At 46.4% G+C, this 60,645-nt stretch overlaps 2 protein-coding genes across 5 annotated transcripts; one reads left to right on the top strand and one right to left on the bottom strand.

Moving 5' to 3' along the window:
• Positions 1-7,736: 7,736 nt before the first annotated feature.
• FSAF1 (40S small subunit processome assembly factor 1) lies at positions 7,737-27,906 on the bottom strand. Its single transcript, XM_004310247.4, has 7 exons — positions 27,739-27,906; positions 25,274-25,617; positions 10,989-11,045; positions 9,904-9,999; positions 9,700-9,786; positions 9,080-9,132; positions 7,737-8,038 (listed from the first exon to the last, which is right to left on the bottom strand). The coding sequence occupies exons 1-7, from the start codon at positions 27,824-27,826 to the stop codon at positions 7,900-7,902; spliced, it is 864 nt and encodes a 287-aa protein (XP_004310295.3). The 5' UTR covers positions 27,827-27,906; the 3' UTR covers positions 7,737-7,899.
• A 36-nt stretch (positions 27,907-27,942) lies between these two features.
• Positions 27,943-59,241, top strand: GNPAT (glyceronephosphate O-acyltransferase). Of its 4 annotated transcripts, XR_002177628.3 has the most exons (17): positions 27,943-28,191; positions 35,837-36,019; positions 41,404-41,580; positions 43,504-43,633; positions 47,056-47,183; positions 47,883-47,958; positions 48,211-48,362; positions 48,510-48,640; positions 50,099-50,322; positions 53,555-53,797; positions 55,223-55,302; positions 56,206-56,346; positions 56,623-56,722; positions 56,807-56,900; positions 57,408-57,469; positions 58,562-58,680; positions 58,934-59,241. XR_002177628.3 is itself a non-coding variant. In XM_019941587.3 (16 exons), exons 1-16 carry the CDS (start codon positions 28,114-28,116, stop codon positions 58,975-58,977), a joined length of 2,043 nt encoding a protein of 680 aa, XP_019797146.1. In that variant the 5' UTR covers positions 27,944-28,113; the 3' UTR covers positions 58,978-59,241. The 4 variants fall into 4 exon arrangements, 2 of the variants coding, with proteins under 2 accessions (XP_073649771.1, XP_019797146.1); XM_019941587.3 differs by lacking the exon at positions 58,562-58,680 and having other exon boundaries at positions 27,944-28,191; XR_002177629.3 differs by lacking the exons at positions 27,943-28,191; positions 35,837-36,019 and adding an exon at positions 40,407-41,242.
• The last annotated feature ends 1,404 nt before the right edge of the window (positions 59,242-60,645 follow it).

Below are 60,645 nucleotides of genomic sequence, written 5' to 3'. Positions count from 1 at the left end.
CCTGCGTCTTCGGGGAGGAGCTCCTGGGCATCAGCCTGGACTTGGTACCAGCCTTCGGAAAGCCAGCACCTCGGTCAGAGGGAGAATGGGAAAGGGAGAAGGGAAGCCTCTTTAGGGAGAACATGACCTGCGGCTCAGAGAGAAGCCACCGGGACTCTCTCCCCACGGCCGCGGCGGCCAGAGGGGCTGTGAGTGGGGAGCCGGTGAGCACGTGCCTTTCCCAACTCCTCCAGGGGCCCAGAAGCAATACGGCGGATACTGGGGACCGCGTCAGGCTGTCCTACAGCCACCTCTCCTGTCCTCAGCACAAAACACCTTCTAGGAACCAGAACGGACCTCGGGGAGAAGGCAGGTCCGTGCGGCACACCCGTGTTCTTGAGGAACCAGCAGACTGAACAAGGGACTCGTCAACAACTCATGGCCTTGGGTCACCCTCTCGAGAAGCCTGGGATTCAGAGTAGAAGCGACAGGTCACGGGCTTCTCATCTGCCATCGAATTCCCTGTTCCTTTACAATGCGGTGACATGTTTGTACATAAAAAACGATATCAAGATGATGCTTTGGTCGGGCTGGCTGACGGATAACTTGGTATTCGCCTATCAAGCAGTTTCGGTGAGAAAGGAATTCAAAGTAATTTACAGTGTCAAGTTCCCTTATATTGTAAATAACGCCCCCCCCCCCCCCAAGCAACGTAGTTCTGCAGTTTGTTCTTTGCTAGTGAGCCAGTGTGGTCCAAGTGTACGCCTTTCCTTTTAGAATTAATCTCTTTAAAAATTGTCCAGTAGCATTTCACTGCATAGCATCCTAGCTCCTAATTCAAAGCAAGGTAAGACATTACACACAGCCCGGCTTCCCCCTCTGTCCTGTTTGGGAAAATAACGATTCCAATTAAAGTGGGCATCAGTCATCCTGACCCACAAAGGGACTCACCTAAAAACTATAAAACTGTAGATAGTTATAGGCTGAGTCTTCAGCCCTATACGTACGTATCTGTAGTTTCGACAGCAACCTCAGGCGCCCTGTGGCCCACCGACACTGGGGAGGGTCATGCGTACAGCGCAAGCCTGGGCAGAACAGGGGTTCAGAGAGCCATGGGGACAGGCCCATCCTCCTTGCTCTTAGCGCCCAGGACTGCCCCGTCTCTGGTGCCCCTGCCCTCTGCCTACCAGAGCACTCTCAGGAAAGGACCAGGATGCAGGATCTATGTGTACTTCTTCCAGGGATATTTGCTTTTAAGCCTTAATTCTAGTTGCAACTGAAAGGCTTGGTCCCCTGAGAAGGCGGGTTGTACAGGAAGCTGCCGCTGGCCCTAGGGCGCCTGCTGGCCCCAGGGCGCCTGCTGGCTGTGAGGTCCGGAGGGTGGATACAGCCCCAGGGCACTCAGCCTGTGAATGCTGAAAAACACTATCACGAGACCCTGGGCGATGCCAGGAGTTCTCAGCCTCAGCACTACTGACATTCGGCACGGTGGGCGAGAGCGGGAGGGATATTCCTCTGTTGTGGGATCCTGCCCTGTGCACTACAGGACGTTGAGAAGCGTCCCTGACTCACTAGATGCCAGTAGCGCCCCAAATTAGTTGTGACAGGTAAAAGTGTCTGCAGACTCCCTGGCTGAGAACCACCGGGTTATGCTGGCAGTCTGTCACGTGTCCATACGTACAGTGATGCGTGAGGCGTCCACGCTGTGGTCCCCGGAAAGCCTGTACCGCGAGGCTGCGGGCTTCATCTTGACACCCACGAGCAGGCTTTCCCAGGTCTGCAGTGTCCTGCCAGATGGGGCAGGTCGGTAAAAGGAGGGGAGCCTCTCACAGAAGCCAATCCGTCAGGTCTCACTCTGTACTCCCCAAATGTCCCCAACCCACCCCCATTCCTAGAAAGCAAAACTCCTTACCCGTGTTTTTGCCTGCCCACTTTTTGTCTTCCACTTTTGACTGGAAGCAACAGGAACTTCTTCGGAGGGGTGTGGCCTTCAGCTGGTCAAAGAAATCTAATCAGGTATCATCAAAAAGCTATTCAAGGCCTCTGCGGATCCTGGGAAATCTCGGCTTTTCTTTTGCAAGTGAGCCAGGAGCTATTCATTGGTCACGTTCCTTGATCCACGGCTCTAACTTTAAATGGACTGTAAGACAGTGAAGAGTAGGTTTGGGGCAGGAGACCAGGCTCAGCCCCCAGAAACGCCTCTCCTTGAACCTGGTACCGGTGCGGCCAAATCTCTTCAGTGTTTCCGTGCCTCAGTCTCCCCGCCTGAACGTGGGAGCGGCCACACTAACCTACCTCGTCTGGTGTGCTGTGAGGAACACAGGATAACGCTCCTTAGAGAAGAAAGTGGCGCATTTCATCTGTGGAGGTCCAGGCTAACAGCTCACATTCAGAGGACGTGCGGCGACTTTCCCAAGCTTTCTCTGACCAGTGTCTTCCATCCAAGCCTCTTGCGACCAGGAGCACGTGCTGACTACACAGCTGCCTGGCCGCGAGGGGGCAAAACCGGCTTCACGTGAGCAAAGAGGGCAACACAGCAGCTGTTCCCACCGTCAGAGCAGAAGAGCCGTCAGCAGGCTACGCGTCAGTGTTCCCAAAGGCGTCTGCAGGCAGAAACCCCCTTGAAACATGGAAGGAGAGTGACCGCCTTCCTGCCTCCTTGGTTATCTTAGTTCTGGTATCTAAGGGGTCTCCCAGCCGATGATGTGTCTCCTCTGTTTCCAAAGATCTCAGCAGAGGGAGCGGCTTTGAAAACCAGCGTCTAAGTGTGGAAGGCGGGTTAGGCAGAGGGGCTGCTGTCATCACAGGCTGGGACTCACTTGCACTACCTGGCAAGGGGGGGCTCCTGGCTTTCGCGATGAACCATGCCGACTTGAGTCAGGAGGTGGGAGCTGAGAGTCCAGGCAAATCTCTACGCCGCGGGAGGCATCGCCTTCTCTCAAAGGGCACGGCTCCCACAGGGCGGGGGCTGCCTGCCCGGGTCCCGGGAGACCCAGGGGACTCTCGGGCCAGCAAGGTGGGCGCTGGTCCCCAGGCCAGGCCCTCAGGAAGCCTCTGAGGAGAGTCCAAGACAGGCTTCAGGTGTGGAAAAGTGACTGCTTGTGGCTGTGGACGCAGGAGCGTGGCGGATGCTTCCTGGGGGAGGCTGCAGCCTGGGGAGGGCCTTTCCGACTCCTCACCCGGTGGCTCGACGGCCCAGACCCCGGGGTTGCTCAGCACCAACTGGAAGTGCAGAGTGAGCAAGGCAGAAAACGTGAAATGCATGATGTAGAATTGCTGCTTTCACACTAAGCTGTTGTATCAAGCATGAGAGATGTGTGTCTAACGTTGGCAAAGGAATTTTAAGAGTAACAGAAAGCGTTGTGTCCTTGTTTCGGCTGTCGACAGAACCTGCGTCTTCCTGTCTGTGTTTGCCCCGCTCTCTCCCTCCCCCCCCTCCCCCACCGGGCCCGCTTTCTGTTGGGAGCTGTCGGCATTTGGCGGCAGCTCTTGGTCCCGTCGGTGTTCACGTTCCACTGGAAGCACGGAGGGGGGACGTGGGGGGAGGTAGGCAACTTTTTTCTAATTTTTGTATTGGTATCCCAAGCGTTTGTATTTTTGAATTGCAGACACTGTGTCTCTGGTCCTTGGGGGTTGGCTGAACTTCGTGTATTGCCTTTTGGAAAACCTGAGTTTTACCGCAGTTGTAAGCAGATTTGAAATAAATTCTTTTGACACTGCCAACAGCTGAAAGACAAGGTATGGTCTGTGATTACTGCTCAGCGGCAAGGTCTGCCTCTCTCCAAAGCGGCCTAAGTGCCAGCTGGATGGGGCAGAGACTGTGGGGCGGGGTGGAGGGACCCCAAGGTCAATGTGCTTCTGCGGCGTGCGCCCGGGAAATCGTGAAGGGATCACATTTGACTCTCTTCTATAAGGTACCATCTCAAGCAGTCCATGGAAGTCATTTTTGCAAGAGGTAATAAGGCTGGAAATTGATAACAGTTAACATATGGTTAAAGATAAATTCACATATGAAAAATCGATCATGGGTTCCAGTGGAAGGTAAGACTTGGGGGAAACGTCCTAAGTGACCTGGGAGCATGAAGGAGACTGACCGGCCCCTTCACCCAGACCGAGCTTGGTGTCTGACTGCAAACTCTGTGCCGCCTTCACTTCCCTCGAATTATGCTCCCCAGGAGCAGCCATCTCCAGTGCCCCCCCCAGCCCAGGACCTGGCCTCAGCCCTCAGCCACCTGCCAGACCACCGAGTGCTTCAGCAGGGTCGGGGGCAGTCGCAGACTCTGAGAGCGGAGGGCAGGACGCCCCTGAGAGAGAGCTCAGTGCCCCCCCAGCCCAGGACCTGGCCTCAGCCCTCAGTCACCTGTCAGACCACCAAGTGGTTCAGCAGGGTCGGGGGCAGTTGCAGACTCTGAGAGCGGAGGGCAGGACGCCCCTTAGAGAGAGCTCTTGGCATCAACACAAAGAGAAGGAAGCAGAATCAGGCCAAGGGAGACTCAGCGAGGGCCTCACACAACTGGAGTCGTTCAGAGCTGGGATGACAAGCCCCTCACATCAGGACTTCCCTGGTGGCCCAGTGGCTAGGACTCTGCGCTCCCAATGCAGGGGAGCCCGGTTCAATCCCTGGTCGGGGAACTAGATCCCACATGCATGCCGTAACTAGGAGTCTGCATGCCACAACTAAGACCCCGTGCAGCCAAATAAATAAAAAATAAATATTTAAAAATAAGAAAAAATAATACCCTCAGGTCGATCATCACTGCCTGTGGCCAGCACGGGAAGGGGGCGGGCGGTCCCCGAAGAGCGCTGACCGCACTCTCAGCAGCAGAGGGACCAAGTCCTTATTCCTGATGGGGGATCTGCGAGGGACATCGCAGGGCCCACCGGTCCACCCCCCTGTGCCACACATCTGTGCCTCCCTGAGGTTTGGGGAGAAGCTCTTCCAGAGTCCCAGAGAGGGGAGCTGGACCGAGGAAGGCTCGCTGGGCCTGGCGCTGCCCAGACACTCACCATTAGCGCCCTTTCCTCCTTACCCTAGACTCCCTCCGCCGTCACCCAGCACCTGATTCAGACCCTCATCTCCTGCGGGCCCCTGGACCCTTCGCAGTCCAGGGTTCCGGCACTTGTGTGTTTGCCACCCACACTGGGGACAGGGAGTACGAGAGACACATGGGTGACCACCTGGGCGCAGACAGACCCCTCCCTGGCCCCTGGGTGCCGGCAGCCCCACCGGCTCTTGCTGGTCAGGCTCAATCACCCCTGTGGGGTGGTGTCTTCTCGTGCAGGCAACAGCCTCGGTTCAGTGGGACACAGCTGTGCTCTCTGCTTCCCTCTTTGCAAAGTAGGGGCGCTAGGTCCACAAGGCCAAGAGTTTTGGGGACGGGAACCTTGAGTTCCCTAAGCGGGTCACCGGGAGCAAGGGCAGGCGGGAGTGTCGTGTGGCACCAGGACCGATCCACGCGATGTGCCCACGACCGGGGAGACGCTCTGCGACGGGGGGAGGGCGGTGAGTATGGAAGAGACCGTGCGCGAGGAAGCTCTTACCCAGCGCACCCAGGCCAGGGCTCCTCCCTCTGTGGCTGCTGCCAGACGACCCTTGTCTTCCACGGAGAACCGTTTTCCACTGTCACTTCTCTCTGCTGCTAACCTTGCTGGAAGGAGCCTCACCAACAGGGAGATAAAAGCACAGTCTTATGCGTGATCATCAGTCCTTACCGTGCAGGTTGCTCGTAGCCTCTAGACCTCTGAGTGGTTCCAGAGCGCCCCGTGGTCACAAAACTGCTCTGTAAATATTTAAGAGGTGAAACAAAAACAAGGAAAGCAATTTGTACTAGGAATTTGCGTGCTTTTCCAGAATTGACTAGCCTGGGGCTCTGGTCCTGAGTCCGGCCAAGTGCTCAGTTATCTGAGCCACTGAAGCTCATGGGCGGTGAGGTGAGGTATCCCGGCTCCCTGCAGATAAAGAGAGGGCGTTACACTGGGCCGGTGCCCACTCCACTAGGTTATTTCCAGCTCCTGAGATTTTTCCTAGGGCTTCTGCCATATTTAGGATCTTCTACACCTTCTTAAAAAGTCCCTCTTGGGCTTCCCTGGTGGCGCAGTGGTTAAGAATCCGCCTGCCGATGCAGGGGACACGGGTTCGAGCCCCGGTCCGGGAAGATCCCACATGCCGCGGAGCAACTAGGCCCGTGAGCCATGACCGCTGAGCCTGCACGTCTGGAGCCTGTGCTCCGCAACAAGAGAGGCCGCGATAGTGAGAGGCCCACGTACCACGATGAAGAGTGGCCCCCTGCTTGCCGCAACTAGAGAAAGCCCTCGCACAGAAACAAAGACCCAACACAGCCAAAAGTAAATATAAATTTTTTTTTAAAAAAGTCCCTCTTAAAAACTGCCAGAATATACACCCTAATGAACACTGCCTTTCAAAGTGAACCTGAAAAATAAAACAGTGACAGTGTTTCACTTAATAAAACATTTCCAATCTTGCTTCAATTCAAAGCATGTTTTGAACAATGGCAATGCCTTCAGAGTCAATGTATGAGTCGCTTGAGAAAGTCAGCCAGCAGTGAAAAGTACCCCTCTGTTTTCACCAAAACTTTATTATTTGTTAGGCTTGGATCTCAATTTTTGGCACTGAAAACAAAAAAAATTGAAGACCCTTTTTTTTTTAAAGTTCCACAAGATTTGAGAAGTTCCAGACACTTTCAACAAGGGCAATATTATTTTAAAATATATGTATGATTACCCCAGGTGATGACTTAGAAGGAGATAACATTTGCTTAACTCATCTGTTGTGTTATTTAATAGTCATGGTCATTTTTACCACAAAAGTTGTATTTTATTTATACGAGTTCTTACAAAATAGAGTTTATACACTTTGGCTGAAAATCGAAAATGCTTTTCCCAAAAAACAACTGACATATGATCACATTCTTAGTTCTTTGATGATATAGTAACATTAAATCATTTTTAGAAAATTAAAAAGCAATTTTAAGCTAATTATTAGCATCTACAAATCCGTAAAATTATGAAATATCTACAAGCAAATGCACAAAACACCAGTGAAAGTGAAACTCGAGTGAACCTTGATGGAGAATATTAAAACATTCTTCTCAATAGTTTTGAAACAGGAGGGAATGGGGCAGGGCACAACCTTTAAAAGAATGACATAGCCCGAGGACACGATATAAACTGATTAGAACCAAATGGGTCCAAGATGGCGGACGAGTCGACTTCCACTAGACCTTGAGCCTCAGTATACGCTCACTGTAACACATCAGCAAGCTAAATGACACACCCACAGGCGCCATGACAGTTCCAAGAGCGACCACAAGGGTCAAAAAGAGGGCGGCGGCCCAGTTCCTGGAAATCCCCGCCCCTTCCCCCAAACAGCTGGAATACTCCTACCACTCATTAGCCTGTGAAATGACCCACCCCTATAAAAACGGACAACCCCAGACCCTGGTGCCACTCTCGCCTTCTGAGATGGCCAATGCTCTGTGGGTGGAGTGTGTGTCTCTCTAAATAAATCCACTTCTTACCTATCTATCACTTTGTCTCTCGCTGAATTCTTTCTGCGATGAGACACCAAGACCCTGAGCTTCATGAAGTCCTGAGACCAGGTGTGTGACCTCAGCTGGAAGCCTGTGGGTTCAAGTCCCAGTCTGAGTTACACGGTTTCAGTTTTACTTCAGATTCACATTACAGTTGTGGCCCAACATGGTTATCACCAAAAAAAAAAAAAAAAAAAAATCAGACACTTCAGCAGATAGAAATTTTATTATTTCAATTTGATTCTGTTCCCTAAAATAAAAGAGCAGTCTATGAAATATGAAATAAATAAGAATAATCTGGAAGTCGTGTAGGGGTCCAGTTTCAGTACACTGGCACTTTCCCATTTCTCTCTTTATTTTATAAAGTACTTCATTTAGCCACTCTGGAAGAATTTATTTTTTTGATATCAACTTGGCTCAGAATCAGTGTCCCATTTTTGAATTTTCCAACCTGTCCAATCCGTCCACTTGACAAAATACTGGGAGCCGATTTCTTCTTTTTGGATTTCCTACATTTAAAGTGAGAGGAAGGTACTATAGTTAAGCTTATACAAAAGGATTTCAGCACCACCAACCAGGCCACCGAGGTCTGGCCCTGCAACCTCCTGGCCCCTCCCATGCAAGGCCCCCACCCCACTGCAGCACCACTAGCTTCCTGCATCCCTGAACATGCCAACTGCCTCCTGCCCTAGGGCCTTTGCACTGGTTTCTTCCACGTTGAATATTCAGCTACCAGATCTTTCCGGATCTTCCCCAGTCAGTTCTCGACTCAGATGCGGCCTCCTTAGAATGACACACCAGCCCACCCTCAGTGACGTTCTCTCACGATGCACTATTTCAACCTCCTCACAAAACCTGCCAGGACCTGACATGCCCTTACTTATCTGTTTAGATGTTTTGCTGTGTTTCTCTCCCTAAAATATAAGCTCCTCCAGGGCGGGGACTCTCAGTGTGATCATGGCTGTGCGCCCAACACCTAGACACCTATGTGCCGGCGCACAGTGGGCCCTTGACAGACCACACAGCCAGAAGAGATGACCACCTTCCAGCATGTGCAAGCTCGCTAGGGGTCCAAGAAAAAGCTCAAGACAAAAGTGGATTTCGAAACAGTAATTTGAGGAGAGAGAAAAAGGTACTTGAGCAAAAGCTAAGCAGCAAGCAGAAAGGCCCAAAATCAATGCCCCATTACCCAAACCACGGCGCTCTGCCTCATGTGGCCATGCAAGTGCAGGCAGCACAGGCTCTCTTAGGAGGGGACAGAGGTCTTGCTGGAAACGTCAGCCTCAGCTTTTCCACTAGTCACGGCACATGTCTGGTCTTTGAAAATGGGAGACTGGAGAAGGTTCCTAGTTCAATCCTGAGGGAGTTGTCTGATCTTGGACAATTTACTGAATCCTGTCTCCCCCCTCAAGGGCTGACTTAGGATCAGGAGAGACAGTGCACCACTGTATCAGGCTAGAAACACCACATCAATTCAAGGTATCATGTTCAGAACTAACCAATGGATTTATCCAAATCATTCCACCCGAGTACCTGATGGTATCACTCACCTGTCTTCCTGTCCTTTCCTCTTCTTTTTCTTGAAAATATCTGTGTCCTGGGCCTGATTTCACAATTAAAGAAAACATATGTATCAGTAATGGAGATTCAAAAAAAAGGCAAGAGGTTTGTGACCAAAAGCCACAGAGATATCATTTATTTTTAATATTTTTTTCAAGTAGGCATGTTAATTATACAAAGTTTCATCCTAAAACCCTTTCAAGACTGTGAAAGGCCATTCAGAGAAAACAGACAGGAGAAATGTCAAATCTTCCATTTTAGGCGAAAGGGAGGGAGCGTAACATCTATTCCCCTTGTGGTTTTTCAGAAGCCCGTGTGTTCTATACAATGTAAAAGGCAAAAAAAAAAAAAAAAAAAAGACTGCATATAGGGAAAAGGTCAAAGTAGCTCCCAGTACCTGAACAGGAGTTTGCTATTTCAAAGCAAACCTTTCAGGTAAATAAGTCAGATTATGTGGCTGGTATCACAAAATGTAGCTGACTTGAAGAGAGGGTAAGAACAGTCATCTAACTCTAGATTTGTTGCTGTCTAGACTGCTTTCCAAGCAGCGGGGTCCAGCAAATTGCAACCACCTTTCTGTTCTAGTTTAAGAAAAGGCTATCACACCTACCGTTCTCTTTACTTTTTCCTTTGCAGACTTTTCTTCTTTGATTTGCTCCTGCAAAACCTTGTAATTCACATAACTATTTTTGGGAGGCTGAAATGAGAAAGGACACCAAGCATCATTTCTGACTTGGCCTTTGCCCCCGCCCTGCCCGGGGCGCCCCCCTTTGCTGCACCCCGTCTGCGGGTGGGAGGCAGAAGCAGCCCTCACCTTAGCGCCCAGCATAATGGCGCGTCCCTGCTCCAGGACTCTCTCCTTTCCTTTTCCATAACCTGTGATCCCAAACCGGTGTACTTCCAAACGAGCCTGCAGACACAAAGCACAGTCAGGCCCAAGTGCCTTCCAGAAACTCCACAGAGGAAACACAGGCCTAGGAGTGCTGCCTGCCAGACACGATGGGCCACATGCCCAGCACTTTATGGAGGACCTGCAGGGGCTACACCTCGCAAGAGTGCTGTCACGGTGTGGTTTAAGCAGCCTTGTGGAGTCTCTCACAAAGGTCCATAGCCTCCCCACGCCGTTCTCCCACACTGAATGCAGGCAGTCGAAGCAAAGACTTATCTCCACACAAATTAGTGACAAAACGAGGGTGACCCGCAGAGCTCTGCTGTACTTTAGGATGTGCCCTAAAACAATACTACCCATAAAGGCAACAACTAAAAGTACCTTCCCAAATACATCTACTCACACGTGGAAACCCTTTATCACAGCAGCTTCAAACACAGGTCCATGTTCTTTCTTTAAAAACATATTGTAGAAGAGAAAACGTCACCAATACCCATTCTCGGCAGCTGGATTACTTCCTGTCTTTTTTCTCACACATTATTTTTAAATTTTTATTACTATTATTTATTTATTTATGTATTATTTTGGCTGCGCCAGGTCTTAGTTGCGGCACGTGGGACCTTCATTGCGGCACGTGGGACCTTCATTGCAGCACATGGACTCTTAGTTGTGAAATGCATGTGGGATCTAGTTCCCCGACCAGGGATCGAACCCGGGCCCCCTGCATTGGGAGGGTGGAGTCTTAACCACTGGACCACCAGGGAAGTCTCTCCCACACATTTTTAAAGCCTAGTCACAACCACAGAACACACACATCCTTGCTTTTCCTACTTACCATTGTATCATTGACACTGTAGTCACAAAGCCGACATGTTTTAAACGACTGCACAATGTTGAATCAAGCAAATGTAGTGTGATGTGCTTCGCCATTTCCCCAACCATTGGACAACATGTAAACATATGCATTTTTGTTACAAAGCTGAAAAAATTAAGAATTTCAAAGCACGTACCTTTTCTAAGTTAAATTCTTGCACATCCACATCTTTCTCGAGGATACTAGTTTTGGTCTGAAAAGGAAAAGAAAACATTCTTATTAAGGTCATCTGTTCCTTACAGCATCCATCACACCAAGAGCATACTCATGTTTTTAAAAGCCTTGGAACTGGCCCAGATGCCTAAATAGCAAACAATAGTACCTGCTTGTTGCACAGAAGCCTGATTAACAGCTAATGGAAGACAAATGGAGAAAATAAATGTAAGGTTTCAAAGTTTAAGAAAAGACTGACGAGAAACTAAAAAAGAAAAGAGAGTAAGAGAGAGACCAATGTCTGTATCTCACACACCAAATGTGGGAAACTCTGTATGGTGGGGGGTTTAGAAAAGGATAACTCAGCAGAATTTTAGAGGGTAAAAAGGTCATATTTAAATAATTCTCAGGAATTCCCTCGCGGTCCAGTGGTTAGGACTTAGCGCTTTCTCTGCCATGGCCCGGGGTTCAATCCCTGGTCGGGGAACTAAAATCCCACAAGCTGGGAGGGGAAGGGAGGGAGGGAGGGAGGGAGGGAGGGAGGGAGGGAGGGAGAAAGAATTCCCTCTTTTCTTCCCTCCTATCCAGCCATTGGAATAATGGCTAACTCTCTTAAACTCTCTTGAGTTGAAATTTTCTTTCAGGAACATCAGATTTCTAGAAATGATGGAGACTGGGTTTATAATTCCCCACAGAAAATAATGATACTGGAAATGCCATCAAAATATGTGACTCTTTGCATCAATATATCCCCTGGCTGTGGTTACCAATCCATAGAATTGACCAGAAGTTTGAGACTCAAGGAAACTATTGTCAAATCTGGCCAAGGACAGCGGTCTCTACTCAACCTCAGGCCATCCCAGCCATGCAGCATCTAGAAAAGCAGTCCTGGCCTCTGGCTCGGAGGAGCAGGGTCTGTGCGGAGAGCAATAGACAGGGGAATGGCTTGTTAAAACCCTTCTGCTTGTAACCTGCCTTCACTGGTTAAGCTCGCTTTAGTTATTTTGTTCTTTCCTTTCCCCTCTCTTTAACTGCATACCTACCCAGCTTCTCGTAGCCTAGTTGTTTTGCAGGAATTTGGAGTCAGCTCCTGCCAGGGCGAGCTGGCTAAGGATGGCCAGGTCATCAGCCCTAAAATGGGCCTGCGCAGGTGTCCGAGGAAGGGCCTTTTGAGGTCAGAGGCCAGAAAGCTCCGATCACGCTGAGCACCTCCATTCTGAACACAGACGCCTGTGACCCAGATACGCCTGCACAGAACACCGATTACCTCACCTTTTCCCCTTCCTCCGATCACCCTTCCCCACTCCTAAGACCACCATGCTTATCCCATAAAGACCCCAGCCCCCTCGCTGTTGGGAGGCGGATCTCAGACTTGTTCTCCCATCTCCTCACTTGGCTGCCTCCTGAATAAACTGTAAACCTCAGCATCTACGCGTCTGGCTTGCTGCACGTCGGGCAAATGGACCTGGTTCGGCAACAGATCCTTCTTTACAGAAAAAAATTCTTGGATAATTATCATGATGCTGAGTCTATTAGCATGATCCCCACCACTACCTTAACTTTAATTTCTACTTTTAGCTTTGAAACCACTTTAGTACAGTACTCACAATGCAGCACCTGCATTTAGAAATAATCAGTGGTCTCCCCTGTCTTCTTTCCCCTACCCTTACTGTGGTAGGGGGCACTAGTGCCTACAGATAATACTGGGTCCTCCTCCACTTCTAGGCTCACAGGAGAACTGGGCTTTGCTGCCTACCTGAAGTTAGGCATGGCTACCTGACTTGTTTTGGCCAAAGTGTGAGCAGACGGAAGCATGCCCCTTCCACATGAAACCTCTAAGAGCCTTCATCGGGACTTCCCTGGTGGTGCAGTGGTTAAGAATCCGCCTGCCAGTGCAGGGGACACGGGTTCGAGCCCTGGTCTGGGAAGATCCCACATGCTGTGGAGCAACTAAGCCCGTGAGCCACAACTACTGAGCCCGTGAGCCACAACTACTGAAGCCCACATGCCCTAGAGCCCGTGCTCCACAACAAGAGAAACCACTGCACTGAGAAGCCCATGCACCGCAACAAAGAGTAGCCCCCGCTCGCCACAACTACAGAAAGCCCGCGCGCATCAACAAAGACCCAGCACAGCCAAAAAATAAAAAATAAATTAAAAAACAAAAGGCTTCATCAACTCCCCTTCTCCACCAAATGGTGGAGCCCCTATCACCCTGGGCCCCTAGAACAGGACGGCATGGATCATAGCCGTCTGCCCTGACAATCCTGATGAACACGTAACATGAGAACAAGATGAACTTTTGCCTTTAAACCACTGAGATGTAGGGACTACTTGTTACGGAACCACTGTCTCACCTATCTTGACTGATAAAGCCTCACTGTCCCATACACGAGAGAGAGAAACGTTTGGAGATTGTGAGAACTTGTCTGTCAGGTAGTGAAGAAGAAAGCAAGCTATAAGAAGCAGACTCAGACTGAGTACCAGACTCAGTGAACTTTCTCATGGGCTGACTTGCTGACCAAAAGTATTTTCTCCTGCACTGGTAAGATTTTTCTTCTATTAGTTACCCTGTCCAAACTTTGTCCAATTAGAGAAGAGTTGGGTAAATAAACACTCTCTTTTTAATTATGCCAGCAGTTCTGGGAATATTGAGAAATTTTTTCATATCTTCTTGAGCGTAAATTATTTCAATTAGATTACTTTCTTCTTAATACCTATCTGACACTCGATATACTAAACACTAGGGGACATGGTACAGCTAAAGGGTGATGGACTTCAGGGCAGCCCTGGGGTACGGCAGAGATTATGAGGGCAGTAAGAACCCGGGGCAGGGACTTCCCTGACAGTCCAGTGGTTAACACTCCATGCTTCCAACGCAGAGGGCGCAGGCTGGATCCCTGGTCGGGGAACTAAGATCCCATGTGCCATGGGGCGTGGCCAAAAATAAATAAATAAATAATATAAAATAAACATTAAAAAAAAAAACAAGAACCTGGGGCAATAACTTGACAGAATGTCTTTATGTCTAGTGACGCTTCTGGTGCAGTACACTTGTGTTCCTCAAGAAACAAACAGCGTAACTAACCTACATTCCCTCTTGCTTGTGTAGTAGCTGGGCACACAGCTTTTAAGCCAGAAAGTCTGGGGTCTGAACCTGAGCTCTAGCACTTATTTCACATCCACAATCCTTCATCTGGAACCCTGAGACAATTCAGATGGTGATGCTGTGAATATACTGAATACTGTCCAAGACAGCAACCCGTAATTAAGCGCATTCACGTTTCTGCAGCAATGCCCATGAATATTCACGCCCCATGGAACCAACAGAAATAACTCTTAAGCCTCACTTCAGTTCAGGTCGGGTTTTACTGCCAAATAAATTTGCACCAAACTTAAAAAAACAACCTAGCTTGTGCTTTCCAAAGCTCTGGGGTTTTGGAACTGCAGATATGGGATGGTGGGGTACCTGCTTAAATGCAGGCAAAGAGCTCAACCTCTCTAGGCGTCAACCTCTTCTGCGAAATGAAGACAGGTCACGCTGTGAAGACCTAATGAGATACCGAACGAGTTAATGAATGTAAATAATCACGGTTAGTACACAGTAAGCACTCAGGAAATACTGGTAAATCTTTACTCAGCAATTCCTTACATGTTCAGAAGCAGTGTATGCGTACCTCAGTCCAGGCCACAGGATCCAGGCGTCCCTTCTGACCTACAGTACACTGTTCTATTATTTCTACTATATCTTTCTTGTCTCTTTTCTGTGGAGGCCATAAGGTTCATGAGATGGACCAGTGTTAGGGGTGGAAAAATCACATTGATCAGACACACCTCTGAAGGCCAGACAATACTTGGATCATTTTAAGCTACACTTGACCCTTTCATTTCTTAAGAGCACAGGAATTTTCTTCCTTATAGGCAGCCTTGCACTCATTAAAGAGTGAGTTCATCCACTCAATCCTCAAATCACAAGTCCAGGCCACCCCATTTTGAACCTGGACCCCTGCAGTAATCCTCACTCGGTCCCCTCATGCCTCTGGCTACTGCTCACCTATGATCCATTTACCACGCAGGGGCCAGAGCCATCTTTTTAAAATATAAATCGGATCACTTCATGCCCTTGCTTAAATCCTTTGGTGGCTTTCCATGTGCTTTAAACTAACTCCAAAGGCCCCATGTCTCCGAGGCCTGGTGCGGGCTGGCCTCAGCCTGTCTCTCCAACAGCCCACACCTTCCCCCCTCCGTCCCCCTCCCCCTTGTCTTCTGGCTCCTGGAACCCCGCAGGCCTCTCTACAGCTCAGGGCATTTGCAAGGCAGCTTCCCTCCCCTGCATTACTCTGCTCCCTCCTTCCCCAGCACCCTGCAACAGAGCATCAGCCTCAAGTCACCTCCTCGGACACCTCTGACCACTGGCTCTAAAGGAAGTTCTGCCTGTTACTCTCAGGACCCTGTATCTTTCCTTCAGAGGGTTTATAGCTCTTTTTAAGTATATTATTGATATTAATTTATCCAGGGTTTGCCCAACCCACCAGTAAACCATACACTCCATGAGAGAAGAGGGCTGTACCTTGTTTACTGTGGGATCTCCTAGGCCTGGCAAGGAGTAAGCACCCAATTATTTGTGGAATAAATGAATGAATAAGATTTCTGGGCAGACTACATCTATAGAGCTTTACAAATGGGACATGATCAGGAAGTTCACTTGTAGGTCAGCTATCTGGAATGGGTAAAATATTAAACAAATGGTGACCAAGTTCCCAGATAACTCCATTAAAAGGGGTTCTGGTCAACAACTCCGATGCAGGGGGAAGGGTTTCCCACACATGGGAGCAACGGTCCCACACAGTCAGGTGTCCTACAGTTCAGTGCTACTCTGACACTATCTACCAGAGACGGCACAGGTTCCGCAGGTGAAGGGTCTCAGTCCTACAATACCGTCCCCACTTCAGAGGCCAAATGCAAGCCCAGGTTGTTACCTGTAGTACTTCTAACAGACCGCCTACAGACTGGAAGTTCTCATGACCCCCTCCTTGGGTTCAACTAATTTGCTAGAGTGGATCATAGAACTCAAGAAACCCGTTTACCTCCTAGATCACCAGCTTATTCTAAAAGGACATAACTCAGGGACAACCAGATGGAGGAGATGCAGAGGGCAAGGCTCGTGGAAAGGGCGAGGAACTTCCACACCCTCTCCAGGTTCCACTCTCCCAACCTGGAAGCTCTCTAAACCGAACCCCGTCCTTCTGGAGTCTCAGAGGTTTCATCACATAGGCATAATTGAGTAAATCGTTGGCCACTGGCAACTAGCCCCTTTGCCCTCCCCAGAAGTCAGGGCATAGGTTCTCTAATCACAAGGTTGGTTCTCCTGGCAACCAGTCCCCATTCAAGGACGCTTTCCAAGTCATTTCACTAACACAACAAAAGACACCTTTACTGTTCTCATCGCTTAAGAAATTCCAAGGGTTTTAGGAGCTCTGTGCCAGAAACAGGGACAAATATTTAATATTTCTTATTATAAATCGTCATATCACACCTACGAAAACCTGTTTCAACACACTATGTAGTTTAATCATTGTTTATTGCACAAGCCTAAATTCTGGGAAAAGAAGGTCATTTACTTGCCAGCACCTCTTGTGTTCTCGAGAATACTTCAGACAACAGAGGGCAACAGGAACTCACATGGAGACTCGACTAGTGGGGGGAGCCACATAAATGGAGAAATAAAAGGAAAACAGAAATAAAAAGAAAACTTCAAAGATGGAGGCTGTCATTATTTGATCACGTATTTTTGCGGACCCCATGTCTGCACTGTCCTACGGTGACTTGTAAGTCTTCAGAGAGCAGGGGCCACATGTACCTGTTCCCATGTTGCACAAACTCTTAGCAGAGCACTATGTGTCTTAATTACTCCAATGGTCTATCCTTTGCCTGACATGCCCTATACCCAGGATATGCCATAACAACTAGCTCTATATTAATTTGCAGTTATTTATATGTTGCAATGTCAACATTCTAAAGTCTTTTTATGGGCGTATGTGTTTTTACTGTGTTCACATATACTGTCTCCTTAGCCAAACACATTCACATTTTCAGAAGATAAACTTTAAAAAGGAGAAAAGGGTCAAGATGGCGTACTAGGAGGACGCGGGGTTTGTGTCTCCGCACAACTAGGGCACCTACCAGGCAACGGTGGGGGACCAAGGACACCTAAGGGGACAGGAGGAACTCCCAGCAACCGGGCAGAACGTGGGGCATGCGGGGAAGTGAAGGGGGAGGAGAAGTGGAGGCGGGACTGGACTCGAGGGGCAGCTGGGGGAGGGGAAGGGATCCCACGCCCGGAGGGGAAAGGGGAGGGACGGTTGGGTGGGCAGAGGATCAAAAGGGAGCGTGGCCAGGCTTCCTCTGCCCACTTGGGCCCCGGGGAGCCAGCTGAGATCCCGGGCCTGATCCTCTGCCCACCGAGGCCCCCTCCAGCCTCACGGGTCCTGAGGGAGTTGGGGGGGAAGGGGGAGCAGAAGTAAAGGCCGGACCTCCAGGACCGGCACCCCTGAGGGGCAGCTGGAGGAGGGAAGGAGTTCTCATACCTTCTCCCCTCCCCGCCTCCACGGAGCCCACCCACGGTTAGGGGTTCAGCACTGACAGGGGAGACCCTCAGGGGAGCGGAGGAACGGAAGGGAGCGCGGCCAGCGCTCTCCCTGCCCACTCGGGCGCCAAGGAGCCTGTTGGGCTCCAGGGCCTAATCCCCCGCCCTCCCTCGGCAGCACAGAGCCCAAGCCCCGCCCCTGCCCCCCACCCGGGGCCCCGCCTCTACACCCACTCCAAGACGCCCTCCAGCTATGCTGAGCCTAAGCGCCACCCACACACCGTTACCGAGGGCCCGACCTCCAAACCCCAGAACTGCACACTCCGGAGGCCCCCTAGGGCCACGCTGCCTCTCCCCCAGCAGAGTTCAGGTGCGAAGCCTGAGGCTCCGGCCCGCCCTAAACCCCTCCCCCACCTAAGGTCCACCTCCCACCACCCCTCCCCCCCTAAGCTCTGCCCCCCCCATAGCCAAGGCCCTTCCCGGCCTTTCTGTTTTTCCTCTTTGTTTTTTCTTTTTTCTCTTGTGGTTCTGTTTTACCTTGTTGTAGCTGTTTCAATTCTATTTTTATTTTTCCTAATGTATTTTTTAGCTTTCTAATTTTATTTTCTTTTTTATGCTTTGTTATTGTACCACTCCTTTTTTTTTCTTTTTTTTTGCCGTGCCACACTGCTTGCAGGATCTTGGTTCCCAGGCTAGGGGTCAGGCCTGAGTTCCTGTGGTGGGAGGGCCGAGTCCAAACCGCTGGACTAACAGAGAACCTCAGACCCCAGGGAATATTAATTGGAGTGAAGCCTCCCGGAGACAGGAGGTCCTCATCTCGGCACCGAGACCCAGCTCTACCCAACTACCTGCAAACTCCAGGGCTGGACGCCTCAGGCGAAACAACCAGTAAGACAGGAACACAGCCCCACCCACAAATAAAAATGAGACAACAAAAACTATGTTACAGGTGAAGGCGCAAGGTAAGAACCTCGAAGACCAAATAAATGAAGAGGAAATAGGCTACCTATCTGAAAAAGAATACAGAGTAATGATAGTAAAGATGATCCAAAATCTCGGAAACAGAATGGAGAAAATACAAGAAACTTTTAACAAGGACCCAGAAGAACTAAAGAGCAAACAAACAGTGATGAACAGCAAAATAACTGAAATTTAAAATACTCTAGAAGGAATCAATAGCAGAATAACGGAGGCAGAAGAACAGATAAGTGACCTGGAAGATGAAATGGTGGAAATAACTGCCAGGGAGCAGAAGAAAGAAAAAAGAATGAAAAGAACTGAGGACAGTCTCAGAGACCTGTGGACAACATTAAATGCACCAGCAATCGAATTACAGGGGTCCCAGAAGAAGAAGAGGAAGAGAAAGGGTCTGAGAAAATATCTGAAGAGATTATAGCCAAAAACTTCCCTAACATGGGTAACAAAATAGTCACCCAAGTCCAGGAAACACAGAGGGTTGCATACAGGATAAACCCTAGGAGAAACACACATATTAAGCACACAAAGAAAAATTAAATTCAAAGAAAAAATATTACAGCAGCAACGAAAAGCAACAAATAACATACAAGGGAATCCCCATAAGGTTATCAGCTGATTTCACAGCAGAAACTCTGCAGGCCAGAAGGGAGTGGCAGGATATATTTACAGTGATGAAAGGGAAAAACCTACAACCAAGACTACTCTACCTAGCAAGGATCTCATTCAGATTTCACAGAGAACTCAAAAGCTTTACAAACGAGCAAAAGCTATGAGAATTCAACACCAAACCGGCTTAACAACAAATGCTAAAGGGACTTCTCTAAGCAGGAAACACAAGAGAAGAAAAAGACCCACAAAAACAAACCCAAATCAATTAAGAAAATGGTAATAGGAACATACATATCGATAATCACCTTCAATATAAATGGATTAAATGCTCCAACCAAAAGACACAGACTGGCTGAACGGATACAAAAACAAGACCCACATATATGCTGTCTACAAGAAACCCACTTCAGACTTAGGGACACATACAGACTGAAAGTGAGGGAATGGAAAAAGAAATTCCATGCAAATGGAAATCACAAGAAAGCTGGAGTAGCAATACTCATATCAGATAAAATAGACTTTAAAATAAAGACTGTTACAAGAGATAAGGAAGGACACTACATAATGATCAAGGGATCAATGCAAGAAGAAAACAAGTATATATATTTATGCACTGAACATAGGAGCACCTCAATACATAAGGCAAATGCTAACAGCCATAATAGGGGAAATCAACCGTAACAAAGTAATAGTGGGGAGACTTTAACACCCCACTTACACCAATAGACAGATCATCCAGACAGAAAATAAATAAGGAAACACAAGCTTTAAATGACACAAGAGACCAGACAGACTTAATTGATACTTATAATAGGATATTCCACCCAAAAGCGGAAGAATACACTTTCTTCTCAAGTGCACACCGAACGTTCTCCAGAATAGATCACACCTTGGGTCATAAATCAAGCCTTGGAAAATTTAAGAAAACTGAAATCGTATCAACCATCTTTTCCGACGAACTCTACGAGATCAGAAATCAGTTACAGGAAAAAGAACTGTAAAAAACACAAACACATGGAAGCTAAACATTGCGCTGCTAAATAACCAAGAGATAACAGAAGAAATCGAAGGAGAAATTAAAAAATACCTAGAAACAAATGACAATGAACACGACGATCCAAAATCTATGGGAGGCAGCAAAAGCAGTTCTAAGAGGGAAGCTTATAGCAATTCAAGCTCACCTCAGGAAACAAGAAAAATCTCAAATAAACAATCTAACCTTACATCTAAAGCAACTAGAAAAAGAAGAACAAAGAAAACCCAAAGTTAGTAGAAGGAAAGAAATCATAAAGATCAGAGCAGAAATAAATGAAATAGAAACGAAGAAAACAATAGCAAAGATCTATGAAACTAAAAGTTGGTTCTTTGAGAAGATAAACAAAATTGATAAACCTTTAGCCAGACTCATCAAGAAAAAAAAGGGAGAGGACTCACATCAATAAAATTAGAAATGAGAAAGGAGAGATTACAACTGACACCGCAGAACTACAAAGGATCATAAGAGACTACTACAAGCAACTCTATGCCAATAAAATGGACAACCTGGAAGAAATGGACAAATTCTTGGAAGGTACAACTTTCCAAGACTGAACCAGGAAGAATCAGAAAATATAAACAGACCAATGAACAGGTAATGAAATTGAAACTGTAATTAAAAATCTTCCAACAAACAAAAGTCAGGACCAGATGGTTTCACAGGTGAATTCTATCAAACATTTAGAGAAGAGTTAACACCTATGCTTCTCAATCTCTTCCAAAAAACTGCAGAGGGAGGAACATTCCCAAACTCGTTCTACAAGGCCACCATCACCCTGATACCAAAACCAGGCAAAGATGTCACAAAAAAGAAAATTACAGACCAATATCACTGATGAACATAGATTCAAGAATCCTCAACAAAGTACTAGCAAACAGAATCCAACAACACATTAAAAGGATCATACACCATGATCAAGTGGGATTTATCCCAGGGCTGGAAGGATTCTTCAATATACGCAAATCAATCAACGTGATACAGCATATAACAAACTGAAGAATAAAAACCATATGATCATCTCCATAGATGCAAAACAAGCTTTTGAAAAAATTCAACACCCATTTATGATAAAAAACTCTCCAGAAAATGGGGACAGAGGGAACCTATCTCAACATAATAAAGGCCATATATGACAAACCCACAGCAAACATCATTCTCAATGGTGAAAAACTGAAAGCATTTCCTCTAAGATCAGGAACAAGACAAGGATGTCCACTCTCGCCCCTATTATTCAAGATGGTATTGGAAATCCTAGCCATGGCAATCAGAGAAGAAAAAGAAATAAAAAGAATACAAATTGGAAAAGAAGAAGTAAAACTGTCACTGTTTGCAGATGACATGATACTATACATAGAGAATCCTAAAGATGCCACCAAAAAACTACTAGAACAATCAATGAATCTCGTAAGGTAGCAGAATACAAAATTAACGTACAGAAATCTCTTGCATTCCTATACACTAACAACGAAATATGAGAAAGAGAAATTAAGGAAACAATCCCATTTATCATCACAACAAAAAGAATGAAATATCTAAGAATAAACTTACCTAAGGAGGCAAAAGACCTGTACTCAGAAAACTATAAAACAATGATGAAAGAAATCAAAGATGACACAAATAGATGGAGAGATATACCATGCCCCTGGATTGGAAGAATTGAGACTGTGAAAATGACTATACTACCCAAAGCAGTCTACAGGTTCAATGCAATCCCTGTCAAATTACCAATGGCATTTTTCACAGAATCAGAACAAAAATTATACAATTTGTGTGGCAACACAAAAGACCCCGCACAGCCAAAGCAATGTTGAGAAAGAAAAACAGAGCTGGAGAAATCAAGCTCCCCAATTTCAGACTATACTACAAAGCTACAGTAATCAAGACAATATGGTACTGGCACAAAAACAGAAATATAGATCAATGGTACAGGACAGAAGGCCCAGAGATAAACCCACGCACCTATGGTCACCTAATCTATGACAAAGGGATATACAATGGAGACAAGACAGCCTCTTCAATAAATGGTGCTGGGAAAACTGGACAACTACATGTAAAAGAATGAAATTAGAACACTCCCTAACACCATACACAAAAATAAACTCAAAATGGATTAAAGACCTAAATGTAAGACTGGACATTATGAAACTCTTAGAGGAAAACATAGGAAAAACACTCTTTGACATAAATCACAGCAAGATCTTTTATGACCCACCTCCTAGAGTACTGAAAATAAAAACAAAAATAAGCAAATTGGACCTAATTAAATTTAAAAGCTTTTGCACAGCAAAGGAAACCATAAACGAGATGAAAAGACAACCCACGGAATGGGAGAAAATATTTGCAAATCAAGCAACAGACAAAGGATTAATCTCCAAAATATACAAACAGCTCATGCAGCTCAATATCAAAGAACCCAATCAAAAAATGGGTGGAAGATCTAAATAGACATTTCAGCAAAGAAGACATACAGATGGTCAAGAGGCACATGAAAAGATGCTCAACATCCCTAATTATCAGAGAAATGCAAATCAAAACTACAATGAGGTATCACCTCACACTGGTCAGAATGACCATCATCAAAAAATATACAAGCAACAAATGCTGGAGAGGGTGTGGAGAAAAGGGAACCCTCTTGCACTGTTGGGAATGTAAATTGATACAGCCACTGTGGAGAACAGTATGGAGGTTCCTTAAGAAACTAAAAATAGAACTAGCATATGACCTAGCGATCCCACTACTGAGAAACCGTAACTCAAAAAGACACATGTAGGGACTTCCCTGGTGGCGCGGTGGTTGGGAGTCCGCCTGCCGATGTGGGGGACAAGGGTTCGTGCCCCGGTCCGGGAAGATCCCACATGCCACGGAGCGGCTGGGCCCGTGAGCCATGGCCGATGAGCCTGCACGTCCGGAGCCTGTGCTCCGCAACAGGAGAGGCCACAACAGTGAGAGGCCCACGTACCGCCAAAAAAAAAAAAAAAAGACACATGTACCCCCATGTTCACTACAGCACTATTTACAACAGCCAGGACATGGAAACAACCTAAGTGTCCATCAAGAGATGAATGGATAAAGAAGATGTGGTACATGTATACAATGGAATATTACTCAGCCATAAAAGAAATGAAATTGGGTCATTTGTAGAGATGTGGATGGACCTAGTGTCTGTCATACAGAGTGAAGTTAAGTCAGAAAGAGAAAAACAAATACCGTATATTAATGCATATATGTGGAATCTAGAAAAATGGTACAGATGAGCCTAGTTGCAGGGCAGGAATAGAAAGGGAGACGTAGAGAACGGACATGTGGACATATGGGGGGAAAGAGATGGTAGGACGAATCGAGAGATTAGGTTTGACAATAAATACACTACCATGTGTAAAATAGCTAGCTAGTGGGAACCTGCTGTAAGGCACTGGGAGCTCAGACCGGTGCTCTCTGATGGCCTAGTGTGGTGGGATGGCTGGGGGGAGGAGGTCCAAGAGGCAGGGGATGTGTGTATGCGTATGGCTGATTCACTTGGCTGTGCAGCAGAAACTAACACAACATTGTAAAGCAATCATACTCCAATTAAAAAAAAAAAAAAAAAGAAAGAAAGAAAAGGGGAGAACCACCAAGGAAGCTAAAAATTTCATCAAGTTGAGGAAGTCCAAAATGTAAAACGAGTTGAGGTTCCTGAGAAAAGCCAACTACAATGAAAAGGGATTCTTTGGAGCAGAAAGAAGAATAACAGCCTGCTACACATGTTCCATTATTAAGAGATAGGGAGATGCAGACTCATTCAATGCCAACTTTTTTGTCCTTTCTATAAGAAAGAAAACTCTCTATTCCAGAAAGATGAACACGAGTTGAGTCTAAGCAGAAAGTGAAGACCGAGACCTTTGAGGAAACAAGGGAGGGTGCCTAGATGCTTTATGTCGGTTAAATTCTCCAAACACATAATTGTATTGCACAACAGTGCTTTCCAACCTTCTTCACATCATGGCACACAGAGAAAATACTAGTATGTCTGGCTCACTGCGGTACTCTGTGGTAATACCAATCTTTCTGGAAGCTCCCTGGCTGGCCGGCTTGGGGGCTCTGGCTGCAAGGGCCAAAGGAATCCATTTCTTGGTCTGCCTGTAACAGTTCCCATTGCCCCAGTATTTGGATACTGTAAGAATTGGAAAGCTGACCTAGAATCCTAAAATAAAGGTAGATATGGTTACAGAATGTATTAATAATCTTTGAGGAAGAGATGCTGGTGAGCTTGACATAAAGTACTAACTAAATTCTAGAAAAGATGTGGTAAACACCAGTCACTAGCACGTGTTCACATGTTCATCAAGAATACGCAAGCCTAACTGTCTTTGTAGTGGGTTGAATCGTGGTCTCCAAAAAGAAATGTCCATGCACTAATCCCCGGGAATCTGCAAATGTGACCTTATTTGGAAAAAGCATCTTTGGAGTGTAATTAAGTTAAGGATCTCACGATAAGATCCATCCTAGATTTAGGGTGGCCCTAAATCCAATGACGGGTGTCCTTCTAAGAGAAAGGCAGGAGAGTTGAGACTCAGACACCAGGAAGAAGTCCATGTGAAGACAGAGGAAGAGCCCAGAGCTCTGCAGCCGCCAGAAGCTGGAAGAAGCAAGGAAGGACCGTCCCCCAGCAGAGGGAGCGTGGCCCAGCCAACAACATGATTTGGACTTCTGGCCTCCAGAACTGTGCAAGAATACATTTCTGTACAGCAGCCCCAGGAAACTAAGACAATCCTCTTTCTTTTTATGACAGACAAAAGTGTACAGGACATGGGGAAAGCAACAGATATGTGACGTCTGGATTTTTGCAATGAATTGGACAAAAACTTGTGAAGAAAGTTTGGATAAGCAGCCATGCCTCTCTCAGAGACTGAATTCTGAGTCAGACTTACAAGTTCAGCCTGAGATTGCTGCTCAGCAGTCACACTGCTTTCCATCAGAATGCAAGTTCCTTGAGAGAAAGCAGTTTTTGCCTTTTGTTCCCAGGGCCTAGAACAGTGGCAGGACAGCATCAGGGTTTTCACCACGAAGGCCAGCTCATTACCTTTGTGTTCTCGTCTTGATCGGGCTTCTGTTTTCTTTTTCTACTTCTGCTGTGAAATTCCACCACTTCTACTGGTTCCCTGTCGTTCCTCAGGGGAGAGGGGGCTACTGCAGAACTAGAGACTACAGGTCCTGAAGGGAGACCACCAGGGGTCACGGCGGGAACACCCTGCAGCTCTTCCTGGAGTTCCTGGAAGAAGCTGGAAGCGCTCTTCCTCTGGCCTCTGACAAGAGATCCAGGTTGGAGATCCGGCTCTGCAACCAAGGCCCCTGGGGAACCCATATCTCTTTTCTTCTCTCTTTTCTTTCTGATCCTTTTCTGCTCTGCTTCATCTTCCGTCTCTCCTGTTCGTTCAAACACAAAAGGAAAAATAAACATTTTGTGTTTCAGCTATCACTAATACCAAATCACGCGAATGCACGTGTACAGGTGCCACAGCTATAAACATGCAGAAATACACACAAAGACAAAAACTATTTTTCTTCCAAGGGGGTCGTATTTGCACAATTTATAGAATCCAAAGTGCACAGTCAGCTTTTCCCAGGGAACTATATTTACGTCTTTGACTCTTACTAGCACAATTACTTTAGTCCTCACCTTGGTCCTGACTGTACGTGTCATCATCACAATACCCCAGAAACTGGTAGTCCCTGTTGGCTCACACTTTGTAATAAAAATGTTAGTACATCTGCCAACTGCAGCCAGTGTTTCTTTTTTTTTTTTTTGCGGTACGCGGGCCTCTCACTGTTGTGGCCTCTCCCGTTGCGGAGCACAGGCTCCGGACGCACAGGCTCAGCGGCCATGGCTCACAGGCCCAGCCGCTCCGCGGCATGTGGGATCGTCCCAAACCGGGGCACAAACCCGTGTCCCCTGCGTCGGCAGGCGGACTCTCAACCGCTGCGCCAACAGGGAAGCCCCAGTGTTTCTTTTTAACACTTTCTAGGGTTACAGGTGGGGACCGCGGTCTTCCTATTTCCTTTCACGGTTATGAATTAAGATGAACCTAAGACAACTGGCTTAATTCGAATGCCTTTACTTTCAACTAAATCTCCACACCTCCCCTTTGTTTCAGCTGCTCAAACTCTGACGAGTCACCTGAAGGTTCTGACAAGAACTCTAGGCCTAACGACTCACCGACAGTATGACTATTACAGAGCTCTCCAAACATTAGCTATTTATGTTTGTCTATTTTCTCAGTCTTTTATTCAGTAAATATGTATTAAGAGTCGACTAACCTTTGGCATTAGGCATATACAAATGAGTAGATACAGCCCATGCCTTCAGAGCTCCAAGCATAATTTCCAGGCTGTGTTAACACGACCTATATTTAGGATTTTGCAGAATAATCCTTTCCTCTAGGACTTCTCAAGGTCAGAGGCTAAGTCTTCTCTGTCTTCCGACATTCCCAAGGGCACAGAGATGCCCTGTCCACAGTTCAAGTCGATAACAAGTGCAGGGGTTGGAGCCAGAGAGTGTAGGGCTTGGAACCCAAGCTCTGAAAATTACTAACTGGGTGAACTTCAAGTTTTTTAACCTTTAGTGCTTGTTTCTACAATAATGGGATCTGTCTTGTAATAATGGTATTAATGACAACATCTATTTCATAGGATTGTTGTGAAAATTAAACGAGTATATACCTGTAAAGCATGGAGTGTATGGTAAGTTCTCAATACGATTTTAGCTATTATTTTTACTGTGTAATGAGGTTAGAATTTTGAGCAATGGCTCCAAAATAAAACAGCAACATCACGCTACAAAGTTAAGAAATACGTTTGGCCTTTAAAGGCACTAATGCCTAACGATTATCTTTGGTGCAGGAACAAAGGATGTCACCTTCCCTGGGGCAAATTCTTCAGAGTGTGTGTAACGGTCTCCCTACCCAAGTGCCAGGAGTTGCCAATCTTTAACGATAAGCTCTTTTATCTTCCTCTTCCCCAGTCAAGATAAAAGAAGGAGAACATAAGTCAGCCAACTTAGGGATGACAGGTCATGAAGAGCTTCCTGTGAAACCGCCCCCCGAAGTCCTTGGCAGGGGACACACTGAAGGATGAGATCCCCACATGACAAGGTGGCACCAATGCCCGAGGGTCAGGCGAGTCTGGGGGGTGCGTGGGGAAAGGGGGCTTCCTGGAGGAAAGCGATTCAGGGGAAAGGGGTGCTATTTCGAGAGCCCGAGGTCCTGCGAACACCTCCCCGGTAAGTCTGAAAGCCTTGGTGCTTCCGACACGCAAGCCGGTCCCCATCGAAGGACGAGCTAGGAGGTTTAATTCATAAAAAACGCTCAACAGACTCCGGTCGCGGGTGAGGGTGATCTCCGACAGAAGCGAGTGGGGGACCCACTGTCAGAACCGGGTCGGACGAGCTGAGAGGTGCTCGACGTTCAAGACCCTTTAGTCGCGGAGGTCGGCCCAGTTCCGGGCTGCTCAAGTCCGCTCTCCACGTGGGCTCCGAAGGCCCGTACTCACCAAAGTCGTAGAGGTTCTGGAGCAGAACGTCCAGAAGGGCCTGAGAACCGGGAGGAGCGGTGGCGTCTAGCGCTGGCTCCTGCGCCATCGTGGGGCCCGGCGGGTCGTAGCGGGACAGCGCAGAGCGCGCGGGACTCCGGGGGCCCGGCGCCCGCTTCCGGGTTCCGATATGCCGCGCACGCGCGCGCTGCAGGTCCCCGCGCGGCTTCCGTCCTGGTTAAGATGGCGACGCCCGGGGTCCTGCGGAGGGGCCGCGGAGGGTGCTGCCGCCCTAGGCGAGGTCGGGCCGCCCCGCGCGGAAGAACCGCCCCCAGCAGCACCCCAACCACCGCTTAGCTAAGAATCCCAGGCCACGCCCGGGACAGCGGCCGCAGCATGGATTCTTCCAGTTCGTCTAGCTCTTGCTTCTCCGTCGGCTCCACCAGTCCCGGCGCTGTCGTGCTCCTCTACTCGGTATGCGCCCGGGGGAGCGAGGCCGGGGCGGGGCCGCGGGAGAGGACCCCCTTCTCCTGGTCCCGGGTTCCTCCGGGCCGCGACCCAGGGCCCAGAAGAGTGGGTCCGAGCCTCCTCCCCACCCCCGCAGGAGGGGTTAGGTGCTTGATTTGGTTTCTAGGGCAACGGGTATCGCTGCGTGTGGGAATGTCCGTGTGCTTTTAGAAGTTTCTCCTGGTGATGGTTCCGCTGGTTCCCTCCCGCTCGTTCCTTCCCTTCCCCTCCACCAGGCGTTGGGCCTTCAGAACGCCCCTGACACGGGAACGAGGCGGGGAGAATTGGAGTCTCTCCATCTCTTGCGAGGCGTGTCGGGCTACTTTTCGGTCGAACCCGAGGAACCTGCGGGTCTGACTCAGCTTGAGGTAGCCCGTGGCTCCCCACCCCGCTCTTTTGCAGCTGTGATATTCCCGGGAAAAAGAGTATTTGGCTTGTCTGTGGGCATTGAGTTTCTAAGACTTTACGTTTATCATCTAAGAAGATTTGGAGTTCTGGAAATTTGTATTGTGTTTCTGTTCTCTGCCCATCATTGTACTTTTTCCACAAGTCATTTTGGAAGAGAGCTAATGCCCCCCGGCCTCTCTCCAGTTCACCCCCCAACCGCCTCTTCTGATTTTAACCGGTCTTTTTTGCCGACGGAATGTTGGTCCCTCAGAATTGTCATGAAGAAATTACGAGGTGGAAGCTTTGTAGCCCTCAGTATTTCACAACCCTGGGGCAATTGACTTTTTTTTTTTTTTAAACCAAATTAAGTTTTATCTACCTTAGGAGGAAATAAAAGAATGCATTTTAAAGTCATGTTACCAGTGTTTTGGCTTAAATATAATGTTAATTTATGTAGGAGGGTCATAACAGGGAAAACACAAGAGCAAGATAAACAAAAAACTCAGTTTCAGAAAAGAATGTATATACCTATGGCTACCTTCAAATTGGGAGACCAGTGGAGCATGGGGAAACTTCTGTTCCCTTGCTGTCAAGAGCTCTGGGCTTATGATGGCTGCTAATTGCCCACTTTCCCAAGGTTTATCACTTGGACCTCTCTCTTCGTTGACCTCACCGCACAGTGCAGTGGTGAAATAGTTCAACCTCAAAACGTAGGGAAAGAGGGTTGCTGTGTAGCTCTGACTTCCCATGGGTAGTTTTTTTCAGCCCTCAACTGGTTTGTGAATTACAGCAATTTTCCACGTGTGTATTAAAGGAAAGAGTTGGTTTTTTATTGCCCCATTCACCAATGATAAGACTTTGGTCACCTTTTTCACGTGAAAAACTAAAGCAGTTAATTGCATGTAAGCCGTTACTGCTTCTGAAGCTGGACAGCCACCCTCACTCCTCTTATGACAGCAGTCTTTTAACTTTCATGTTAACCTGAACTTTTTCTTACTGTTTCAGACTGTCCTTATTTCATTCCTCGGCCACACTCTTATTGTGCAATACTCTAGTCTTGAAGATATTTAAGGTACTGCTGCTTGCAGCAGACATTGCAGCTGTAGGTACTTACAGTGTCCTAGTCAGTATTCTCAGTGTGCAAGATATGGAGGTTAAAGATCCAGCCCTTGCCTTTAAGGACCTCAAAGGATGTCATGAGAATAAAGGAGTAATCGCAGCTAAGTGAGATAAGCCCAGTGATTGAAGCATGCACAGTATATTGTGGGAGGGCTGGGAAGGAGGGCCTGAGCTGTCTGGGGAGTTGGAGAAGGCTTCTCAGAGAATGTGACACCTGAGTTGAGATTTTGAGGTATGAATGGGAGGTGAGGGAGAGGAAGACTGTCGTAGGCATCAGTGTAAGAAGACCACTCCTTGGCATGTGTGGGGGAACCAAGATAGGTAAGGGTAGAATAAAGGGGACATGAGAAACGAAACTAAGGAAGTAGGCAGAGGATATTTCCTAAAGGAATTTTATATGTTTAAACGCCTTTCAGGATAAAATTTTCATTCTATGGGACACCATTTAAGGATGATTGGATTTGTATTTTTGAAAGTCTAAGAAGACTACTAGGTTTCTGGCATGATTATGTGGGTAACCTCTATTATTGATACTTAAGCAGAGGCTGTAGAAAGGGAATTCGTTGGAGAAAGGAATCTGATACCGGAGGAATCTGAAGCGTGGAGGTCAGTTAGGACGCTGTTGCAGTAATCCAGGGAGGTGACGAAAGCCTGCAGTGAGGCAGTGGCCGTGAGTCTGGGGAGGAGGGAGACGGGTGAGTTAGTGTGTTATTCAGGACAGTTGAATGTGGTAGCTAAGGAAGAGGCCACAGTCTGAACTTGACTCCCGTCTCTGCGATCTGGCAACTGGGCGGATGCCTTTCACTGATAAAGAGGAAGAGGATGGGCTTCCCTGGTGGCGCAGTGGTTGAGAGTCCGCCTGCCAATGCAGGGGACACGGGTTCGTGCCCCGGTCTGGGAAGATCCCACGTGCCGCAGAGTGGCTGGGCCCGTGAGCCATGGCCACTGAGCCTGCAGATCCGGAGCCTGTGCTCCGCGACGGGAGAGGCCACAACAGTGAGAGGCCTGCGTACCGCAAAAAAAAAAAAAAAAAAGAATACTCAGAACTCAGCACTTCCTAATTATTTTACTAAATTTTCCTGTTATCCATGCTCTTGAAGTTATTTCCATCTGTCACGCTGTAAGGTGGAAATCCTAGAGAACGGTGGCTCCTTGCATCTCCTCCCAGCTCCACATTCAGTGAGGTCATATTGGTAGCTTGAAATCTGCCACGGTGGGAGCGTGTATACCCCAGAAACTGGCAGATGCTATAAATCAGGGCTCTCCCATAGTTGCACGTTACGAGCATGCTACTGGTGGTGTCCCTAAGTGAACTTACCTTGTGTATTTGTTGTCCATCTTTCCTTCAGCTCCCTCAGGGTTCCTTGTCCACCTTGTTCATGCCGTGTTCTTAGCCTGTAGAACAGTGCCCTGTATGTTTGGGGCTGTCAGTAACTGTTGAATGAATGGATCCACCAGAGCAGTTGAAAGGGAGGTACAAGGAGAGGCCTGTTTAACTAGCAATAAGGAGAGGCCCACTCTGCAAAGTAAGATAGGGGGACAATCGTTCACGTCATTCTTCTCACTTGGCCTCCTCATTGTATCGTGCTCCTGGGTGAGTATTTATTTTATGATGGTAAGTACTTCTCCAGCACGGCGTAGGGAATGCCAGTTAATGAGCAGTAACGCTCAACCCTGGCTGCATGTAGGAATCGCTTAGAGTACTTTCAAAAATACTTTTGATAACCCAGGTACCACTCCCAGACCAAATTAATCAAGAATCTTTAGGGGGGCCTGGGCATCAATATTTTAAGTTCCCCGAGTTATTTTAATGTGAAGCCTGGGTTAAAAACCACTGGATTAGACATTGAGTTAGACCAGATTGGGAGAAGTTGGAGCTTTAGACTGTGAATATTGGAGAGCTGTCATCAACAGGGCTCAAGAAGTGGCTTCATTTAGTAAGTTATTTTTTCACTCCACAAACAATGATTGAAGGACTGGGAATACGAAAATGTGTAAGACACATGACAGGGAGCTCACAATCTTGTAGGGGAGACACCAAAGACAAGTTTATTGACGTATTCTAGATGAAAATGTGATGAGGATTCCCTAAAGGCTTAGCGGAGAAGGTGACCGTTTTGGTCCTGCGTTAAAGGGAGAATCTGGACATGGTACACAGAGGAGGTGTACAGAAGCTGTGGTTGATGGCCGAGGGTTTTCCAGGTGAACGGTGGCGAACGGCCATTTGTAAGTGCCCCGTCTCAACAACTGGTACCACCATGCACAGGGTTACGGACAAAAGAGGGTGTGTCTGTCTTGGTTAGACAAGGCATATCCCCAACACATACCACAATAGCACGCATATAACAGATGCTCCGGTGTTTGATAGGAATGCCATTCTTAGAGGTGACTTGAACAAAGCTGCGGGAGCCATGAGATGTCATAGCTTGTTGAGGCAACTAGGTCTTTGTACGGCTGGCTCGTGTGTTAAGAAGTGTGAGCTTGATCCTGCAGTTACAGAACCGTGGAGGGATTGCAGATGATCGCAGCTGGCAAGGTTTTCAAAGGACACATACGTGCTGCTCTGCCTTGCAGGTTCTTGTTCTGAGGACGCCCCCCCTCCCCTCTCCCCCTTTCCTCTCTCCTCCCCTTCCGTACTCCCCCCCCGCCTCCACACCACAGACACCTCCCCAGCTGATTCTGATCCTTTTCTGTTCCCACACCCAGGACGGCTAAATGGGAAGTCTCTGAGATCTTTCTTGTCCCTAAAATTATATCATTTACAATGGTAATTTGTGGCATTCTACCAAGTCTGAGCCTGTGTAACTTATGCTATTACTTCATTAATGAGAACTGTGAAATTTGAGGTTCTTCAGCCTTAGAAGCAGGAGTGTGCGATATGTTACAGCGACTGCAGTTTTACACCACAATTCCAAGCTCGAATATTTTCCCCTCATATATTCTCTATACTTGTATACGTGGGCATAAAAATGTTCACATTTGCGTATTTTACATGTTTTACATGCTACCCTTTTATACTTAAGCTCCTTATAAATGCTCTTTGCTTCTGTCTGTATTCTCGTTGTGCCCTAACGGTGGTCTCAGTTTTTCTGGGTTTTTTTATTACCTTAACATTTAGTCGGTCAGTTATTGATCAATTGTGCTATATTCCAAACACAGCTAGATGATGGAAATGCAAAGAGGACACAAACCGTCCTGCCCTCAAGGTAATTGCATTTTAGTAGGGAGACAGACATGCAAACGATTACATGTTATGGGACACATACCACAATAGACGTATGTAGAAGGTAACGAAGTCCTGATGAGGAAGGGAGAGTAATTCCATCAGGGGAACTCAAGGAGAGCTGTCACAGCAGAGTGATGCCAAGGCAAGGGTGACAGGAACAGAAGGGCGTTCCAGGCAGAGATGGACACGTGCAAAGGCCCAAAGGCATATCAACGAGGGACTGTGTTAGGGAAATCAAATCACTCACTGTTGAGTGGACCATGAGTGTGGTGGGAAGGAAAAGCCAGGTCATAGAGGTTCTCATATGACGCCAGAAGTGGCTTAGGTCTTGTTCTGAAGGAGGTGAGGGGTGTCATGTAAATATTTTAAGCCAGAATTGTGTTTTAAAAAGGGCACATGGTGGCATGGAAGACTGATTCAAAGGGACAAAACATAGGCAAGGAGACCAGTGAGGAGGCTGTCGTGATAAAGAGCACAGGCTGGACATGTGAACGAGGAGTAGACATGATGGATACTTAAAGGCCGTGTTAGCAGGATGGAACGGATTGCATGTAAGGGGTGAGGGAGGAAAGGTCTAGAATGATGTAAACACAGGGATGTAGATGGTGTGGGGTTATTGATTGAGATTTCAGGAAAGTAATCAGCTTGTAGGACTGTGCAGAGGAGAGATGAGTTCAGTTTTGGAAAAGCTGGATGCGAGAGGAGGACAGGGCAAGGGATTCAGAAGCATAAATATTTGAAACCAGTTGAGTAGGTGAGAGTACTCAGCACTGTGTGGAGTGAAGAAAGGAGGGATGGAGATGTTAACATATACTAAAGGAAGTGGGAGGAAAGAAGACATATTTGTAATTGGGGGAGGAAAATTTCCCCCAGGTTGAGAATCTCTGGATTAGAGAAATGAGGTGGGGTTTTTGCTGTGACAGAGTCATGAATTAAAAACCACAGTAGGAGCATTTCAGAATAGCTGTAGGTAATGAAAGGAGGGAGTGCTTGAGAACGGTGTCCCACGGTGCGGAGGTCTAGGAGGAACGAAGACTTGAAAGAGGCCAGGGTCTAACGATTAGATTTGAAAGAAATATTAATGTCTGTTACGCTTTTTATAGTAGCAATGAATGAAAAAAAGAGTCCAAACATCCAACATTAAAAGTAATATCGTGCGAGAAACTTAAATGACATGGAGGAGTGTTTATAACATTAAGTAAAAAGAAAATCAGGAGACAAATCAAAATGTATGTGTGGTGAGGGAGGGACTTTTCACAGTCACAGAAAAAAGCATTCACTGAAATGGTCTCTGGCTCATTGGGAGACAGTTGATTTTAATTTTCTTCTTTGTGCTTTTCTGTATCTCCTCAATTTTTATAATGAACATGTATCACTTTGGTAATTAAAACATTACATTAAGAAATTAGGGAATACAAAGGTGACGGTGCAGCCACTAAAATATTTTAAAACAATATTTAATATAGGGAAGTATTCAGAATACAGTTGATAAGGCAAGATAAACTATATTTGGTAGGGTCCATGTTTTAAATTTAAAAATATGTATTTTTATATCTATGAATGGAAAAAATAAGGGAACTAGTAAGTGTTACGAGTAGTTATTCCCAGGGTGTAACACTGTGGGCAGTTTATCTTTGCTTGTATGTTTCCACGTTTCCAAATCTTCCATAATCAGCATGCTGAGTAGTATAGGGTAGTGGTTAGGAACAGGGTCTGTGAAGCGATAAGGCTTCAGCTTGAATCCTGTCTCTGTCCTCTGAGAGCTGTGGGACCTTGGCTGAGTTATTTCACTTCTCTGTGCCCTGGTCTCCCCACTGTGAAACGTGGTAGTGATGATAACTCCCTCACAGGTTTGTTGTGAGGATTGACCCTTCGTATAGGTAAAGTTCTTAGGACAGTGCCTGACTTTTAGGAAGCAATGACGCATGTTAGCTGTACTTATTATTACTACTATTACTTTTATCATCAGAAAAACAAACTTTTAAGAATTAAGAATTCAGAAGTCGTTGGTAGCCTAATAACGAGCAGTTTCAGGGGCTGGTTGGATAGAAGCTGAATTTCAGTCGGTTGAAAGGAGAAAAGAAAGTAACACAGCAAAATACAGACTGCACCGTAGTAGCTTATATGGGAGCACTTTGGTCTTGAGTTTGCACCCATGTAGTTTTATTTGATTTGACATAATCTTGACTCTGATGTACGCTTTAATTTTTAAAACTAAGAGAGGCAGACAGAACAAGTTTATTGGTGTGATTGACGAAATCTGTAAAGTTGATCAGATTCTCTAGAGCCTAACGTCCCACCTTTGCTATGTTTGTTAACTTTCATAAAGGGGCACTGGCTTTATAAAGGTAGCAATCAGAAATATGATAATAAAATATTATAATTCAACATCAATTCATTGATCCTAATAATAGCTACATTTCTTTTTCTTTTGGGTAATTTTATTCTTTTTTTTTAATTTTTATTTTTGGCTGCGTTGGGTCTTCGTTGCTGCGCACGGGCTTTCTCTAGTTGTGGCGAGTGGCAGGCTCCTCTTCGTTGCGGTGCGCGGGCTTCTCATTGCGGTGGCTTCTCTTGTTGCGGAGCATGGGCTCTAGAGCGCAGCCTCAGTAGTTGTGGCGCGCGGGCTTAGCTGCTCCGCAGCATGTGGGATCTTCCCGGACCAGGGATCGAACCCGTGTCCCCTGCATTGGCAGGCAGATTCTCAACCACCGGGGAAATCCAATAGCTACATTTCTTTTTCTTACTATGTGAAAACCTAACATCGGAACACTCTGCTCTTGTTCTATGTCATAGGATAAAAATTTTGGCTAAGATGAAACCTTACCAATGTAGTTTTACAGCATGTGCATTACTTTCTTTCATTTGCCTCATCCACAGAAGGAACTCAAAAAGTGGGATCCGTTTGAAGATGCTTTGGAGGAGAGGAGGCATGTCAGTGACCTGAAATTTGCCATGAAATGCTACACACCTCTTGTCTACAAGGGAATTACTCCTTGCAAGCCAAGTGACATTAAATGTAGTGTTCTCAATTCTGAAGAGATTCATTATGTCATTAAACAGGTAAGTGATTTCCTCTTCAGCCATAGCCAGATTTGTTCATTGTCAGCAAGTTCTCTTCTTGATTCTATGAATTTATTTTGCTATTTTTAATGTATCTTTTTAGATTTTGCTATATTCAGCACATTCATCAAATGTTTATTGTACCCATAATGCATCTTAGCCCCTTTGCTAGACATTCTGCCTAATAGCTAGTTGAGCAGCGTTCTTGACCTCATAAGTGTATAGTCTAATAGGGAATGATGACAGTTGTGCAGGCAATTACAGTGAAATATGATACAAGACATGCTAATGGGAGGCCAGTGTACAGGGGCATTAATTAAATTTTTCATGTAGATTTAAAATGAAGGGCTTCCCTGGTGGTGCAGTGGTTGAAAGTCTGTCTGCCAATGCAGGGGACACGGGTTTGAGTCCTGGTCTGGGAAGATCCCACATGCCGCAGAACAGCTGGGCCCGTGCACTACAGCTAGTGGGCCCGTGCACTACAGCTTGTGAGCCCGCGAGCCACAACTACTGAGCCCGCGTGCCACAACTACTGAAGCCCGCGCACCTAGAGCCCGTGCTCCACAACAAGAGAAGCCACCGCGATGAGACGCCCGTGCACCGCAGCAAAGAGTAGCCCCCACTCGCCACAACTAGAGAAAGCCCGCACACAGCAATGAAGACCCAACAAAGCCAAAAATAAAAAAATAAATAAATTTTTTAAAAAATAGAACGTTTAAAAAAAAAATTATTCTGGGAGCTTTTAAAAATCCCTGTGCCTACGTCTCACCCTCATACCAATTAAATCATAATGTCAGGAGTGAGAAACCAGGCATCCGAAGTTTTTTAAAAGCCCAGTCAATTCCAAAGTGTGGTGAGGTATGGGAACCACCAGCTTATTTTAAGGCAAAGAGCACATGTGTGTTCGTGGTATTGAGAGGTGTTCAGTGGAACCAAGACTGAAGAGAGCAGAGGAGGGTGATGACAGGAACTGGGCTGGAGAGGAGAGCAGGCCACGTCGCGAAGGGCTTTGTGAACCGTCTGAAGGAATTGGATTTATCCTACACACAGTGCAAAGCCATGGAAGGCGTTCAGGTTGCAGTGTGGCGTGATCAGTTTATGTTTTAGAAACACCGTTGTGCTGAAGGAGACGGGAAGGCTGTGTGTGGTGCTCCTGCAGCAGTCCCTTTGTAGGATCGTAGCTGCCTGGACTGGTAAGTGGTTATAGAAACAGAGAAATGGTCAGGTTTAAGAAATGACCAGTTGGGTGAATGAAGTGAAGGAAAGGAAGAATCAAGGCTGATAGAGCCATTCACTGAGATAGGGACTTAGAAGAGGGCTTAGGAGAGAAGCTGTGCTCTATTTTGCACACGTCATTTGAGGACATCCAGATAGAGGTCCTTGGCAGGCATGATCGGAGCTCCCCGACGGCGGGCTCTTCTATCATATCGTGCTCCTGTGCCTTGAGGTTCACAGAGAGATCCTGCTTCTTTGACTTTTCACTGGAGGTTAGTCTGGTTTGTGGCCTTGGGAAGATTCTTCATTTTGCAGCGGCACTGGGGTTGGGGGCTGCGTCACACGGCTTGCGGGATATTAGTTCTCTGACCAGGGATGGCACCCAGGCCCAGACATGACAGCGTGGTGTCCTAGCCCCTGGACAGGGATGAAACCCGGGCCCAGACACTAACAGCGCGGTGTCCTAGCCACTGGACCAGGGATGGAACCCGGGCCCAGACACTGACAGCGCGGTGTCCTAGCCACTGGACCAGGGATGGAACCCGGGCCCCGGACAGTGACAGCACGGTATCCTAGCTACTGGACCAGGGATGGAACCCGGGCCCAGACACTGACAGCGCGGTGTCCTAGCCGCTGGACAGGGATGGAACCCGGGCCCAGACACTGACAGCGCGGTGTCCTAGCCACTGGACCAGGGATGGAACCCGGGCCCAGACACTGACAGCGCGGTGTCCTAGCCACTGGACAGGGATGGAACCCGGACCCAGACATTGACAGCACGGAGGGAGCCCTAGCCACTGGACCAGGGATGGAACCCGGGCCCAGACACTGACAGCGCGGTGTCCTAGCCGCTGGACAGGGATGGAACCCGGGCCCAGACACTGACAGCGCGGTGTCCTAGCCACTGGACCAGGGATGGAACCCGGTCCCAGACACTGACAGCGCGGTGTCCTAGCCACTGGACAGGGATGGAACCCGGACCCAGACATTGACAGCACGGAGGGAGCCCTAGCCACTGGACCAGGGATGGAACCCGGGCCCAGACACTGACAGCGCAGTGTCCTAGCCACTGGACAGGGATGGAACCCGGGCCCAGACACTGACAGCGCAGTGTCCTAGCCACTGAACCAGGGATGGAACCCGGGCCCAGACACTGACAGCGCGGTGTCCTAGCCACTGGACCAGGGACGGAACCTGGGCCCAGACACTGACAGTGCGGAGCCCTAGCCACTGGACCGCCGGGGAGCTCCCAGGAAAATTATTTGTTATCTTTATTATTTGCTGTCTCTTTTATTCTGATTCGGACATATGACCTATGCTCTTAATCGTATTGTTGTGATCTGTCTTGGGGAATCTATTAATCTTGTCTGACTGAACTTATTTCATAAGTGAAGTCAAATTCTCTCTCTCTCTTTTTTAAATTGCTGTATTTCTGGTGCCTAGCACATAGTACACATTCAATAAATATTTCTTGAATTAATGAATGGAAAAAAAATACTTTGGTCCTATCCCCAGAGATTCTGGTGTAATTGGTCTAGGTTAGGACCCAGGCATTTCTCTTTTCTTCTTCTTCTTCTTTTTTTTTAAGTTTCCCCATGTAATTCTAATGCACAGCCAGGTTAAGTGTGACTGATTTAAGCCAGTGTTTTTCAGACTTGAACGTACTGCTGAGAAAAATCATATAATCGAGGTAGATTGGAATTATTATAAATTCTTGATTACGCAGCACACTTGGGCCCTCTTTGTTACCCAGTCATTGATTGTTTCCCTAGGAAACTCTCTCCCTTTCTCCAAAGTGGCAGTTTCAGTTGCCCCATTCTCCTTGAACCTCCAACCCTACCTTCTCCACTTACTCTGGACAGATGACTTTTCTTCCTACTTCACAAAGAAAATTTAAGCCATTATATAAGTGAGAGCTGTTTCAGCTCTCTGAGATCAGGCCCCTAATTTACCTGCATCTAACACCCGTGATTTTCTTCTTCCCTCCTACTAGAATGGAACAGGGATCCCTTCTGTTCGAGTTTAATCCCTACCCTACTCCTTTGCTCCGAATTCCACCTCCCCCCTCCTCCTTGGGAACTTTGCTTGTCGTCTGTCCCCTCAGTTGTCTCAACTTCTTCCTGTTATCAGCTCTTTACCATCAGCATTTAACATGCTCACTTCTCTTCCAACTTAATTAGACTTCCTTTGACCACATTCCTTCTCTACTTACTACGCATCTCTTCCTTTCCCACTTCTGCTCTGCTCTTTGAAGAAGTTGGCTGTGTTTTCTATGCTTGTTGCCCTACTTTCTCACCCTTCATGTACCGCTCAGCTCACCGGAATCTGATTTCCAACCCTCTGTAGGAGCTCTTCGCAAGATGGTGAATGACCTCCTTCTTCCTCATGGCAAAAATCAACCTCATTCAAATCCTGGATAGCTTTTGGTACACGCTCTCTCCTTTCCAGGACACCACACTCTCCCACTTACCCACCACATCTTTTTGATTATTTCCCAGTTGTCTTTATGGGCTTCTCTTCCTTTGCCTGTCTCTTTAAATGCTGCAGTTCCTCAAGATTTTGTTCTAGCCCCTTCTTATCTACCCACTCACTGGGAGTTTTATTTATTGCCAGAATTTTAAGTACCCTCCTTATGCTAATATCTCCGTATTATAATATTACTATATAAAAATAATATATTATCATAAGTAATATAGATAATTAGTATCTATTGCTTCAGCCCAGATCTCTTTTGAGTTTCACACATATATTTTTACAGTTTATTGGGTATCCACTTGGAAATTCCAGAAGCACTCCGAAAGCATTCAAGATGTCTACCTCAAAGTCTTGGATCCACCGCACCCCTGTACTGTGTGTATTCCCCCCTCCCACCCAGATTGTCCTGTCTCTAAGAATGCCCCCCCCACATATGCTAGTTGCTCAAACGAAAAATCTGGATGCCGTCTTCAGCTTCTTACTTTCCTCTCACACGCTCCCAGGCACTAAGAGCTGCTGATGTGCTCTGCTGAAAATGATGTACCCTCCTAAAAATAGCGCTGGTCTACCTCCGTCCATCCCTGCTGCCACTTCTCCAGCTGAGGCTGCCTTTATCTTGCAGAGTGCAGTAGCAGCCATTGAAGGGGCTTTAGCCAAGGAAGGATGTGATGACTTCTGCGTATAAGAGACTGCTCAGGCTTGTGACATGGACAAGAGACTGAAGAGGGACATCACTGGGGACAAGGAGTTGTAAGACCGCTGCTTCTCTCAGGTTTCCAGGGAGAGGGGTCTGTAGGGATAGCACATCAGTCGGGCAAATGAGAAGCCCAGGTGCACAGAATAAGAGGCCAGGCCATTCTCTTCTCTGCTTTCCTCCAGTGCCTTCTGAACAAGCCGGCCTTTTCACCTGTGTTCTTCACCTATCCAAGTCCTTCCTGTCCCCAGGGGTCTTGGCTTTCCCACTCCCCAGCCTTCTCAACCGGCTCAAACTGGCATGAGCATTTTCTGTCTCGAGGAAGGTCCTCTCCTGGCAATGTATTCTTTCTTTTTAATGCTCCAGTTCTCTCTTTCCCTTCTGATCCTGATTCCTCAGATGTGTAGGCTGTGCGACTTCCCTGGTGGTGCAGTGGTGAAGAATCTGCCTGCCAATGCAGGGGACACAGGTTTGATCCCTGCTCAGAGAAGATCCCACATGCCGCAGAGCAACTAAGCCTGTGCGCCACAACTACTGAGCCTGCACTGTGGACCCCGCGAGCCACAACTACTGAGCCTGCGTGCCTAGAGCCCATGCTCCGCAACAAGAGAAGCCACCGCAATGAGAAGCCCGTGCGTCGCAAGAAAGAGCAGCCCCCGCTCGCCGCAACTAGAGAAAGCCCGCGCGCAGCAACGAAGACACAACGCAACCAAAAATCAATCAGTCAAATACATAAATTTAAAAAAAAAACAGTTGCAACAATGTACTGAAAGTAACTACTAAGTGTATGCTCTCAGACACTAGATCTTGAGCAACAACTTATTTTAGAGAATTTGGATGTAAGCTTAAACTATATCAATTTAAATTAAGAAAAGAACATACCATTTTGAGTTATACAATAACATTGGTCCATTTGGAACTGGTCCTACTGATTTGAGCAAAAAGAATTTTGACTTTTTTTTTTTCCAGAAATTTATCCCTGCTTTCCCTTTTCTTGTAGCTTTCCAGGGAATCCCTTCAATCTGCCGAGGTCCTGCGAGAGGAAGCCTGTGGCATCCTGGATGAAATGAACCACAAACTGCGTCTGGGAGCCATTCGGTTCTGTGCCTTTGCCCTGAGCAAAATATTTAAACAAATTTTCTCGAAAGTGTGTGTAAATGAAGAAGGTATTCAGAAAGTGAGTATTGCTTGTAGAAAAGCAATCTCTTCTTCAATCCCTCACAATTCATTCAGCTCAAAGGCATCCCGCTTTGCACTCGATGAGCAGGCCCTGGTTAGCAGGTGGCCTCCAGCCTGAGCAGAAGAGACTCCGCCTCTCCGCGGGGTGTTTTTTCCTTTTACCTTCAGATCTGCAGGCTTCAGACAAACTAACGTAGTCACTTAGTTACAGACTTTACAGACTAACCTAATGTCAGATGTTCATAGAGTTACAGAAGTCGTACAAAGAAGTTCCACATATTCTTCACCAAGATTCCCCTACAACATGTTCTCTTTCCTTTCCTCACACACCTTTCTGGTGTGTTTTCCCTATAAACAAGGACATTCTCTTATGGTGTAATTATCAAAATAAGCAAATTAACATTGACACAGTGCTGGTAATACAGATCTTATTCATGTTTCACCAGCCGTCCCAGCTGTGTCCTGTATAGGCCAAAGAAAGTCCTGCATCGTGTGTTACAGTCAGCTCCCATATCTCTTTAGACTCTTTTAGTCTAGAACAATTACTTAGGCTTTGTTTGTGTTTCGTGATATTACTTTTGAAGAAATCAGGCCAGTTATATTCTAGTGTCCCTTGATTTGGGTTTGAGATGTTTTTTCGATTAGGCTCAGGGCGTGTCCTTCTCAGTGTATCAGCCCAGAAGCACGTGGCCTCCGTTTGCCTGTTCCTGGTGATGGTCACGTTCGTCACTTGGCTACCGTGCTCCTCGCCAGGCTCTTCGCCCCTGTAGAGTTACTCTTTGTGCCCCTGTAATTAATAAGTATCTTGGGACAAGAGACTTGAAGGATGCTTCAGTACCCTGTTTTTCATCATACTTTCCTCCACGCGTTTTTACAGCCACTGATGTTTTTTGCTTGAATCAGTTATTACTCTTATGATTGCCAAGTGGTGATTTTTCTAATTCTGTCACTCCTGTCATTTAATTGTTTACTTTTTTCTGAAAGTAAGAGCTTTCCCTATGAAGATTATTTTTATTCATTTGTTTTTAATACCTTTCTTCTCTTACTAGGAAGCTCTTACCTTCACCGGCCTTCCTCCTCATACCTTTTAATGCTTTGTTTTTATTCAGTCATTTATTTTGCTTCCAAGTATTTCTTCCTGCTGTGACTGATTTCTAGATTGCTGACTTACGTCTGCATCTCTGTCGGAGAACGTTTGATACGGTGTTGGGAACGGGGGATGTTGCTGGCTATGTCTTGTTTGTCGGTAGGTTATGTATTTCGATTTCAGAAGAACAGACACACGTTGACACAGTGGGTATTTTTGAGACTGACAGCCCGAGGAATGGATCGGGAAGCTCGGATGCATCCCTCCCTGCTACAAGGCGCCCACTCTCCCTGACAGTGAACCCAGTGCATAAATAGAGAAATACCATTCCTTTCCTTGGTCCTAACAATTTGTAATTTTTTTTAATCTCCCTGAGAGAAGTTTTGTTTTCTCTTCCTACGAACTAACAGTCAGTCTAGTGTGGTGGCTGACAGTTGACTTTTTAATTCAGACTGACAGATCCAGTCGTAGCTCCACCGTGTATTAGAGGCATGACTATGTCACAAATGAGGAAGCTAAGGCTTAGGCCTTATGTACAAATACGTGGTATTAAACAGTGCATGTAAAATGCTTAATATGCTTCTCAACTAATAGCTGTTAGTGATCATCACCATTATTATGATGATCTGTAAAATTTATTTTTGCTGTCCTTGCGTTATGGGAGATTATTTAACTAGAACTCTGAAATAAGTTTTGTGCACGTGGTCGGGAGACAGAAAAGCATTACTCGTATTCCCTCTGTGCATACGCACAGTCTTCCGTTTTCTGATTTAAGATAGCGATTTTAATAATATGAAAGCTGAAATTATTCAAAGTGTAACATTTGTTTTAAAGCTACAGCGAGCCATCCAGGAGCATCCTGTTGTTCTGTTGCCCAGTCACCGAAGTTACATTGACTTTCTGATGCTGTCTTTTCTTTTATACAACTACGACTTACCTGTGCCGGTCATAGCAGCAGGAATGGGTATGCATTGGTTTTTTCCCTTTTTTTAATTATAAAAATTAAGGCATTCGCGGGAATGATTTTAACAGTGCCGAGGTTATTTGAAGAAAATGATGAGAATAGCTTCTCCCTTCTTTCATTCATTTATTTATTTATTTATTTATTTATTTATTTATTTATTTATTTTTGGCTGTGTTGGGTCTTGATTGCTGCGTGCGGGCTCTCTCTAGTTGGGGTGAGTGGGGGCTGCTCTTTGTTGCGGTGCGCAGGCTTCTCATGGCGGTGGCTTCTCTTGTTGCAGGGAACAGGCTCTAGGCACGCAAGCTTCAGTAGTTGTGGCACGCGGGCTCAGTAGTTGTGGTGCACGGGCTTAGCTGCTCCGCGGCACGTGGGATCTTCCCAGACCAGGGCTCCAACCCGTGTCCCCTGCATTGGCAGGTGGATTCCCAACCACTGTGCCACCAGGGAAGTCCCTCTCCCTTCTTTCTACAAGTCCCAGTGTTCAATAGGTTGGATTCTGTCCTCTGCACTGTGCTTTACTGTGCCTACCCAGACATCAGCAAGCATATATGCACATAGGGTTTTTGGTTCAGGTTGAAAAATGAGATTATACGACCTGGATGTATTACCTGCTGTTGTTATTTTTATTTGGTAATATATCAGTGGCTATCTCTGTATGTCAATAAATAGATCTAAATTCTTTTAACATGTTTTTCAATTGTGGTAAAATGCACAAAACATAAAATTCACCATCTTCAGCAGTTTCAAGTGCACATTCAGTAGCATTAAGTTCACACTGTTGTACTGTCATCCATCCACCTTGCAAAACTGAAATTCTGTCCCCATTAAACACTTAACTCCTCATTCTGTTCTCCCTCCAGCCCCTGGCACCCAGCACTCTCCTTTCTATTTCTGTGAACCTGGCGGCTCCAGATACCTCCTGTAAATGGAGTCAAACAGGATTTGTCCTTCTGTTGCTGGCTTGTTTCACTCAGCGTGATGTCCTCAGCCTCCATCCATATTGTAGTGTCTGTCGGAATTTTCCCTTTTTCAAGGCTGAATAATATTCCACTGTATGTATATACCATATTTTGTTGATGCATTGATCCATCCCTGGACACTTGGGTTGCTTCCACTTTTTGGCTCTTGTGATTAGTGCTGCAGTGAGCATAGGTGAACAAATACCTGTTTGAGTCTCTGCTTTCAATTCTTCCAGGTATACACCCAGAAGTAGAATTGCTGGGTTAGATGGTAATTTTATTTTTAACTTTTTGAGGAACTGCCGTACTGTTTTCCACATGCAGTCACTGCACCATGTTACACTCCCACCAGCAGGGCACAAGGGTTCAGTTTCTCCACATCCTCTCCAACACTTGTTATTTTCTGTTTTTTAGGTTTTTTGTTTTTCTGTTTTTAATAATAGCCATCCTAATGGGTGTGAAGTGGCAGCTCATCGTGCGCTTGATTTGCATTTCCCTGGTGATTAGTGACGTTGAGCATCTTTTCATGTGCTTGTTGGCCAATTCTATATCTCCTTTAGAGGAGTATTCAAGTCCTCTTGGTTGTTTGTTTTCTTTGTTGTTGAATTGAAGGAGTTCTTTATATGTTCTGGATATTAACCCCTTATCAGATATGTGATTTATAAATATTGTCTCCCATTTCACTCTGTTGATTGTACCATTTGATGAGCAGAAGTTTTTAATTTTGGTATACAGTCGGCCCTCTGTATCCACGGGTTCCGCATCCATGGATTCAACCAGCCATTGATCAAAAATATTCAGGAAAAAAAAACTCCAGAAAGTTCCAAAAAGCAATACTTGAATTTGCCATTCACAGGAAACTATTTACATAGCAGTTACATTGTATTTACGATTGTTTACATAGCAATTGTATTAGGAATTATAAGTAATCTGGAGATAATTTAAAGTGTATGAGGATGTGCTAGGTGATATACAAATACTCTGCCCTTTTATATAAAGGACTTGAACATCCAGGTGTTTTGATATCCATGGAAAGTCCTGGAACTAATGCCCCACAGATTCCCCCAACCCCAGGGGCAGCTGTAGTCCAGTTTATCTGTTGTTTCTTTTATCTTCTGTGCTTTTGGTCATATCCAAGAAATCATTGCCAAATCCAATGTCATGAAGTTTTTCCCCTATATTTTCTTCTAAGAGTTTTATTGTCTTGGGTCTTATATTTAGGTCCTTGATCCATTTTGAGTTAATCTTTGTATGTGGTGTGATTTTTTTTGGTAAGGTTCCAGCTTCACGTCTAACATTGTTACTGCTATATAATATTCAGGAGTGTATATGTATCATAATGTGGTAGTTTTGCTGTTACAAACAAGCTTTCAATATGTTTTCATATTAGTGCTTTTATTTCTGTAGGATTGATTCCAAAAAAGTAGGATTGCTAAGGCGAATAAATCGTTTATCATCTCCTTTCTGAGCTAGCCAGGTTATCATCTCCTTTCTGAGCTAGCCAGGAAAGCTGGGGTCCAAGCCTGCACCTTTGCTAATAGACACAGTAAGCAGTAAAGTAGAAACTGCCAGGACCTTAAGCACTTAGAAAGCGTTTCCATCTATATAGACACGTGAGGACGTTATTGGAAAATTAGGGAAAAATGAAAACTGTTCTAAAACAGGTGGTAGAACTCTTTCTCTCATTCTGGACTTGCTTTTCTTTTCTAATCTGTGCCACTGAAAGAAGCGTGGTATTTTCACCTGATGGTTAAAAAGGAAAGGTGAGAGCTGGTTTGGCCTGACTGTGCAGAGCAGGGAGGATGCACATTGATCTGTCACTGAGGTCAGCGGCACTGCTAACTAAGGAAGTTGGCATGGTGGCATAGTTGAGGCTGTCCCATTGCCTGCTGCTGCCCCACCTCTAGCTGGTCTGGTTGTAAATGCAGAGGTGCGTGGGGAGTGGGGTGCACAAGGTAACCTCCCAGCCAGCACCTGCCGACAGAGTCCCTTCTTTTCTTTTTTTTTTTTTTTTTTATAAATTTATTTATTTGTTTATTTATTTATGGCTGTGTTGAGTCTTCGTTTCTGTGCGAGGGTTTTCTCTAGTTGCGGCGAGCGGGGGCCACTCTTCATCACGGTGTACGGGCCTCTCACTGTCGCGGCCTCTCCTGTTGCGGAGCACAGGCTCCAGACGCGCAGGCTCAGCAGTTGTGGCTCACGGGCTTAGTTGCTCCGTGGCATGTGGGATCTTCCCAGACCAGGGCTCGAACCCGTGTCCCCTGCATTGGCAGGCAGATTCCCAACCACTGCGCCACCAGGGAAGCCCCAGAGTCCCTTCTTTTCTTAATTCCATTAGATGCTTCTTCTTAAGATTAGGGGTGTCTTACATACATGAAATCTATCTTAATAGAATCTGAGCTGAGATATTCATAGAAAGCTTCAAGGTCTGCAAATCAACATTAACCGTTGTTTCTTTCGTAGACTTCCTAGGAATGAAGATGGTTGGTGAGCTGCTGCGAATGTCGGGGGCGTTCTTCATGCGGCGGACCTTCGGTGGCGATCAGCTCTACTGGGCGGTGTTCTCTGAATATGTGAAAACTATGTTACGGGTAATGCAAATAATAACCGACTACTTGCAAGCTGTGTTTTCTTTTCACTGAAGTTTGCTCTAAGATCTTACTTAAATTTGTGACTTTTTCTTCGTTTTTGTTTTTTCTTTTGTTGCAATAGAGACTTTTTTAATATAAATTTATTTAGTTAGTTATTTTTGGCTGCGTTGGGTTTTCGTTGCTGCGCATGGGCCTTCTTTTTAGTTGCAGCGAGCGGGGGCTGCTCTTCGTTGCGGTGCGCGGGCTTCTCGTTGCAGTGGCTTCTCTCATCACAGAGCACGGGCTGTAGGCGTGCGGGCTTCAGTAGTTGTGGCTCACGGGCTGTAGAGCGCAGGCTCAGTAGTTACAGCACACGGGCTTAGTTGCTGCGCGGCATGTGGGATCTTCCCGGACCAGGGCTCGAACCTGTGTCCCCTGCATTGGCAGGCGGATTCTTATCCACTGCGCCACCAGGGAAGCCCTAAATTCGTAACTTCTGAATGGACTGCTTAGCTGGTTTTTCCCCCGCGAGGAATGTGCATAACCTCCGCAATCTGTTTCCTCTGTGTGACTCTCTTGTCTAAGTTTCACTGTGAGCAGTGTTTGCTCGGAGGGCTGGGGAGGGAACTCAGGAAAAGGAATCAAAAGAAGCATTTATCACTTTGAGAGTAGGCAATGGGTTTTGTGTTTGTTTTGTTGGTTTGTGTTTTCTCTTTACAGAATGGTTATGCTCCTGTTGAATTTTTCCTCGAAGGGACAAGAAGCCGCTCCGCCAAGACACTGACTCCAAAATTTGGTAGGTTCCTTACAGACTGAGGGAAAACACAAGCCCAGAGGCTCCAGGCGTGGTGTCATCGTAGCTGCTGAATAGAACTTGACACTTTGTTTGCAAGATGTTCTTTACTTCATAAGTGTTAACTGTTTCTTTAAGTTCAACTGTTTATATTTCTGGGCTTGGTATGTAATGTATTCTTTTAGTATCTTCCTGCGGCCTTGTTTGCTTTCCTTTTCAATATGTTTGAACAATCATTTCTCTGTACGTTTACAGGTCTTCTGAATATTGTGATGGAACCGTTTTTTAAAAGAGAAGTTTTTGATACCTACCTTGTTCCAATCAGCATCAGTTACGATAGGATATTGGAAGAAACTCTGTATGCTTATGAGCTCCTAGGGGTTCCTAAGCCGAAAGAATCTACAACTGTACGTAAAGGATAGCCAAGCTTGATCGTACTGGAATTTAAAGAAATTAAATTTCTTTAAATTTATATTTATTTATGATGTACTTTATACACCAACTGATTTCTGAATGTATTCCTGTTTTCTTTTCCCCTGTTGTGATACTCTCAGGGATTGTTGAAAGCCAGGAGGATTCTCTCTGAAAAGTTTGGAAACATTCATGTGTACTTCGGAGACCCTGTGTCACTTCGATCTCTGGCAGCTGGGAGGATGGGTCGGAGCCCGTATAACTTGGTTCCAAGGTGCAAGGCCTGTGTTTTCATAACTGACGTAGAAACAAGGATGAATATCTGAAAGTGTAAACTGTGATTCTTGAGTTGACCGCTTCCAGCACTGAAACTTGGTTATCTGAGATCACACCCCGGAGAAGCAGAAAGCTTCAATTAACATGTTCGCGGGACACTTAACTGCAGGATATGTACATTAAACATGCAAAGCCAGACAGTGCTCAAACAAACAAAACAAAACACAAAACCCATTGCCTGCTCTCAAAGTAATAGATGCTTCTTTTGATTCCTTCTCCCCAGGCTCCCTCCCTAGTACCCTACTGACTTAAAAGTGTGAAGAAATAAGCCGTTGTTAACAAGTGCATGTATGGGAATTGCTGAGCACTATTGGTAGGCCAGCCAAAGTATCTACTAAGTATTGTTTTTGATCCTAGAAGGGATTGTTTAATAATAACGAATGGGAGTGAGTCCCTGTTCTCAAGGTTATAGTTCTGTGGCAGGGAAATGTGTTAGCTTCTTTCAGCATGCAGCTACAGATGCACATGTGGGTTTTCTCAGTGTAGAGAAATACACCCGCAGGAGTAAAGGAGACCAATCGCCTGCCCAGCCGGGCTTCCGTGACCGCAGCATCATTCATGATTCATCTGTAGCGCCAGTGGTCCCACGGCAGCTGGCAGCCTCGCTCGCAGCTTCATCAGCTGTCAGAGGCAGATGTTAGCTTTCTGCAGCCACAAGCTTTCACTTGGTCCATCTCAAATTGGCCAGTTGTATCCATTACCAGGGAGTCCTCACTGGCTACAGCTTTCACGCTAAGCCACCTTATGTGCCTGCTGTTAGGTCCTATGCATATATCCTTGCTCCAGCCAGCTCTGGGTAGCTTCTGGATGTCATCTGACTCAACGCTGGGTGATTCACGCATGAGGACTCTGTCAGCCAAGGACCGAGACAGTGCCTAGCAGGTGCCCTGAAGCTTCTCAGAAGGGCGGTGTAGCAGTCAGGCCAGCGGTACAGCCTGTCGGTACAGGCATGAGCAGTTGCCAGGCATATCATATCATCACCTGTTAGGCGTGTTCTACAAGAGCCGTGTTCAAAGCCCTGTGGATTCTCAGGAGACAGAGCAGTTCAGTCCGCGGGAGGAGGCATCGGTTTTCACAGAAGAAGTGATGTAGCCCACTGACAAAGCAGCAGCAAGTGTTTTTTGTCTGTTTGCTTTGGCCTGGAACCAGGGGTAATAAAACCAACCCTCTTGCCTTGAGTATTTTTAATCACCTCTCAAGAGCATAGCCCAGAGACGAATGGACAGATCCCACTCTAGTAAAGTGAAAGTATATTTTTGCAGCGTGACCTGAGAGAGTTCAGTTGGCAGAAAGTATGAGAAACCTTCTAAAGGGTCTGTCTTCTCCCATTCCCTTCTCCACTCACATTGTCTAAGTAGCAGAACTGTAATGGGTTGTTCTGTATTCTTCCTTTTAGATATATTCCTCAGAAACAGTCGGAGGACATGCATGCCTTTGTCACTGAAGTTGCCTACAAAATGCAACTCCTGCAAATTCAAAACCTGGTTCTGAGCCCGTGGCCACTAATAGTTGCTGTTCTGCTTCAGAACCGGCCATCCATGGACTTTGATGCCCTATTGGAAAAGACTTTATGGCTGAAAGGCTTAGCCCAGGCCTTCGGGGGCTTTCTCACTTGGCCTGGTATGTATGTGGGACATATGTGGTGATAATGCTTGCTTTTTTTATTTCTTAATTTGGAAAAGTTGTAGCCTAGACGTGAAAAAAAAAACCCATATAGGACTTTAAGCAAAGCATTGCTCAGAGAAAGCAAGCCTAATCTGTTTTTATCGCTCTAGGACATTGAACGTAGCATATCAATTATTTGAGAAGAATTGTTTACACGTCATTTCTCCCTAAGGAGGCTCTGAGTAGACAGAGGACCAGAACACCCTCCCTTGCTTCCTAGCAGAGTGGAGAATAAATAATGACTCTCTGTGCTCCACATATTCTTCCCTCTACACCCACCTCTTTCTTTTTCTTCTTTTAAATTTTTTTTTAAATTTTTATTTATTTATTTTATTTATTTTTGGCTGCGTTGGGTCTTCGTTGCTGCACGCGGGCTTTCTCTAGTTGCGGCGAGCGGAGGCTACCCTTCGTTGTGTGTGGGCTTCTCATTCTGGTGGCTTCTCTTGTTGTGGAGCACGGGCTCTAAACTCGTGGGGTTTAGAGTGCAGGCTCAGTAGTTGTGGCGCACGGGCTTAGTCACTCTGCGGCATGTGGGATCTTCCCAGACCAGGGCTCAAACCTGTGTCCCCTGCATTGGCAGGTGGATTCTCAACCACTGTGCCACCAGGGAAGCCCCTACACCCATCTCTTTCTACCACATTATATTTGCAACCCATTTGCCTCACTGGATTGTAAGGATTAAAGGGCTGGTCTTAGAGAACTGTATACAATTCTCTGATAGTAACAACTTTGTAGAAACCTCACTGGAGTTATGAAGACTATGCTGGGAGTTTGGGATGTATATGACAATAGTTAGCTTAAGTTGTTTTCAATCTCTGCTTTAAAATTGTAGAGACTGCAATTGGAAATGCAGTCTTCTTAAGACCGGATAATTATTTATAGTCAGGTATTTACTGTCCACTCATTAAACCCATACTGAGTATCTAGTGGGTGCTGGGAACTCCCAGGGGTACAAAGATGAACTAGATGCAACCCTTGTTCTGGAGGTTCTGCTGGTGTGTAGAAGACAGGGTGGGTAGTAATGTGTAAACTAGTAGAGAGGGCTCAATGACATAAAGACAAAGAGCTACGGACAGATTGCTGGGGCTTACTGAGACTGCTGTGTAGGAAAGGGCCCACACGCAGGGAAGATTTCATAGAAGCTACTTGAGCCCATCTTGGTGGGACGGTAGGAGCTCTTCAGGAAGACAGATGGAGAGGAGCGTTGTTAATGTAAGGATCAGGAAACACGCGATGGCGGGTGTGACAGCCCCGGGCATCCCTTGAGCTGCTGGCGGTTGGTAACATTAGAACATTGGCTCTGGGAAGGGAGTGATGGAGGCGGAGATGTGGACAGAGGCTGGATCATAGAGGCCTGCTGCCTGGGGATCTAGACTGGAGTCTGTAGGTCACAGGATGCAGACGTGGGTTTTAGGCAGCGAAGTGTGAGGGATTGGCCTTTAGCAAGCAGCCCGGTGTCAGGTTTTTTGTTTTTTTTATAGGGTGGTATGTTTTTGTTCTTTTATTTTGGCTGCACTGAGTCTTAGTTGCGGCATGCAGGGTCTTAGTTGCAGCTCCTGTGCTCGGTAGTTGTGGTGCACGGGCTTAGTTGCCCCGTGGCATGCGGGATCTGGTTCCCCGACCGGGAATCGGACCCAGGGCCCCTGCATTGGGAGCATGGAGTTTTACCCACTGGACCCCCAGGGAAGCCCCCTGATGTCAGTTTTAAAGATGGACCACAGTGGGGAGAAACCGGTGGCAGGGAGACAATTGAGCAGGTTGCCGTGCGTAGATAAGAACTCAGGAAGCCGAGCCAGGCAGCGGCAGAGGGCGGTGTGGCTGAGAGAGGCTGGGAGGAATTGCCAACAGGAGTGCCGGCCAGTTGAGTGTTGGTCACCGGGAGGGAAGTAAAGATGAGTCCGAATCCCAGTATTGTTAACGGTCTGATGGGAAGCAAAGGACATGTGGACTGCAATACAAGGCAGAAAGTCGTGAAAGACGAATGTTCGGCCCAGAAACGTGTGAAAGCAGAGGCACCTGTCTTTCTAAGGTGTTGGTTTTTCAAGAGGGGATAAATATGTGGCCAGTTCCCGGCGAAAAGTACCTGTGCAGCTGCCACGACAACTCCAGCTGTTACAAAGTGAGAGCCGCTTGGTGTCCAAGTACCAGAAGTCACGTAGTTATCAAACACTATTCCTAATCTAGAACATGGTATGTATATTCGGTTCCTTTTTGCTTTTTTACCCAGATTATCCCATATATTCTTAAGCATTCTGCCTAGGCCTTTTTATGATATACATGTCATTATATGTACCTGTCACATAAATCATCTTGTATTATATGTATGATGTCATGTGCTGCACCCTTACCTCAAGCAAGCTGAGACAAGGCAGGTTAGCCCAGAGCGGATGTGACGAGTCCGAAAGGAGAACCGCAGCTCCCCCTTGTCCCTTCCGTGACACACGAGCCGCGCCCCTGCCTTTGGCTCGGGCGAGCAATAAAGGTATTTCCCTTATCAAGAGTGTTGTTAAATATCACCGTCTCTTTATTAGACTTGTCATTCTAACTCCTTGGCTATCTCTAGGCCAGTGTAGTGTCAGGTGATGGCTTACCGGGAACTGTTATGAGCCTGCCTCTTCAGTTATCTTTGATGTAGGAAAACCAGAAAAATCTCCTCAGCGTCCCTCTGTGCTCAGAGAGACCTGAAGCTAGAAGAGTGCCTCTCTGGGCTGCCCTCGGGTTTACCTGCAAAGTTGTAAAGCGATATCCTTGCCGTCTCGGAATTGGTCTAAGCGAGGTGTGTGTATGTGTGTGTGAAGCATGTCTTCCTGTCTTAGTGTTCTTAAATTCCCATATATGTGATTTTCTTGTCCTGTACCTTGCAATTACAAAACCTTGGTTCCTGAGGAAGTGTTGGTTTTCAGAGTGGGAAGTGATGTGCATTTCAGAATGGCTGACAGATTGGGGGTAGATAAGAAAGCATGTTACATGTCCTCAGAGAGAGCTGATTTATGAAAGAGTGCTTTTAAAATATCCTTCACATATGGTATCATTAGCCCAATTGCTGGAGCCTAAAACCCGTACCTGGCACTTGAAAATAAACGTGTCGGGTTAGTAGCGTTGATTCGTACTGAGCCTAAGACTCCCAGCAGTAACCTTCCCATTTCTGTGCCATTTGCCTGAATGAATTGTCTGTGTGTGCGTGTAGATAATGAACTTGCTGAAGAAGTGGTCCAGTCCAGCCTTCTTCTGCATTCCAACATCGTCAGCCTCGTCAAAGACCGGGTGACTCTGAAAGTGGACTCTGGAGGCCCAGAAGTGGTCGATGGGCTTGTCTTCCAGCACGTCACTCTGCTCGTGTGCTCGGCTTACAGGAACCAGCTGCTCAACGTTTTTGTCCGTCCTTCCTTAGTAGCTGTGGCATTGCAGATGACGCCTGGGTTCAGGAAAGGTAACCTTCGGGAAGGTGGTCTTGAGTTTTGGAAGAGACCTGGCCGTTGAGTTCCGTATAGAGAGCAACGTTTGAAGCCTTCTGTTACGATGCTCTGCCACATGCCTGCAGCCCACACACCAGCAAGGGATGGGACCTCTTCTCAGAGCTCATTAGGTTTTTTTTCCCCTACATACCTGGCCATAGAATTTGGGAATTGCAAGGGACCTAAGAAATCATCTCATCTCAACCTCTCCTTTTATAAATAAGGAAAGTGAGGCCAGAGATTCCTGATCCCTTAAGGATCTGGGACTAGAGCACAGCTCCCCACTTGCTGGTCTGATGCTCTTTTTCTGACGTCACTTCCCGCATCTGACAGAAGCAGACAGGGCCGGTAAACGGTCCAGCGGTGTGTGAGTGCTCAGCACACGGTGGCATTCTGGTCGCACCGAGGAGTGTAATAATGAGTAGAACTTTTTTTCACAGAAACCTGTAGTCAAGGCCAGGGGTTTTCTCCCCGGGCTGCACCTCAGAATTTTTGGAGGCTGAGTCCCATCCCCAAAGGTTTCTGATGCAACTGGCGGGGGTGTGGGCCAGAAATCGATGTTTTTGTTTTTGGCTTTTCAAAGCTCTGTAGATAATTATAAGGAAAAGCCAGAGTAGAGAAACACTGAGCTCAGCCACAGACCTTTAGCCTTGGAAGGAACCTCAGAGGTCCGGCGTTCATGCCCTCATTTTATGTATGAGGAAACTGGGTCCCAGAGACGTCAGACAGCTTAGTTCAGGACACAGAAAGCTCAAAGCTTGATCTTAGTTCTGTCTGAGGCTTCTTACGTTGGGATTTGTCCACAACTGCGGGGCACATATGTGGTCTTCTAGAGTGTTTCAGTGTGAACACCCTGAAATTGGAGGCAACCGTTTGTGTCCATATGGATGTATATTTTTCTAATGAGAAAATTCACGTCAGAAAGCTGGTCTGTAGCCGACGGTCAGGGCAGACCTACACGCCCGAGGGATAAGACAGTAGTCTCTATGATTGTGTGCCAGTGTGTCCTAGCGCTAAAGGTACAGTAGAGACATCAGCAGATATGAGTGTGGAAGGGAATGAAGGAAGCCATTCCTTTCCTTCTCTGCTAGGGAACCACATACAGGGGAAATGAAGTGCCCTGGCTTCTGCGGAATGTGGCCTCTCGCTCGTTACCAGACTGACTGGTTAGAGACCTGGTTGTAATTCAGTCTCAACCATTGAAACTATGCTAGCCTGTAGTTTCTCTGTAGGTAAAATTTGGATTGGTTATAGCTTCCTTTGGGGGCCTTAATTCTTGTCCCTGGTATATGAATAATATGCCTTTAAAATACTGCATTTTGGAGTATCATGGACTTCTTGGTACTCCCTGAATGTTTAAAGAGCAGAGTTGTAATTTTATGTAATGAATTTATTTCCAGAGGATGTCTACAGTTGCTTTCGCTTCCTATGCAATGTTTTTTCAGATGAGTTCATCTTTCTTCCAGGAAATGCGCTAAAGGTAAATCCTTCCTGCCAAAGAGCAGGTGTGTTTGCGGAGTGAGTTCTGGAAACGTTAGGCTTGGATTCACGGGGGTGTCTTCCCTGCCTTCAAGGCTACGTGCAGCAGAACAAAAGAGAAACATGGACGCTCACAGTTCAGCAAACTCTGTTTTAATTCTTGGTCAGGCTTAGTCAGTAATTTAGGGATTATTTGGTGAGAGGAACCAACTCTTTGAAGCATCGGCGCAGCCACTGTAAATAGACCAACTCTTTGAAGCATCGGCTCAGCCACTGTAAATAGACCAACAACTCTATTTCGTTAGCACATTTAGCAACCCGCACACTTTCCCAGCACCGCTTGTTAGGGTGAGTAGGCCCTTTCGCTTTGCCATTAGAGAACAGTGGTCCTGCCTGGTGGTGTAGACCGCAAGTGAAGGATCGGGCTCCCAGAGCTGGACTTCTGGCTTGCTGGGCTGGGGGCAGTGCCAGCATTGACAAGTGGGTTAAGTGTCTGTCCGTTAGGCTGAGGGCCACAGGTTTTATTCAGTAGGAAATGAGGGCAGCCGTTCTCAGCATAACATGACTCTCAGTACTTTTTGGACTTGCTACATGCACTTCTATTCAAGAGCAAGGAGTATGCTCGTCAGTGCAAAGCGAAGGAGAATCTGTGGCCCAGGTGATGATTTCTGAGGCTCATCAGGTTTTCGGTGTTTGCTGTACTTGAGGTTCAGCATTGTGAGTGTTGGAACACTGCTGCTCTCCTCCTGTCTGACAGCCACAGCAGTCCGGGAAGGCTTGCAGAATTGGCTGGTATTTCCCTTGTTCTGAGGGCACAGGGCTGCACATGCTGAGCCCAGCAGTGGATCGTTGACCTAAGTTATAAATTAGAGGGTGCATTCTGTCTTCTCCCCTCCCCTTGCAGGACTTTGAAGAAGGCTGTTACCTGCTTTGTAAAAGTGAGGCCACACAGGTGACGACAAGGGACATCCTAGTTACAGAAAAAGGAAATACTGTGCTAGAGTTTTTAATAGGACTCTTTAAACCTTTTGTGGAATCTTACCAGGTGTGTAAATCTTTCGCAAGTTCTCCTTCATCCTCCCATAGCAAATATAACTAAGACTTTCCTACCCTGTACTTGTTTCTGGTCTGAAGAGCAAGTGTCTTCCCCAGGTGAAAGGTAGAACTTTTTTTGGTGGGGATCAGGGGGAGGTCTTAATTCTGCTCTAATATAAAGTATCGTTCTGTCAAGAGCGGCAGGTGTAAAGTTATTTACTCTTCTCCGGTATTTGGCTGCTCTGTTTCACTTTCTGTTCCTCTCATCCTCCCTCTTAAAAATCAGATAATTTGCAAATACCTCTTGAACGAAGAAGAAGGCCACTTCACTGAGAAACAGTACTTGGTGAACGTTAGAAAATTCACAGGTCAGCTTCTCCATCAAGGTGAGTCACACCTCTGTGGGTGGTAACTTCTGTTAGTTGAGCACAGAAAGGAAGCCACTAACTCTCCCTTTCCCTCTCTTTTAGGTGCCTCACAGTGTTACGATGTATTATCCTCCGATGTACAAAAGAATGCCTTAGCAGCTTTTGTGAGGCTCGGTGTGGTGGAGAAGAAGAAGGTGTAAGTAACTGTGCACGGTGCCCAGGGTGAGCTCAGGGGCAGCGACAGCTCAGAACAGTTGGGCACCAAGTCGAGAGAGAGATGTGGGAATGCAGGATCTAGGAAACATCACATCATGCTTCACTTATCCGTGTCCTGATTAGCTAAGTCACTCTGAGTTACCATGCGAATTTTATTGTGGGTGTGAATAAAAACCACATTGAAGCAAAGAAAGAAAGTGCTTTAGGCCAGCATTTTAGCTTCGACCTAATATGGAAATTTATAGGTTAATTATAAGAAAAATTGGGGGGCGGGGCATGGTGTGTGTGTGTGTGTGTGTGTGTGTGTGTGTGTGTGTGTGTGTGTGTGTGTGTGTGTGTATTCTTACATATATATACACACAACTTTCAACTATTTCAAACGAGCCCTGAGGAAGACTGTTTAAAAGTAGTCTTACTATATAAATGATGAACGTTGTCTTTTCATCCTGGTTTATGCAGTAAGAAAGCTTGTTACTTTTTCTCCTAGAAATAATGATTATATATTTACTGTGAATGAACCTGCCACAACAAAGTTAGAAGAAATGCTTGGTAAGTGCTGCTTAATAAAAACATGATGGTTTGCACGTTGCACTTATCAACGTACAGTAAAACAAGAAAGGATGGCACTAAATGCTTTATCAAAATGAACAGCAGTAGAGTTTTAGTATACGCAGAGAACTATTTCTGTCATCTAGAATTTTCTCAAGGAAACTAAGGAGAAAACTAGCAGAGAAGACACAGCAGGCATAAAATAGGCGGTCTTATACAACATAAAAATGATCAGCTCCTGACATAACTCATCAGGGTCCACGATCTAGACCTTTCCCTCTAGTCCTAGTGAGCATCAAGAAAATTCCTCTCGTTTTGGTCCTTGGATTCACTTGCTCCCTCTCCACCCTCAGATCTCTTCTTTCCCGTGAGGATCGGGATCAATGTCCACATCATATATAGACTCTGAACTTGAAATTGGGGGCTGATAGCACATCCTTAGGAGACTAATCCAATCCAGACTCTTCTGCAGATCCTATCAGCTTATAAAGAAATAGTCCAGTCCCAAAAGGCGAGGCCATTTGTTTATGGTATACAGTAAGAGTCAAGACTTTTGATATAAACAGATTTTCAAGGTCAGAGGAGGTAGAGAACACTTCTCATAGGAATGATGGGGTGACTTTAGAAGGGGAGGGTGTTAGCTTTTGAAAAACATAATTGCTGATTATATTGAAAAAGCACTAGCTCACTGAGTGGATATTCTTACAAGTAGTATTTTTGTACCTAATCGTAACTCAGTACACTTGTCAAACCTGTATAGAAGAGCTATAGATAGATGTCTGCTGGGATTAGGGGAAAACCAGGGCAGGCGTATGGTCAAAGGAGAGTCATTGAAGAAAAAAGTATAGAGGGCAAAGGTATGGTTGACAGAGAGAGGGAAGGTGAAAATGCTAATTTCTTGTTGAAGAAAATACGTAGGTTGAAATCCCAGTCTTTTTTCTTTTTTTTGGCCGCGCTGCGACTTGCAAGATCTTAGCTCCTTGACCAGGGAATGAACCTGGGCCCTCGGCAGTGAAAGCGCAGAGTCCTAACCACTGGACCTCCAGGGAATTTCCCCCCAGTCTTCTATTTATAGTATGTCTGAACTTTCAGAATACGTGACCTTGAAACTCGATTTTGAATTTGGTGAGAGGGGCATAAACTAAAACAAACCCCGAAGCCCTCGTCGTGAGGACGACGGGATTGAGTTCTTCCTCTCAGAAGGCAGATACGTGAGTGTGAACGTACTAGACCACGCTAGACATGAAGTTCAGGAAACATGGCTGTGGGGCTGGCCATGCCCATCGCCTCTGCGACACCACTGCTTCTCCAGCGAAGGGCACTGCTGTCTCCATTGGTGCTTTGTCAGTCTGTAAAACTCTGCACAAATGTCATGTGTTTCTCTTTTGCCAGTGCCTAAACAGTTGTACAAGGAAGGGCAAACTCAATATCATTTCATGAGCCGTCTCTGTCTTTCTCCCTTAGGTGGTAAGACACCAGTAGGAAAACTGGCAACTGCAAAGCTTTAATGATTGCCAAACGGTTACGGAAAAATTGGTCATATAATTACTGTCATCCAAGGACGCGTATTACAACAAAGAGGGGAGCAAAGGAAGAGACCCATCTTCTCGTCCTTCGTAAGGCGTCAAGAACGGCGGGCTCAGTGGAGAGGAAGAGTGACCAATTTAAGCAATCCGTGAAATCTCCGCGTTGGTTAAAAAGGCATTTGTGTCCAACTCCGTGTGTGTTTTAAAATAAAACAGGCTTTCGGAAACATGTTTGGAAAAACAAAACCCAGCTCCTATTTCACTAATACTTTTTAACTTATTACATGTATTAAACTGTTACGTTGACTTCTGAATTAAAGTGCAGCATCGAGTCTAAAGGCTCTGGCTATCAAAAGAAAACTACTAGAAAGGGCATATCTGAGACTTCTCCTGGCTTTCTTTAATTAAAGTTGCCGCAAACAAGTGCACGTTTGACAGAGATCTGTAATGTGGTAGCTAGCTTACAGTAAATTTTGTCACCCAAGGGCCTTAATCAATACAACTGAATTAGAGAAAGTACATGGAACAAAGAGAAGTTAGGAGAAGTATCATAAATATAGGCTTAACAATTCAAGGGAAGAAAAGCTTGAAATAAGGTGGGTGAACAGCAAAAACCTTGACAGCTAGCCACCACTGGAAGTGACATTTAAGCTGAGAATTAGGGTGAGAGGAGCCAGTCCTCGAAGTGTGGGGTTGAGGTGACAGGAGGTATCGGGGTGGGTGTGCAGAAAGAATAGTGATCAAAAGGTCTTGGGATTGGTTCCAAAGGACCTGAAATGTGGCTGAAACAAGAGTCATGGGAAGTGAAATTAAAAAGAAAGGCAGGTGTATTCGTCTGCTTGGGCTGCCATATGAAATACTACAGAGTGGGCGGCTTACACAGCAGAAATCTGTTTTCTCACCGTTCTGGAGGCTGGAAGTCCAAGACCAAGGTGCCAGCAAGGTAGGTTTCATTATGAAGCCTCTGTTCTGGGCTTGTAGGAGGCCACCGCCTTGCTGTGTGTTCACATTACCTCTTTGTGCACCTGGAGACAGAACAGTCTTCTCTGCTCTCTATTCTTAGAAGGGCACTAACCCTGTCAGATGAGGGCCACACCCCCATTTACCCCCTCTAGCCCTAATTTCTTCCCAAAGGCTCATCTCCAGGTACTGTCACACTGGGGATTAGGGCTTCAATATCTGAATTTGGGGGCCACCATTGAGTCCGTAGCAGCAGGGCTCAACATCTGTAGTGGCTTAGAGACTCTTGTAAAACATTTGAACAGGAATATAAGTGCCATGGGAAATGCTGAAAAGTTTCTCGACATGTGGTTGTAGGACTATCTGTATGCAAATTCCTGGAATGTGCGTTTGTTCCCCAGAGGCCAAACTGTTTCTGCTGCACATTCAGAATGGAGAGCCATTGCTGTAGTCCGTGTGGGGGGCAGAGGGGCCCTCCGTGTGGCTCTGCTTGTTTCGGGAGCCAGAGAAGGCTGGCGTGTGTTGAGGCCACGTAAGAGCTGAGTCAGTTGGGCTGTTCCTGGCTGAGGGCTGTATGGCACGCCAGCCGAACGGCACCGAGCTGCTGCCCTCCAGGGAGACCAGAGCAGTGGGGAGGCGGGGTCCTGGCCAATCCTAGCTGCGTAGGCATGCCTTACAAAGAATCCCTGT

This window comes from Tursiops truncatus, chromosome 16 (assembly GCF_011762595.2).
Source record: "Tursiops truncatus isolate mTurTru1 chromosome 16, mTurTru1.mat.Y, whole genome shotgun sequence".
NCBI classification, from domain to species: Eukaryota; Metazoa; Chordata; class Mammalia; order Artiodactyla; family Delphinidae; genus Tursiops; species Tursiops truncatus.
This window is presented reverse-complemented; position numbering and strand designations above follow the sequence as displayed.

What these genes read in the sequence shown, in the direction of transcription:
- FSAF1 (XM_004310247.4), bottom strand. Translation starts at nt 27,826, where the DNA reads ATGGCGCAGGAGCCAGCGCTAGACGCCACCGCTCCTCCCGGTTCTCAG. An exon ending in AAGAATTTAACTTAGAAAAG is followed by an intron (nt 10,000 to 10,988) that starts GTACGTGCTTTG and finishes TTGTGTCTGCAG; the next exon opens with GCTCGTTTGGAAGTACACCG. An exon ending in AGGAAAAAGTAAAGAGAACG is followed by an intron (nt 9,133 to 9,699) that starts GTAGGTGTGATA and finishes TTGTGAAATCAG; the next exon opens with GCCCAGGACACAGATATTTT.
- GNPAT (XM_019941587.3), top strand. Translation starts at nt 28,114, where the DNA reads ATGGATTCTTCCAGTTCGTCTAGCTCTTGCTTCTCCGTCGGCTCCACC. An exon ending in TTCATTATGTCATTAAACAG is followed by an intron (nt 36,020 to 41,403) that starts GTAAGTGATTTC and finishes CTTTTCTTGTAG; the next exon opens with CTTTCCAGGGAATCCCTTCA. An exon ending in GGGCTTTCTCACTTGGCCTG is followed by an intron (nt 50,323 to 53,554) that starts GTATGTATGTGG and finishes GTGTGCGTGTAG; the next exon opens with ATAATGAACTTGCTGAAGAA.